The sequence below is a fragment of the Triticum aestivum genome, chromosome 3B (genome assembly GCF_018294505.1).
Source record: "Triticum aestivum cultivar Chinese Spring chromosome 3B, IWGSC CS RefSeq v2.1, whole genome shotgun sequence".
Lineage (NCBI taxonomy): Eukaryota > Viridiplantae > Streptophyta > Magnoliopsida > Poales > Poaceae > Triticum > Triticum aestivum.
Genome location: NC_057801.1, coordinates 818,771,607 through 818,843,695, shown reverse-complemented (window position 1 = coordinate 818,843,695; position 72,089 = coordinate 818,771,607). Strand labels below are relative to the sequence as shown.

General features: G+C 46.8%; 3 protein-coding genes across 3 annotated transcripts; 1 reads left to right on the top strand and 2 right to left on the bottom strand.

Moving 5' to 3' along the window:
- Positions 1 to 6,967: 6,967 nt before the first annotated feature.
- LOC123066846 (polyubiquitin) lies at positions 6,968 to 10,944 on the bottom strand. The gene is made up of 4 exons (XM_044489846.1): positions 10,770 to 10,944; positions 9,352 to 9,519; positions 9,114 to 9,234; positions 6,968 to 7,818 (listed from the first exon to the last, which is right to left on the bottom strand). The coding sequence occupies exons 2-4, from the start codon at positions 9,512 to 9,514 to the stop codon at positions 7,137 to 7,139; spliced, it is 966 nt and encodes a 321-aa protein (XP_044345781.1). The 5' UTR covers positions 9,515 to 9,519; positions 10,770 to 10,944; the 3' UTR covers positions 6,968 to 7,136.
- A 33,940-nt stretch (positions 10,945 to 44,884) lies between these two features.
- Positions 44,885 to 47,140, top strand: LOC123066845 (receptor-like protein kinase FERONIA). The gene has a single exon (XM_044489845.1). The coding sequence runs from the start codon at positions 44,885 to 44,887 to the stop codon at positions 47,138 to 47,140; it is 2,256 nt and encodes a 751-aa protein (XP_044345780.1).
- A 2,749-nt stretch (positions 47,141 to 49,889) lies between these two features.
- LOC123066844 (uncharacterized) lies at positions 49,890 to 51,734 on the bottom strand. Its single transcript, XM_044489844.1, has 2 exons — positions 50,756 to 51,734; positions 49,890 to 50,657 (listed from the first exon to the last, which is right to left on the bottom strand). The coding sequence occupies exons 1-2, from the start codon at positions 51,484 to 51,486 to the stop codon at positions 50,000 to 50,002; spliced, it is 1,389 nt and encodes a 462-aa protein (XP_044345779.1). The 5' UTR covers positions 51,487 to 51,734; the 3' UTR covers positions 49,890 to 49,999.
- Positions 51,735 to 72,089: the final 20,355 nt, after the last annotated feature.

Here is a 72,089-nt window from a genome sequence, read left to right as displayed (position 1 = left end):
TTTTTTGGTGATATTAATTATTGTAGAATATGCAAATGTTTTTATATTCATATGAACAATGCATTAGGCAAAACCTTTGTTTTTTTCGAAATTTTCTATTTGAACATTTTTTTTAAAACAAGCAATACTAAAAGAATGAGAGGAAAAAGGAAAATAAGAAGAGGAAGAAAGGAGAAGAAGAGGAGAGGAAGAAGAGGAGAAATAAATAAGAAGAGGAAAAAGAAGAAAAGAAGAGGAGAAGAAGAAAGGAATAGAGGAGAAGAAGAAAAATAGAAATTTCTATTTTCTTCTTCTCCTCTATTCCTTTCTTCTTCTCCTCTTTTTTTTCTTCTTCTTCCTTCTTCCTTCTTCCTCTTTTCTTCCTTTTCCTTATTTTCCTTTCTCGAGGGAGAAGAAGAAAAAGAAGAGTAGAATAAGAAGAAAGGAATAGAGGAGAAAGAAGAAACTTCAACACGAGGGGGGGGTACCGATACCCCCTCCCCGATAACATTATTTTCCCATGTATATGTATGTCGCGTCGTTGTCGATATAACCCCCTCGAGATAACTTCGACATGAGGGGCGGTCGATATATATACCCCCTCTCGACCGTGATAACTTATACAACGGCAGCACCCCCCTCGGCCCTCTCGCTCGACCAAAACTCTCGAGGACACCCAAACCCTAGAGAGAAAACGATGTTGGTCTCCTACCCCCTCCCGCCGCGCCCCTACCCGACAAATTAACTCTCTCGAGGCCACCCAAATTTACCAAGTTAAAAGAGCGTTGTCGTCGAGGCCACCCCAAACCCTTGAAGCGTTGTGTCGAGGCGACCCCAAACCCTAGAGAAGCAGCTTCGAGGCCACTAACATGATTCCTTATTGTGATTAGCTAGCTAGTTCTACGTTTGCCACTAATATATATATATATATATATATATATATATATATCCATCTGTACCATGTTTGAATAATAATTGACATGTTGTAAATATTTGCAGAAACTATGGAGCACTCCCGAGACGAAGAAACAGAAGCGATGTTGGGGGACATAATCGCACAAGGAAGTGATGAAGTTGCGTCATTTCTCAACGACACCGATGGTCAGGAAGGACTGGGTGAAGAAGAGGGCTATGTTCATGATGGCTTCGGCCCATTAATGCCGGTACAAGAAGAGGACTATGTTCATGATGGCTCCGATGACACAATGGAGGTACAAGAAGGAGACCGTGCTGACTGCTCCGGTGACCGAACCGAGTCCGGCCAGGTATATATATATTAGTTAAGCCCGTGCTGACTAGTTAATTGATGCATCCATTGTTTTGGTATATGTACACATATTAATTACTCTCGTCTTTCTTCCTTATAATTTCTAGCCCTCCGGGTCGAGCACAACTTCGGTAAGGAGACGAGGCCCAAAGAAAAAGTTGAGCTCGGATGAAAAGTTTAAGATCATAGAAATCACGCCCGATGGCGAACCGATTGAACCCATCCGGACAAGGAAGGCATTTTCTGCTCAGTGCGGGGTTCTTGTTAGGGACAAGATCCCGATCAGCATCCATCAATGGTATAAGCCTAAGGAGGAAGACCCTGAGGTGTCTTATGTCAATGATATGTAGAAAGAAGATCTTTGGACTCAGCTGAAGGCAAATTTCACCCTACCGCCAGAAGAGGATCCGGAGAAGCCAGTTAAAGAGCAATTAATCAAGTCTTGTGCTCTTAAGAAGATGGCAACCCTAATGAGGAGGTGGAGGAAAGAGCTAAACCAGTTTATCGACAAAAAAAGACACCATAATTCATCGGCAAATATGAGAAGATCAAAGATCACTGGCCCGCATTTGTGGCCCACAAGACATCAGAAAAGAGTAAGAAGATGTCGGTGACAAACAGGAAAAATGCTGCAAAGAAGAAGCTTCACCATGGTACGGGGTCAGGTGGCTACCTCAAAGCCCGGCCTAAGTGGTCCAAGGTTGAGCATGATCTGCTTGAAAAAGGGATTGAACCAGAGACAATGTACTGGCCAGACCGTTGCCGGACTTGGTTCTTCGGGGCTGCCGGAACCTTGGACCCTGTAGCAGGGAAGTGCCATTGGACGGACGAGCAACTGCAAATACCAGTCAAGAACCTTCGACACTATATCGATGCAGCGTAGCGAGGGACGTTCATTCCAAACATGGAGAAGGACGAGCTCACAATGGCCCTTGGGAATCCTGAGCATCCTGGACGGACAAGACGCACGCCAGGCTCCATTCCATGGAAGGTTGGTTTTCCGAACGCAGGGGGTTACAAAACCCACGAGAGGAGGAAGAAATTGGAGCAGGGCCAACTACAGGCGCTGCATGAAAGGGTAATGGGGCTAGAGGAACGAGAAGCAGCAGATCGCAGCAAACGACCTACCGAAGCTTCCCCCAAAGCTACCCCGCCATCTCAGCGGAGAAGCAGCGTGGCTTCCACCGAGCTGCTTCAGCCGGAGCATGTCTTGACGGCTCCTGCCAGCTATCACGTGGAAGATATCACGCAGTCTCAAAATTGCCATATTATGGCGCGATGGATGAATTTGAAGGTCAAGGCGGCTGTTGGTCAAGTTTATCCTAGTGTACCCGGCACAACTTATCACTGCCAGCCAATTCCAGAAGGATATGCTAAGGTGATGGTGGATGAAATAACGGAGGGATTTGAGGACCTCCTGCTTGACCACCCTACTGGTGAAGGGGAGACTAGGCTGGGTTCTGCTCTGAAGACTCCATGCCTATGGCGGAAGGAGCTCATCAACCTTTCGAACTGGACGCCTCCGCCTCCTCCTCCTCCTCCGGTGAGTCAGGCCACTCCGCCTCCTCCACCGCCTCCTCCTCCGGCGAGTGACGATCAGGGCACGCGTGGCGGCACTCCGCCTCCTTCTCCAGCGCGTGGCGGCACTCCGCCTTCTTCTCCGCCTGCGCTGGCGCTCCCGAGCAGCCAGCAGCCTCCTCCTTCTCCGCCTCGCCAGCAAGGGCGGAAGAGACCCGCCGCCGCCCCGGCTGCTCCGGCGCGTCGTAGTCCTTCTCCTCCGCCTCGTAAGCAAGCACGAAAGAAGACAGACGCTGCAGCCGCTCCGTCTGCTCCGGCGTCTAGCAGCACAACCAGAGGCGGGAGGCAATACAGATACGGTCCACCTCTCAAGCCTCTAGAGAAGTTACCGTACGAGAGGACCGAGGAGGAAAACGATACGATCGTGCGGACCCACGTGAAGGAGTTCTTTGAAGGGGTGAAAGCAAAGAGACATCCACCTCCGGAGGAGAAGGTAGATCCGGTGAAAGCAAAGCGCACTCTCGATGCCCTGAGGAAACCGGCAAAGTCTCCGCCGAGAACCAACTATGAGCGCATTACTGAACAGACATATCTCCAAGCGGAGCGGTCGGGAAGTACTGTCAGACATCAAAGAGCAAGAGAACGAGCAGCTGCGAAAAAAATTGACCAGCTCGGCGAACAAGCAAACCAATCGTGCCCCCGCTCAATGTGTCTAGCGGCAACATCGTCGCTAATGTTCCGGGGATGGTGGCCGGTTATGGCAATCTACAAGATTACCTGCCTGACGATGCACTTCCTGATTTCATGGAGGTGGAGGAACACAGATACGAGTACGGGAAGCCTCTCGTCAAAGATGAAAAATCTCTAACAGAGATGATGCGAAGATTCCATACTTGGTACATGAAAACCTGCAGAGAGTCTGGGGGACGAATACTTTGTATCTGAGAATGAAAGAGGAGCACGACCTCGTTGGAAATGATCTGTTGCCTGTTCCATTTGAGGAGTTCTTCGAGTTCTTCAATCAAAAGGCCCTCGATAAATTAACGGTCTTTTGCTACTGCCTGTAAGTACTATTTCTGTCATTAAGTCTCTATATATAGCTCGGCTCTTTCATTGCATGTATTTATAATTAATTATCCTCAATATATTATGCAGATTGAAGATCGTCGAGTGCAAAAAACAAGAAATTTATGATATTGGGTTCATTAACACAAATATCATAGATGAATTTCTGGTTGAAAAGGACGTCAAAGAGGCCGAGGACAACTTGCTACAATCGTTGATCAAAAATCAAAACAAAGATACCATACTCTTTCCTTACAACGGCAAGTGAGTGTTACTGTCGTTTGCATATTCGGTTTCCCTTATTACTCGAGGGATGTTATAGTAATGTAATTGATGAGTTATGCATGCGTGCGCAAGTACCACTATATTCTTTTGCAGATTAAGCTTGAGCGTGGACTAGTAACCGTCTTAGACTCGAGACAGAAAGATCCCAAAAACCTATGCGGACATGACTGAAATGCTCAGCAAGTAAGTTCAATCGATCATTATCGCACCATATCGGCAAATTTTTGTTCATTTCTTGATATCTCGAGTAATAATAATTATTTTTTTGTCTTGCAGGGTTTAGAAACAGTTCACCGTAGAAGCTCCGGGACTGCCGAAGGAGCTGCGATATACATACCCGAAAGTAAGTACTACTGGCTAGCTAGTTGCGCGCATCTCCCGTTGATTCTATAGCTATACTTTCATCAATGCCATTTATAATGCTTCATTATCAGTTTGATTGACCTCTATTTCTCGTAAAGTGCTTGTGGCAGGAACAAGGGAATGATTTCTGTGGGTACTACGTGTGCGAGTTCATCCACACCGCGACTTTGAAAAACAAGCGGGGCTACTCTCAAAGACAATATGAAGTGCGTAAACAATAATATTCACAATTTCATTTTATTACACCATCATTTTTGTTGAGTTACATTCATATATATGTATTAATTATCCCCCTTCTTCAAATTAGACGTGGCAGATGCGGAATGAACTCCTAGAACCAGATCGCATGAAAGCAATTCAAGAGGAATTGGTAGGATTCTTTCTTGACCACGTCATCAATAAAGCCGGAGAATAACATGTGGAAGTTGATTTCAAATGCTCGGGGACTGTAATTAAGAGATCTTATATATTGTACATGTATGTAGCCAGTAGCGTCGGACGTACATGATACGAAAACTTGTTGTTCGACCAATTTCTTGGAGAAGGAGAGGTCGATCGATCATTTCTCTCGGTATGCATGACGAACTTCTGTACTCAATGGTTCCCTTCATTTTCTTACTAGATAGCGTGTCGAGGGCTATTTGTATATAGTACGTAGCGTCGACCAAGCACGGACATAAGAGAGAACACTTCTCTCTATTAATTAGCTAGCTAACACAATATATGAAACACCTAAATTAACCCCCAAAATCCCCAACCCCCCTCCCTTTCAAAAAAAAACAAAAATCCCAGCCACTGGAATGTTGACGCGTGGATGCCTTTTGGTCCCGGTTGGTGCCACCAACCGGGACCAAAGGCCCCCCTGCCTGGGCTCGGCGCATCGGCCACGTGGAGGACCATCTGTCCCGGTTCGTGTTTGAACCGGGACTAAAGGGGGAAGGTATTAGTAACGACCCATTAGTCCCGGTTCATGAACCGGGACTAAAAGCCCTTACGAACCGGGACAAATGCCCCCTTTTCTACTAGTGCAAGATGATGGCTTCAGACTTACTGGTGTATTACCTTATAAGGACCTTGTGAATAATAAATAAAATGGCTGCATGCATGGCTCAGATACAGAGGCCAGGGTACACCATCCTTTAAAAAGAACGATCAAGTGACGGGACGACCCGGCATAACTGAAACCAAATGGTGGTATTTAGCCGCATCAACAATTAAATGAAACACTTCAATGTAAACTAGCCTACATCAGCTGCTGTGTCAGGATGACTATGAGGTACAGATTCAAGCATTCTTTGGCCCAACGAACCATCCACTCGAGATATAAGCTTCCGTTGTTGGCATTCTTTCTTGCATATGACATTGTATTTCCTGCAAAACTGTAAAGAGGAGAGGAATCTAGCACCAGTTTGTGTCTAAAGCAGTTGACTACACGCCTTAATTAGCTGAAGAGTTGTTGATACAGAATAAGGAAATAGCAGCTGGCATGGTGTTAACATGATTTGTACCCCTGGCACCGTACATTCTCTTTGATTTCTGTAGTGCTCATAAGAATATCGCAGGTGGTCTGAGCGATGTGTATAAAGTAGACCTGTACCTCTGGCACTTTCTGGAGTATTTATGAAAGCGAGCTTGGAACCATGCATGCACCGAGGTAGGTAAGGTAAAAGACGGCGCAGGTTTCTCTGATAAGACATGTGTTCAAATTTCACCTTCCAGTTTTCTAATCAATTTCAGAAAAATCTCTATCATATTATGTTAAATTTCGCATGTTCTATTGTCCAGTGTGTGTGATACATAACTGCAGGCCCGTAGAAAGCTCGTCCACTGACGAATGAGTCAGTTGAAATAAAATCGGCTGCTAATTAATTTCCTTTGAGGGAAAAACACTCCCTCCAATCCCAATTCAAATTTGAACTAAAGCTGAACTAAAGCCTGACACTTTTTTGGATTGAAGGGAGTACTATGTATATTAATCTGATTTTATTTCCAGGTTCCAAAGCCAACAGTTTACATACACACGTCGGAGTGTAGTTGAGCTTGCAAGATAGATTCCAGAAGGGGTCTGTTTCAATGTCAGAGTGTTGTTTTTTCACCGTTTTCTAAGTTCCAGAAGGAGTCAACTGAAATGGATTTGTGGAATTGCAGAACCAAATTAATTTAACTCCAACTATAATTGGAACTGGTCTAAAATTATATACTACTCCCTCTGTCTCAAAATTCTTGTCTTAGATTTGTCTAAATACGAATGTATCAAGTCATGTTTTAGTATTAGATACATTCGTATCTAGACGAATCTAAGACAAGAATTTTGGGACGGAGGGAGTACATATTTTGATTCCAACTCTGATTTCCAATCCCAATTCCAACTTGACGTGCTGAATCATCCCCTTTATGTGGTTCACAGGATACATAAATAGCATGCAAATCAAGTCACGGTGTTAGGCTTTTGCCAATGATGGCACAGAAATTAACCGCATTAAGCGTGTGGAAGGAAAGAAGCTGCACCCGCGCTGTATTTCTCAATCAAATGATGCCAAGGCAGAGCCAGGGATTCTTGATTCAGAGTAGTACTAGAATGATAGTTTTATTGGCAACACACAACTACTGCAAGGAGGACTGCAGCAAAATAAAACTGGTTGTTGAATGGCCATGCATCTCAGCAACCACAAAGGCAGAGCACCAAATGAAGGGTAGACTCCCTCTGAATGTTGTAGTCTGCCAGCGTGCGCCCGTCCTCCAGCTGCTTGCCAGCAAAGATGAGGCGCTGCTGTATCGGGCGAGTGCCCTCCTTCTCATAGATCTTCACCTTGACACTCTCAATGGTGTCCAAGCTCCCAACCTCAAGAGCGTGGGTCTTTCCTAACAGTGTCTTCACGAAGATGTGCATCGTACCTCCTATTGTACTACACGGGCGGAGGACAAGGAGAATGGTGGACTCCTTCCAGATGTTGTGGTCGGCCAAGGTGCGGTTGTCATCCTCCAGCTGCTTGTTGGCAAAGATGAGGCACTGCTGGCCCTTGGGAAAGCCCTCCATGTATTGGATCTTGGCCTTCAGGCTGCCAATGGTGTCTAGGCTATCAACCTCGAGAGTGATGGTCCTACCTTCTAGCGTCTCTGTCACGAAGATTTGCATCTTTTCTTGGAGGTCAAGCGTAGATTCATGCTCGATGCCATAATCAGCCAACGTAAAGTTGTCCTCTAGATGCACCCCGTCGAAGACGAGACGATACTGGTCTTGGATCTTTGCCTTGACGGTGTACAGGGTGTCTGATGAGTGGACCTTGAGGCAGATTGTCCTGCCGGTGGGATTCTTGACAAAGATGTGCATTCTCAATGACCTAGCAAAACCAAACATCACCAATTGTTAGACACTTTTATATATTTGGGCTGTAGAGTAATAAAAAAACGCCAACAATTCCACTCGGTAGTAGAAGCAAGAGCCCATTATTTAAATGAAGAAAAGGAGAAGCAAGAACAGAAATCTACTATATAAATAGCATCTTTGTATGAAACAAAATGTTGCACTAAGCCAATATACATGCATGGTTTTCGTACATTGAACAGGGCTCTCTTGATTCAAAGGAATTTATAGGATTTTTTGGAGGATTTGGACCCTTAGGATTTTTTCATGTGATGGTTGTTTGGTTCGTAGGATTGGTATCCTTAGGAATTTTTTCATAGGATCCATTTGTACTACATTTTGGAGGAAAATTTTCATCCACTCAAACGTCTTTGTAGGATATCTTTGTGTTTCCTGCTCTGTCGAACATTCTCTCAAATCATGTAATGTACTATAGGACATGTCAACCTATTCCTGCATTTTGAGAATCCTATGAATCAAAGAGGCCCTTGGACTAATTAGGTGTCTGTGCGTTGCTATGTAATGGAATAAGAACCGGAACATATAGAAGCATTGTTCAAGTGATACTTCTATTTGGTGAAAACACACATAAAGTTGGACACATGTATGGTTTTTAACTTGTCTTTCTTTACTTCCCCCCTTTGAAACCACCACCATGCTTGCTCCCTTGCTCCCCATAGGGCATCTCCATCTTCACCTTCCTCATGAGAGAACATAATTTCTCTCCTCACCACGCCCACTCACTCCAGTGCAACTGCATCATCACCCTCTGCCCCTCCATGGTTCCACATCATCCTCTCAGTTTCATCGTTGTTACACTAATGTTCCGCTCCTACGCCATTTCGCTCCACTCTATGTCATGTGTGTGGGTGGTGAATCTTCCTCGTGTTTCCAATCACCATCAGCTATGGATAGTGGCAAAAAATTATTGCATCATCTTGGTATGGGCAGTCTTCACAGAAGCATTTGAGAACATGAACATGGGTGGACTGGTGGCCGGCTGGCTAGGGAGTCCACATGGGTGCCTAAGCATGGTAAGACCATTGCTAGGCAAGAGGTCAGGCTAGCAGCAAAGAGCCAGAACAAAAGATGATGCGTTCACCGGCCATACCGCCAACCAGACCAGGCGCGGCTCTCCTCTCGACTGGATCCTGGACCGAAGCTAGCGTACATGTGCGCGACGTGACGGCAACAGGAAATCATGACAGAAAGCAACGGAGGCGATGGGATGGGATGTGAAGGAGGAAATAGAGGCGTCCACAGTTCACTTACTCATCCATGTTGCCATCGTCTCCCTGCGACGACTGGCTATCATCACCCTCTTCATCATCCCAGCCATTACCGTCGCCTTCCTCCTGCTCCTCCTCATCTTCCTCCTCCCCCACATCGAAATCTGCTAGGCCCATCAAACACGCAAGCCACTTAAGCATGGAAACAACGAACACGATGCATATGCGTCATAAGCATCTCGAACAGAGCGAGTCAGAGGTGTGTGTCACTCAAAACTCACCACCATCAAACCAATCCATGGCCAGCTCTGCGGAGCCTCTGTTGGCAGGGGAGTGGCCTATGTCCTCGCTGCCTACCGTGTCAGAGCCGGGAGCAGATTCCTCGATCTGGTCATCCGGGTCAGGATCAGCGGATGATGGGTGCGGGCCCTTCCTTGTGGGCATTCTGGCTATTAAGGATTTGATTTTCATGTTAGTTAAGGATTCTGTGTGGGCATCTTTATGTCAATCAGTAATTTATGTCCCAGTTGGTAATGGAAGAATAGATTTTCATGTTAGTCAAGGCGTGACGAAAGCGTGGAAATTTGGGCTGATGAGAGAGGATAGAATTGGAAAGCAAAATGGTGTACCATCATCACCAACCAGATGACCAACTAAAGATATGTATATTGAAATAAAACCGACAGTTGGTGATGCCAAATCAGCCAACAAAAATCTATTGTTATAGCAGCTATCTAGCGCACCCTTGTTAGTTGCCACAGTGCATTCATTCATCTTAATTGAAAAAGAACAATAATCGAACCCCCCCCCCCCCTCTCCCGAACGCACACACCCAATAAAATTAACAGCAGAACAATGATTCTGTCCAGTTTTTATTTAGACAAGAATTCGTACATACTCGCTCTGTCCAAAAATAAGTGTCTTAACTTTGTACTAACTAATACTCCCTCTGTTCCGATTTACTCGTCGTGGTTTTAGTTCAAATTGAACTAAAACCACGACAAGTAAATCGGAACGGAGGGAGTAGGATATATGTGCTTGATGGTTCTTCCAGGAGAAAAAGATGATGACCAATTATGATCCTAAGATCAAACAAAGATGCTGAGATATATGGGATGAACAATAAATTCCATGAGGCCGGCCAATGTAATCCTAAATTCCTACCTGAAATTCCATGAGGCTCTAGAGAGACTGAAATTCGCCAAATCCATGTGCGAACAATTGCGAGGCGGCGGGTAGGAGGAAACATTAGCAGTCACATTCATTACATAGCGCAGTAGTCTACGGAGTCTTGAGTGCAATGCAAACAAAGGAAAGAGACTGGAAATTCACCCAATCCACAAGCAAATAATTGTGCAGGAAAAAATGATGAAACAATTGCACGAGAAGGGGGTTATATATTTATTACCAGGAAAGAATACAGGCACCAGAACCAAAGCAGCAGAAACACGGGCACGGTGCACGCAAACCATAATTAAGCGATAGGAACATCAAAAGTCGCCTGGCCGTTGCGAGAGCAGAGGAGGAGCGCGTGCATCTAGCTAGCCGATCCTAGAGCAGCGCGGCTCTCAAGAACAAAAAGATTTCGTCATCGGAGATTCAGGCGGGTGGGGTTTCGCATCGGATTGCTCGGGGGAGGGGGAGGATTCAGGGCGCAGAGGAAGAAGACGAATGAGGGTAGGAGCGGGGTAGGGCTTACCGACAGGAAGATCTCCGCTCCGCTCACCGCTCGAATCCAGTAGGGATGGCTCGCGGGCAGCGGTGCGGCTGGCCGTGGAGCAAGGAGAGCGGCACAAGAGATGAAAGTCAAACCACCATCCGTCGAGGGAGAGAGAGAGGGAGAGAGTAGGAGATGGGATAGGAAGTCAACTGCAGAGACACCGACGACGGGAGTGCGCGTCCGGGTCGAGCCAACAACTGACAAGTGACAAGCCGCACAACACCCTCTCCTGCGGTCCTGCCTACTCGGAGATTTACTGTATTTATTTTACTACTATATATCATTAATAAAATTAGACCAGCGATAGGCGCTGGTCGACCGGTCGAAATTGACACCGACGACGTGAGTGCGCCCATGCTCCCTCTTCCCTAATCCCGATCGCCCACGTCTGCTACTCTGTAAATCCCGTAATAGGCCCGTTCGTGCGTCTAGCATTACCGGATTTTCACCTTGTGGTGCCGCTCACTCCCCCTTCATCCAATTAAAACATGCTAAATCGGGGATTAGCCTGTAAACTTCTGTACGTCTAGCAAAACATGGGAGATGGGTTTGGAGTAGAAAGTCAACTGCAGAGATAACGGACAACGCAGGTACTTCCTCCGTCCGGGTTTATTGGGCCCGTCGACACAATCGGCAGGACCAAGAAACGAGTAATTAGCTTCGGTTAGAGCAAAAATCTCGGCATTAGCTGTACCGGACGTTTCGGAAGTCACGTATCTTAATGCCCCAGCAGTAATTTCGCAATTACCACGCGCACACAGTTGCTTTCCTGGCCGATCGGAAGAGCGGGAGCGCATGCAGTCTATTAACTCACCCACGATCCCATCCAATACTATCGCTGCATGCAACGGCTGGGTTGACTCCCTCGATTTTCTGTGAAAAGAACGGCAACCGAACACTGTGAATAAATTCGACGGCCTAATAAAAACGATCAGGCCTCGGTTGCTTACAGGCTCAATAAACCCGGACGGAGGGAGTATGCGGTTGGGTCGAGCCAACTGACAAGCCGCACACCATTCTTTTATTCAGATCTGCGCCGGCGCGCCTGCCCAAATTTGGGTCGGTCGCATCCGCGCCGTATGATGCAAGGCATCTCGTCTGCCAGATCGGCTTCCCCGCTTCGTTCCCCCACCCATCGTTTCGAGCGAGTAGGAGAAAAAAATCCTATTGCCCCATCAAATCGACGGCCATGCGCACCCCCTGCACCTTGGGTTGCCGTCAAATCCTCGGCCACCTGCCCCGCCCACCACGCAGGTCGCCGCCCTCGCCGTGGGTCGAAGTTCGTCGTCGCCGCATCCCCACTTCCGCCCCACCCCCCTCGTCTCCCCCGTGTCCATGCCCTGCAACCATGCGCCTCCCCCCCCCCCTAATCCTTCGCATGCTTCTACTGCTGCACCGCGAACTCGCCGGCGGCAGCTCGGCGACGCCCCCACGATCACAACTCTGAATGTGGTACACAAAAGGTAGAACATGGTGGAAGCAAAAACAATGACAGGATCCAGCTAAAACAGAACATGGTGGAAGCAAAATTCTGGAGCTGTTTCCAGTAAAGAAAGATGGTGGTAGCAAAAAAAATGTTGGATCCAGCTTCCAATGATGCCCGTGGTAGCACTCCGATGGTTGGTCCCAGCATTTGTGCGTCCCTCCTCCCACATAGAAAAAGTTGCAGCCGAGTGGGTCGTAGCATCCCCGATTGCTGGTTCCATCTTCGGTGGTGCCCGTTGTAGCGTTCTTGGCGGCGGTTGCATCAACCCTGCATCACCGTGCATGGCCCGCCCGGCTGCTCGATTGCAGCTTTTGCTGTCGCCGGTAGAAGCTTTCATTTCCGCCAGTTGCAACATCGGTGGTCGTGAGCGTGGGCGACATGGTCGCCTGATTGAAGCTTTCGCTGTTGCTGGTCGTAGCTTTTTAGTACGCCGGAAGAAGCTTTCAGCTCCGGCAGTTACAACATCGAGGAGTCGATGACATGGTCATCCAGTTGAGGTTCTAGCTCCACTAGTTGTAGAACCTTGCAACTCCTCCCCCCGGGCTCGCATCGCATCACAACTCCTTGCCGTCGCTAATTGAATTAACCTAGCGCTGCCGTTGTTGGGGAGGGGAGGGTGGGGGAGAGTGTGGGCGGAGGGGGGGGGAGGGGGTGGTCGAGGGAAGTGTGCCCATGGCCGCACCTGCGAGAGGATGAGGAAGATGCAGTGGGAGGATGTGGCACCCCGACTCAGAGCAATCGATTTACCTTGCATTGCCAGCCCAGATCATGTCTTCTAGCAACACACAACAACTTGATACAGAAAGATAACCGCTTTATTGATCTCTTGCGGATACGTGGGTCTGAAGATACATAAGTTAACGAGGCCAAGAGGCACACACGGTGTGGCTGAACATATGTACATTCTTTAGTAGACATGTTGGGGGCCTCGACGATAACTACTAGGCAGCGGAACTACGACGTAGAAGGACTCCATCTCACAGGGACACTGATGTGGACACGGCCTAGACTGCGATGCATGATGCAACTCCAACTCCGATACAGCTTCTCCTGAAACTGGCATGACACGCCAGATGAGTACTTTGAATGTACTTGCAAGCTTACAACAAACAAAGCAACAATGGCAAACAACAACATGATATTTAAGCAGGTTATACGCAAGAACATGACGTGCTACTCATGAAGTGAGAGTGCTAGCAAACAGGGTTTCTGGAACCCGCTTACCATCTTGGTTACCTCGTAACCACGAACATCATCTTACCACGGCGATTACCTTCAGATCACAAAGAAACCATCTCAATGGTTCCAACAACTTCACCATCATATCAAGTGCCACAAGTATAACGTTAGTGTGCAGGTTAATTATCTCTGTTGACCCACAGTGTGACCTACTACAAACTGTATTCATGACTGAGGAAGCGGCTATCGATAGATTAAACACACTCTGTAGAGGTTAGTACACTGTACCCACACCACAGAACCCATGGCCTCGTGCTCCCATTCGGGTGGACCAACGGCGTTCCGACAAAACCGATCTATTGCATGACACTCTCCCAACCACTCCGACCAACTCCCCTATGGGCTTAGTCCTGGGTGGCCCCGATGTCACCTCGTGACACCCAACAGCCACCGTCGTGGCAAAACAAAACGGTCCCAAACAGGGACAATGGTACCAAAACAACTACATGCACACAAGGCTGTGCCTGCCTACCGGGCCTGGGTAGCGCAAGTGCATAACCTTCTGTCGTTGGAGGCACTGGCGAGAGGCATGACAACAGACCAAATCAGGGCCTCCCATAAAGGCAAATGGGGTTGCACTGGGAAGCTCGATTCGGTGGCACCATGACTCGATCAACAACATTTTCAAGTTGTATTATAGTCATGTTTAACTTGAAATTAAATCTATTCGAGCCATAGTATGCCATGAAAAATGCAATGATATGCATATGCACCATCATAATGCCGGTATCAACGTAAACAAGCTCATGACCATATTACCTCTACGATATAAACTTGACTAAACAACTCAAATACTACTGAAAACATAGTTAGCATAGCATGAATATGAAACTAGCTCATGTGAGATTATTGAAATAACTATATGCGTTATATGAGATCATATTCAAGTAAAAATAATAGTCACTAAAGTCACTCTTCCAAATATTAGTGGTGGCTTGCCTTAGTTCAGAGGAGGATCAAAATCCTCATGGTTCTCCTCAAGGCAGAAGTTCCTTCTGAAAATATTTAAAATGGCATAGAGAAAATGTCACATAAGACACTTCTGTTGGGGAACTTTGCATAAAATAAAAAATTTCCTACGTTCACCAAGATCAATCTATGAGTTCATCCAGCAACGAGAGAGAGGAGTGCATCTACATACCCTTGTAGATCGCGAGCGGAAGCGTTCAAGAGAACGAGGTTGAGGGACTCGTACACGTCGTGATCCAAATCACCGGAGATCCTAGCGCCGAACGGACGGCACCTCCGCGTTCAACACACGCACGGTCAGCGTGACATCTCCTCCTACTTGATCCAGCAAGGGGGGAAGGAGAGGTTGATGAAGATCCAGCAGCACGACGGCGTGGTGGTGGATGCAGCAGGGATCCGGCAGGGCTTCGCCAAGCGTCTGCGGGAGGGAAAGGTGTAGCAAAGGGGAAGGGATGCGCCAAGATGCAGGGTGCGGCTGCCCTCCCTCCCCCCTCTTTATATAGGGTCCCCAGGGGGGGCGCCGGCCCTAGGAGATGGGATCTCCTGGGGCGGCGGCCAAAGGGGGGAAACTTGCCCCCCAAGGCAAGTGGAGGCGCCACCCCCCTAGGGTTCCCAAACCTAGGTGCAGGGGGGCCCAAGGGGGGGCGCACCAGCCCACCAGGGGCTCGTCCCCTCCCCACTTCAGCCCACGGGGCCCTCCAGGATAGGTGGCCCCACCCGGTGGACCCCCGGGACCCTTCCGGTGGTCCCGATACAATACCGGTGACCCCCGAAACTTTCCTGATGGCCGAAACAGCACTTCCTATATATAATTCTTCACCTCTGGACCATTTCGGGACTCCTCGTGACGTCCAGGATCTCATCCGAGACTCCGAACAACTTTCGGGGTACTGCATATTCATATCTCTACAACCCTAGCGTCACCGAACCTTAAGTGTGTAGACCCTACGGGTTCGGGAGACATGCAGACATGACCGAGACGCCTCTCCGGTCAATAACCAAGAGCAGGATCTGGATACCCATGTTGGCTCCCACATACTCCTCGATGATCTCATCGGATGAACCACGATGTCGAGGATTCAATCAACCCCGTATTTAATTCCCTTTGTTAGTCGGTATGTTACTTGCCCGAGACTCGATCGTCGGTATCCCAATACCTTGTTTAGTCTCGTTACCGGCAAGTCACTTTACTCGTACCGTAATGCATGATCCCGTGACCAGACACTTGGTCACATTGAGCTCATTATGATGATGCATTACCGAGTGGGCCCAGAGATACCTCTCCATCATATGGAGTGACAAATCCCAGTCTCGATTCGTGCCAACCCAACAAACACTTTCGGAGATACCCGTAGTGCACCTTTATAGTCACCCAGTTACGTTGTGACGTTTGGCACACCCAAAGCACTCCTATGGTATCCGCGAGTTTCACAATCTCATGGTCTAAGGAAATGATACTCGACAATTGGAAAAGCTCTAGCTAAACGAACTACACGATCTTTGTGCTATGCTTAGGATTGGGTCTTGTCCATCACATCATTCTCCTAATGATGTGATCCCGTTATCAATGACATCCAATGCCCATAGTCAGGAAACCATGACTATCTGTTGATCAACGAGCTAGTCTACTAGAGGCTCACTAGGGACTTGTTGTGGTCTATGTATTCACACGTGTATTACGATTTCCGGATAACACAGTTATAGCATGAATAATAGACAATTATCATGAACACAGAAATATAATAATAACCATTTATTATTGCCTCTAGGGCATATTTCCAACAGTCTCCCACTTGCACTAGAGTCAATAATCTAGTTACATTGTGATGTATCGAACACCCATTGCGTCCTGGTGTTGATCATGTTTTACTCTAGGGAGAAGTTTAGTCAACGGATCTGCTACATTCAGGTTCGTATGTACTTTACAAATATCTATGTCTCCATCTTGAACATTTTCACGGATGGAGTTGAGGCAACGTTTGATGTGCCTGGTCTTCTTGTGAAACCTGGGCTCCTTGGCAAGTGCAATAGCTCCAGTGTTGTCACAGAAGAGTGTAATCGGCCCCGACGCATTGGGTATGACTCCTAGGTCGGTGATGAACTATTTCACCCAGATTGCTTCATGCGCTGCCTCCGAGGCTGCCATGTACTCCACTTCACATGTAGATCCCGCCACGACGCTTTGCTTGCAACTGCACCAGCTTACTGCCCCACCATTCAAAATATACACGTATCCAATTTGTGACTTAGAGTCATCCAGATCTGTGTCGAAGCTAGCGTCGACGTAACCCTTTACGACGAGCTCTTCGTCACCTCCATATACGAGAAACATGTCCTTAGTCCTTTTCAGGTACTTAAGGATGTTCTTGACCGCTGTCCAGTGTTCCTTGCCGGGATTACTTTGGTACCTTTCTACCAAACATACGGCAAGGTTTATATTAGGTCTGGTACAGGTCATGGCATAGATGATAGACCCTATGGCTGAGGCATAGGGGTGACACTCATCTCTTCTTTATCTTCTGCCGTGGTCGGGCATTGAGCCGAGCTCAATTTCACACCTTGTAACACAGGCAAGAACACCTTCTTGGACTGATCCATATTGAACTTCTTCAATATCTTGTCAAGGCATGTGCTTTGTGGAAGACCTATGAGGCATCTCGATCTATCTCTATAGATTTTGATGCCTAATATGTAAGCAGCTTCTCCAAGGTCCTTCATTGAAAAACACTTATTCAAGTAGGCCTTTATGCTGTCCAAAAGTTCTATATCATTTCCCATCAAAAGTATGTCATCCACATATAATATGAGAAATGCTACAGAGCTCCCACTCACTTTCTTGTAAACGCAGGCTTCTCCATAAGTCTGCATGAACCCAAACGCTTTAATCATCTCAATAAAGCGAATGTTCCAACTCTGAGATGCTTGCACCAGCCCATAGATGGAGCGCTGGAGCTTGCATACCTTGTTAGCATTTTTAGGGTCGACAAAACCTTCCGACTGCATCATATACAGTTCTTCCTTAAGGTGACCGTTAAGGAATGCCGTTTTGACGTCCATCTGCCATATCTCATAATCATAGTATGCGGCAATTGCTAACATGATTCGGATGGACTTCAGCTTCGCTATGGGAGAGAATGTCTCATCATAGTCAATCCCTTGAACTTGTCGATAACCCTTAGCGACAAGTCGAGCTTTATATATGGTAACATTACCATCCGCGTCCGTCTTCTTCTTGAAGATCCATTTGTTTTCCATTGCTCGCCGATCGTCGGGCAAGTCTGTCAAAGTCCACACTTTGTTTTCATACATGGATCCTATCTCGGATTGCATGGCTTCAAGCCACTTGTTGGAATCTGGGCCGCCATCGCTTCTTCATAGTTCGAAGGTTCACCGTTGTCTAACAACATAATTTCCAAGACAGGGTTGCCGTACCACTCTAGTGCGGAACGTGTCTGAGGGAGTCCTGGACTGGGGGGTGTCCGGATAGCCGAACTATCACCGTCGGCCGGACTCCAAGACTATGAAGATACAAGATTGAAGACTCCGTCCCGTGTCCGGATGGGACTTTCCTTGGCGTGGAAGGCAAGCTTGGTGATACGGATATGTAGATCTCCTACCATTGTAACCGACTCTGTGTAACCCTAGCCCTCTACGGTGTCTATATAAACCGGAGGGTTTTAGTCCATAGGACGAACAACAATCATACCATAGGCTAGCTTCTAGGGTTTAGCTAGCCTCCTTGATCTCGTGGTAGATCTACTCTTGTACTACCCATATCATCAATATCAATCAAGCAGGAGTAGGGTTTTACCTCCACCGAGAGGGCCCGAACCTGGGTAAAAACATCGTGTCCCTTGTCTCCTGTTACCATCCTCCTAGACGCAACGTTCGGGACCCCCTACCCGAGATCCGCCGGTTTTGACACCGACATTGGTGCTTTCATTGAGAGTTCCTCTGTGCCGACACCATCAGGAAGGATGCCTCGTCCCGTCTTTAAAGACGGCACCATTGCTAAAGGAGCTTTGGCCGTTGGCCAAACTATCCGGCTAGGCGGTTTTCTTATGACCGCCTGTTCGGCCGCCGCACCGACGATGACTTCTCGGGTCATCAAAAACGATCTTCATGTCAACTCGGAACTTGCCGAGCAGCTAGATCCGATGGAGCTCTCCTCCTTAAACGATCTCTTGGATCGCATCGCCGCCCTGGGAGTCGCTACAGACTACGATCAGATCGGGCCTAAAACCGATCTGAGAGAGATCAACTCTCCCAGGCTACCCACCACGTCGCTGTGGTGGAGGAACAGTACAACGATTCCTCTTCTATATTAAGGACTAGTTATGTCCGGATTCCTGACCCCTCCATGCCGGATTCCCGCGGAGGGACGAACGTCGATCAAGTCCTGAACCTAAAGTCAGGCAGCGGGTGGGATTCATTGGACAATATCCAAAAACCCAAGCTTCCAAGTTCGGAAACTTTTCGGCCCTTAAGTCTTAGATTGGACGGGGTTCCGAAATTAATTCCACCCGCCCACCCAAATATAAGTGATCTATCCCGAATCCGGCAAGAGCCCGCTGAAACAGTACACCATTACCGGGCTAGATTCCTCCTGGTTATGGACAGGATAAAGAACTACCGCGAGGAAGACACAATTTCAATTTTCTGCAATAATTGCACGGACAAGGGAATCATAAATGCCATAAGTCGTCGTGAAATTACACGCTTTGCCGACTTGGCGTCCATAGTACGAAAGTACTGTGCAATGGAGAGCGCTTGGAAAACCGAAACCAACTTTTGGGATAATCCGACTCCGAATATAACCCTAGTCCGAAATAAAAGGGTGCATCATCGTTAGGCACCTGGGTTACATACCAAAAAGGAAAAAAACCCTAAAGGGCATGGAACCTTACTGGAGGGATGGATCAGCAGACCCTGCAAAATTCAGAGCACAGAGGGCGCCACTCCAACTCATAGCCTTCGAGCATGTTGGATACTACGGCAGGTGGCCAAAAGTGGTGAAGAGCTTCTAGCTCCAGAGAACCAGCCCAGCAATACCAGTACGGTATCAACAGTCTTCGAGACTTTCGCATCAAATAATATGCAAAAACGAATACTTTGCAGCCTTGCCCGAAGTCTACCAAGTAGCAACAATAAATCCATGGAGTGACACGGCCATTACCTTTAACGCCAGTGACGAACCTAAATTCCGAACAGCCCGAGCACCAGCCGCATTGGTCCTCAGTCCAATAGTGGAGGGCTTTCGCCTTACTAAGGTACTCATGGACGGCGGCAGCGGATTAAACCTCATTTACGAGGAAACCCTACGAAAAATGGAAATAGACTGAAGCCGCATTGAGCGAAGTAGCACAACCTTCAGAGGAATAATCCCTAGTCAGGAAGCATGCTGCACAGGGAAATCACACTGGATGTGGTGTTCGGCTCGCCGGATAATTACAGGTCCGAGGAGGTCACGTTCCAAGTGGCCCTATTCAGCAGCGGATATCACGCTTTATTGGGGCGAGAGGCATTCACAATGTTTCAAGCTATACCCCATTACGGGTACATGAAGCTAAAAATGCCCGAGCCCAACGGAATCATCACTCTTGCCAGTGATCCGGACATAGCACTCCGCGCCGAAAATAAGACAGCTGCACTAGCCCTAGAGGCACTATCCGAAGCCCTAGCGGCCGAGGAACTCACTGCACTGCGCTCCACGGTGAACAGGGATGATGTGATACTCGATAAAAGATCCAAGTCCACCTCTTTTAAGCCAGCGGACGAAATAGTCAAACTACAAGTCCATCCAACGGACCCTACAAAGACGGCCTCCATTGGGGCACGATTAAACCCTGAGGTAGACGCCGCACTACGAGAATTCCTACGGGAAAATTGAGACATTTTTGCCTGGCACCCTTCAGACATGCCAGGAATCCCACGACGGCTGGCCGAGCACAGCCTAAGTATCCTAAAAGGATTCAAGCCAGTCAAACAGGCTCTTCGGCGATTCTCCGAACCAAAGAGACAGACAATGGGAGAGGAGCTAGCCAAGCTACTAGAGGTCGGATTCATCAGAGACATAAAACATCCGGACTGGCTAGCAAACCTGGTAATGGTACCAAAGAAGGACAAATCCTGGCGCCTGTGTGTCGACTTCAAGGACCTTAACAAGGCTTGCCCAAAGGATCCATTCCCCCTCCCCCGCATCGACCAAATCATCGACGCTACTGCAGGGCACGATTCATTGTGCTTTCTCGACGCATACTCCGGCTACCACCAAATCAAGATGGCTGAGCCAGACCAAGCCGCAACGGCATTCATCAATCCATATGGACCATTCTACTTCAACACAATGCCCTTCGGGCTCAAAAACGCTGGCGCAATATATCAGCGCATGATTCAGACATGTCTGGCAAACCAGATCGGCAAAACAGTGGAGGCATATGTAGATGACGTGGTCGTCAAATCTAAGCATGTCGAAATTCTAGTAGATGACTTGAGGCTCACATTCGACAATCTCCAAACATACGACATTAAGCTCAACCCGGAAAAATGTGTTTTCGGTGTACCAGCCGGAAAGCTCTTGGGCTTCATTGTATCCGGTAGAGGAATAGAAGCAAACCCAGCCAAGATCCGAGCTCTGTCACAATTGGATATCCCAAAAGACCTCAAGCAAATATAAAAATTGACTGGATGCGTGGTGGCTCTAAGCCGCTTTATCTCCCGCTTAGGAGAAAAGGCATTACCCCTTTATCGCCTCCTCCGGCGCACCGAACACTTCGAGTGGACGGATGCCGCCACGGCCGGACTCGAAGAAATCAAAGCCATATTGGCAACAAATCCGGTCCTGGTCACGCCCAATTTGGGCGAGCCGATGTTATTATATATCGCGGCAACACATCAAGTTGTAAGCGCGGTGCTTGTCGTCGAACGAGAAACGGACGGACACAAGTTCCCTCTTCAAAAACCAGTTTACTATGTGTCCACTGTCCTAACTCCATGCAAGTCCTGGTACCCACGTTATCAAAAGATAGCATACGCGGTGTTCATGGCATCCCGGAAGCTGCGACACTACTTTCAAGAGTGTTCGATAATAGTAGCTGCCGAAGTACCCCTTAATGACATTATAAACAACCGCGACGCGACTGACCGGATTGCAAAATGGGCCATCGAGCTCGTCCCATTCGACATAACCTATAAGCCGCGGCGAGCCATCAAGTCGCAAGTTTTGGCTGACTTCATCGCCGAATGGACTGAAGCCGAACTCCCTAAAGAGTACGGCGCATATTCCAATTGGATCATGCACTTCGACGGCTCCAAAATGTTGGCCGGCCTGGGGGCTGGCGTCGTTCTGATGTCCCCAACCGGAGACACAGTCCAATACGTACTCCAAATAACGTACACGGACTCCAACAAGGCAGCCGAATACGTGGCCCTTTTACATGGTCTCCGGATGGCAGTCTCCATGGGCATTCAGCGCCTAGAGGTCCGCGGATATTCAAACCTCGCAATATCCCAAATAAATGGAGACATTGACGTCAAGGATCCGAAAATGGCAGCCTACCGTAACGCCATCCTGAAAATGTCAGCTCGGTTTGAAGGGCTCGAATTTCACCATATAGCCCGGGATAATAATCAAGCGGCGGACGTATTGGCATGCATCGGCGCAAAGCGCGATGCCGTCCCTCCCAACATCTTCCTGGAACGTCTTTTCAAGCCATCCGTCCGATGGGAAGGGGAGTCCGGAAACAACAATCCGGACCCTACCGCACCACCCGACACCGAACATTCTGACACAATCGGTGGTTCTGCCAATGAAATAACATATTCAGGCCACGAAATAATGGTAGTCATTGCCCTGTGGACCGAACCATTCCTAGCCTACTTGACTAGGCAGAAACTTCCCGAGGACCAAAACGAGGCCCGTGGACCGAACCATTGTCAGGGTTAAGAGAGAGAGAGAGAGAGAGAGAGAGAGAGAGAGAGAGAGAGAGAGAGAGAAGCAAAGGACGGCAGCTCTGTCGCCCGTCATTCTCCGGCGAGGAGGCCATGACTGCAAACGGCGAATGGATGGATGGATGTGCCTCAGCACGGCGAGCACACATGTACCAGCAGAGTGGTCAGAGGTGGATGCACGGTGTCGCGGTGAGCTTCTCTAGAGGCGGCGGCGGAGGGAGCTCTTCAGAGTTGGCGATTTTGGCGAGGTAGAGCATCTCCAGCAGCACGGTCGCGACCAGGAGAACACCACGAGCACGCTGGAGAGGTTGGGAGGAGTCAAGGAGTGTCGGAGGAAGCAGGGCACCGAGGGGGATCGACTGCAAACTCTAGTGTAAAACGGCGGCCAGAGGCCCGCCTGACCTAGCCGCAACGCTCTACTTGAGGATTGGAGGTCAGTGGGGGTGGTTGGGATGGCATGAGAAGCTCGGGAAGGGCTCTATATATAGGCGGGGCGGGACAGGGGTCGAGATCGCCGGAGAAGGCTCTGGAGTGGCGAGCGACGACGAACGAGGCTTAGGTTGATGGGAGGGGCCATGGAGGATCACGCGAGCACAGTGGAGGCAAGGATCCAAGCATAGGGCACAGGAGGGAGACGACACGGGCACACGGGCGCACTGTGCCCTCTGCTCCGCCGTGTCCGTGTCTGCAGCGGCTGTCGCCGGCGTCGGGGAGATCTAGCGAGAGATCAGTGGGGACGAGTCGAGGCTGACAGAGGTGATAGACAAGCTGGCTTGGCCGGGGGTGGACGCACGGGCGGGCATGTGCGTTGGGCGAAGCGCAGAGCGCGCCAAATGCATGCCAGGCACCGTGGACGCAAGCAGTCACCACGTACACTGGTGCAACGCGGTGCGCCCGAGCAGTGAAATCATGGCTGGGGGCTTGTCCGTGTAGTGTTAAGTCACTCTGTGGTGTTGGATCAAAGCCAGGTCGACACGAGATGACTAGAGCGTCTTGGCAAGTTTCTGGACAGAAACTGTTGATGCCATCTGAGAAAAATCTAGAAGGAGTTAGAGGCTGAAATTTGGAGGTTAAGGGTTTGTTAGGAAGGTCATCAAGGTATAAAAATCTCAGCTCAAGGAGACCAGTCAAAAATATACTTCCTTCACAAAGTACCATTTCTGACCAGTATAGAAATGGTTTTCTATAGCAAAAATATTCCACATGACCATGAAATATTTTTGCACAGGAAGATGAGGCATGATCCAAAGAATATTTTGGATTTTTTCAGATTTTTAGGAGCAAGGAAAATAGGGGTTGCTTTGGAGCAGAAGTGAAAATCATTCATTTTCAGAGGGAAAATGAATACTTTGCCTTTGAGAAAAATATTCCCATGGCATTATTTTGATATAAGAGAGCAAGAGATGTTTTTGAGAGTGAGAGAAGTCACTTGGGTGAAAATCAAAAGAATGCCCAAGTGCTAAGTCCAAAGAGTTGATTCAAAAGTCCAAGTTCAAACCAAATTTTCAATAAACTCGAGAGAAAAGAAAAGTGGCAAAACCTAGGGTATCACAAACCTCCCCCCTTTGGATGAACCTCGTCTTCGAGATTCGGTTGCTTGGGAAACAATTCAAGGTATGTTGTTCTAAAAAAGTCCTCTCTTTGCCAGGTAGCTTCATCCTCTGTATGGTGTTCCCACTGCACATTGTAAAACTTAACTGACTTGCTGCGGGTGACTCTTTCCATCTCATCCAGTATTCGGAAAGGTTTCTCTTCATAAGTCAGATCCTTAGGAAGCTCTATCTCTATCATATCAATCTGTTTCTCTGGCAGTGAGGTGCACCTTCTCAACTGTGATACGTGGAAGACATCGTGTACTTCCGGCAATTCGGGTGGTAGTTCTAGTTGATATGCCACTGCACCAACCTTGAACATGACCGGGAACGGGCCAATATACCTTGGTGCAAGCTTCCCTCAGGTCTGAAACCTTTTACTCCATTCATGGGTGTGTCTCGGAGGTAGGTATATTCACCTGGTTCAAAGTTGATCTAAAGTTGCTTGGAATCATAGTAGCCCTTTTGTCGGAACTCGGCTACTTGAAGTCTGTCTCGGATTCCTCTTACTTATTTCTCAGCTTCCATCATCAAGTCAGTCCCAAAGATGCGGCTATCTCCGGTCTGGGACCATTTTAACAGAGTACGGGCACTTACGTCCATACAGTGCTTCATAAGGTGACATCTTGTGACTGGCCTGACAGCTGTTGTTGTAGGAAAACTCTGCGTAAGGTAGAATGTCTTCCCATTTGGGTCCTTGAGCAAGGGCACATGCTCGAAGCACGTCTTCGAGTATCTCGTTTACTTGCTCCATATGCCCGTCGTTCTGAGGGTGATAAGCTGTGCTGTACTTCAATGTTGTCCCCAAGGCTTGATGAAGACGTGACCAGAATGCCGAGGTGAAAAGAGACCCTCGGTCGTAGGTGATGGTTCTTGGCACTCCATGCAAGCTGGCTATTTTGGACACATAGAGTTGAGCGAGTTGATCTGCCCGGTATGTGGTCCGGATGGGAATGAAGTGGGCTACCTTGGTCAGCATGTCTACCACAACTCATACATCGTTGTTTCCTCGGGAATTTTTGGGAAGACCGGTGATGAAATCCATGCAGACATCGTCCCATTTCCATTGCGGGACGGGTAAAGGTTGAAGTAACCCAGCGTGTTTCTGATGTTCCGCCTTTACTTTATTGCATATGTCACAGTAGGCGATAAAATATGCAATATCCTTCTTCATTCCATCCCACCAAAATATTTGCCTTGAGGTCTTCATACATTTTGGTACCGCTTGGATGGATCGTATTGACACGGAATTTCGCCAAAGTACAATATGGTGCAATAGCTATTATAAAAATATAGACTAAGCCGAACGGTAAAAATGATGAATTGCCAAATAGGAAGAGCAAATGACTTTGTTTAACTTTGGCCCCTTACTACAAAATGGCAGGCGCCGAAATAAAAGGAATGAGCCAAATATCAATATATAATTGTTGTCACTTACATTGGCTTAGAATATGAAAATATCGGGTATTCAAAAAGTTGGTAAAATGAATAAATAAAATCTCCATAAAGGGCTCTTTCCTGATGAAATAATAATCCCGAGACGCAAGATTATAGACGGCGCTAGTATCTTCAAAAATACTAGACCACATGTAATGTCAACATAAATTCGTCGCGGGCGGCGCTTATTTGACAAATATTGAACCATGCAATATACGCGGCATTATTTAACCACCGCTAATAAAATATCGTGGCGACATAGAAAAGAGACGTACGTCATTCCTAATGAAATATGGGTATGATGGATATAATGCCACATAAAAAAATACATTTTCAATGTATTTATATACGGCATGTCACACTAAGAAAATAACCCTTAATGTGACGTTAATAGTTAATTAAGCCTAGCCCATTAAAATATGCTGGATGATGCCAGGCCCATAGGTTAATTAGTAAAGAAGGAGTTTAGCCCACATAAGCTAACCACGTACCTTTGTCTCAAAAAAAAAAGCTAACCACGTAACTTGCCAGCCAAACTACACAGTTGGGTAAATTAGTGATTAAACAAATACATAAAGGAGGCAGCCCCACGCTCACACGATCTCACCGACGAACTGGAGAACGTGGGCACGTCCCTCTGTTGATTTTCTATGCTGCTCCCTCCTATAAATACCACCAAAGGGTTGGGGCTCTCTTTTCCTAGCCGCTCCGCTGTGCTGCCGCCTACTGCGCTCTTTTTCCCCGGCCGGCCGCTGCTACTTTCCCTACTCATATTCTTGATCTCTGGCCTCACGCTGCTGCTCTCATCCACATATACCCCGCTGCTGCTCTCATCCACATATACGCCGCTGCTGCTGCAGGAAGGTAGACAAGGTGGGAATCATGATCCTCCTCTAATCTTCTTCCTCCTCCATATATCTCTCATCATATTCATCTTTATTCCTGGTTGATCATTGTGATACAAACCAAGGAGTATGCCTCATGTATCCTCATCTTGACATTCTGCCTTGGCCGATCGTCGTGATACGAGTCAAAGAGCAGTTATGTTTAGGAGAGGAAAATTAATTTGGCCTTGGTTGGCCATTGTGATACAAACCAAGAAGTATGACCCATGTATCTTCATTTTGACATTCTGCCTTGGTTGATCATCGTGATACGAGCGAAAGAGCAGTTGTCTTTAAGATAGGAAATTTTTCCTTGGTTGATCATTGTGATACAAACCAAGGAGCATTCGCCATACAGCCTCATCTTGACATTTTGCCTTGGTTCATCATCGTGATACAAGCCAAATAGCAATTATGTTCAAGAGAGAAAAATTACCCTTGGTTGATCATTGCGGTACGAACCAAGGAGCATATTTCACATATTTTCACCCTGACATTTTGAAGGAAATATGCCCTAGAGGCAATAATAAAGTTATTATTTATTTCCGCATATCATGATAAATGTTTATTATTCATGCTAGAATTGTATTAACCGGAAACATGATACATGTGTGAATACATAGACAAAACTACAGTCACTAGTATGCCTCTACTTGACTAGCTCATTAATCAAAGATGGTTATGTTTCCTAACCATAGACATGTGTTGTCATTTGATTAATGGGATCACATTATTAGGAGAATGATGTGATTGACATGACCCATCCCGTTACCTTAGCACATGATCGTTTAGTATTCTGCTATTGCTTTCTTCATGACTTATACATGTTCCTGTAACTATGAGAATTATGCAACTCCCGTTTACCGGAGGAACACTTTGGGTACTACCAAACGTCACAACGTAACTGGGTGATTATAAAGGAGTACTACAGGTGTCTCCGAAGGTACATGTTGAGTTGGCGTATTTCGAGATTAGGTTTTGTCACTCCGATTGTCGGAGAGGTATCTCTGGGCCCTCTCGGTAATACTCATCACTTAAGCCTTGCAATCATTATAACTAATGAGTTAGTTGTGAGATGACGTATTACAGAACGAGTAAAGAGACTTGCCGGTAACGAGATTGAACTAGGTATTGGATACCGACGATCGAATCTCAAGCAAGTAACATACCGATGACAAAGGGAACAACGTATGTTGTCATGCGGTTTGACCGATAAAGATCTTCGTAGAATATGTAGGAACCAATATGGGCATCCAGGTCCCGCTATTGGTTATTGACCGAGAATGGTTCTAGGTCATGTCTACATAGTTCTCGAACCCGTAGGGTCCGCACGCTTAACGTTTCGATGACAGTTTTATTATGAGTTTATAAGTTTTGATGTACCGAAGTTTGTTCGGGGTCCCGGATGTGATCACGGACATGACGAGGAGTCTCGGAATGATCGAGACATAAAGATTGATATATTGGAAGCCTATGTTTGGACATCGGAATGGTTCCGGGTGAAATCGGCATTTTACCGGAGTACCGGGAGGTTACCGAAACCCCCGGGGGGTTAATGGGCCTACATGGGCCAAGAGGAAGAAGAGGAAGGAGCAAGGAGGGGGCCGCGCGCCCCTCCCCCTCCTAGTCCGAATAGGATAAGTGAAGGGGGGCGGTGCCCCCCTTTCCTTCCCCTCTTCCTCCTCTTTCCCCTTTCTCTCCTACTCCTACTTGGAAAAGGGGAGTCCTACTCCCGGTGGGAGTAGGACTCCCCCCCTTGGCACGCCCCCTAGGCCGGCGGCCTCCTCCCCCTTGGATCCTTTATATACGGGGGCGGGGGGCACCCCATAGACACACAAGTTGATCTACGGATCGTTCCTTAGCCGTGTCCGGTGCCCCCTTCCACCATATTCCACCTCGGTCATATCGTCGCGGAGCTTAGGCGAAGCCCTGCGCCGGTAGAACATCATCATTGTCACCATGCCGTCGTGCTGACGGAACTCATCTCCGGAGCCTTTGCTGGATCGGAGGGCCAGAGATCGTCATCGAGCTGAACGTGTGCTGAACTCGGAGGCTCCGTACGTTCGGTGCTTGGATCGGTCGAATCGTGAAGACGTACGACTACATCAACCGCGTTGTGCTAACGCTTCCGCTTACGGTCTACGAGGGTACGTCGACGAACACTCTCCCCTCTCGTTGCTATATCATCACCATGATCTTGCGTGTGCGTAGGAAATTTTTTGAAATTACTACGTTCCCCAACAGTGGCATCAGAGCCTAGGTTTTATGCGTTGATGTTATATGCACGAGTAGAACACAAGTGAGTTGTGGGCGATACAAGTCATACTGCTTACCAGCATGTCATACTTTGGTTCGGCGGTATTGTGAGATGAAGCGGCCCGAACCGACATTACGCGTACGCTTACGCGAGACTGGTTTCACCGTTACGAGCACTCGTGCTTAAAGGTGGCTGGCGGGTGTCTGTCTCTCTCACTTTAGCTGAATCGAGTGTGGCTACGCCCGGTCCTTGTGAAGGTTAAAACAACACCAACTTGACGAGGCTGTGGTTTTTGATGCGTAGGTAAGAACGGTTCTTGCTAAGCCCGTAGCAGCCACGTAAAATTTGCAACAACAAAGTAGAGGACGTCTAACTTGTTTTTGCAGGGCATATTGTGATGTGATATGGTCAAGACGTGATGCTATATTTTATTGTATGAGATGATCATGTTTTGTAACCGAAGTTATCGGCAACTGGCAGGAGCCATATGGTTGTCGCTTTATTGTATGAAATGCAAACGCCCTGTAATTGCTTTACTTTATCACTAAGCGGTAGCGATAGTCGTAGAAGCAATAGATGGCGTAACGACAACGATGCTACGATGGAGATCAAGGTGTCGCGCCGGTGACGATGGTGATCATGACGGTGCTTCGAAGATGGAGATCACAAGCACAAGATGATGATGGCCATATCATATCACTTATATTGATTGCATGTGATGTTTATCCTTTATGCATCTTATCTTGCTTTGATTGACGGTAGCATTTTAAGATGATCTCTCACTAATTATCAAGAAGTGTTCTCCCTGAGTATGCACCATTGCGAAAGTTCTTCGTGCTGAGACACCACATGATGATCGGGTGTGATAGGCTCTACGTTCAAATACAACGGGTGCAAAACAGTTGCACACGCGGAATACTCAGGTTATACTTGACGAGCCTAGCATATACAGATATTGCCTCGGAACACAGAGACCGAAAGGTCGAGCGTGAATCATATAGTAGATATGATCGACATAGCGATGTTTACCGTTGAAACTACTCCATCTCACGTGATGATCGGACATGGTTTGGTTGATTTGGATCACGTGATCACTTAGATGACTAGAGAGATGTCTGTCTAAGTGGGAGTTCTTAAGTAATATGATTAATTGAACTTAAATTTATCATGAACTTAGTACCTGATAGTATCTTGCTTGTCTATGTTTGTTTATAGATGGCACGTGCTGTTGTTCCGTTGAATTTTAATGCGTTCCTTGAGAAAGCAAAGTTGAAAGATGATGGTAGCAATTACACGGACTGGGTCCGTAACCTGAGGATTATCCTCATTGCTGCACAGAAAAGTTATGTCCTGGAAGCACCGCTGGGTGCCAGGCCTGCTGCTGATGCAACTGATGACGTTAAGAACGTCTGGCAGAGCAAAGCTGATGACTACTCTATAGTTCAGTGTGCCATGCTTTACGGCTTAGAACCGGGCCTTCAACGACGTTTTGAACGTCATGGAGCATATGAGATGTTCCAGGAGTTGAAGTTAATATTTCAAGCAAATGCCCGGATTGAGAGATATGAAGTCTCCAATAAGTTCTATAGCTGCAAGATGGAGGAGAATAGTTCTGTCAGTGAACACATACTCAAAATGTCTGGGTATAATAATCACTTGATTCAACTGGGAGTTAATCTTCCTGATGATAGTGTCATTGACAGAATTCTCCAATCACTGCCACCAAGCTACAAGAGCTTCGTGATGAACTATAATATGCAAGGGATGAACAAGACTATTCCCGAGCTCTTCGCGATGCTGAAAGCCGCGGAGGTAGAAATCAAGAAGGAGCATCAAGTGTTGATGGTCAACAAGACCACTAGTTTCAAGAAGAAGGGCAAAGGGAAGAAGAAGGGGAACTTCAAAAAGAACGGCAAGCAAGTTGCTGCTCAAGAGAAGAAACCCAAGTTAGGACCTAAGCCTGAAACTGAGTGCTTCTACTGCAAGCAGACTGGACACTGGAAGTGGAACTGCCCCAAGTATTTGGCGGATAAGAAGGATGGCAAAGTGAACAAAGGTATATGTGATATACATGTTATTGATGTGTACCTTACTAATTCTCGCAGTAGCACCTGGGTATTTGATACTGGTTCTGTTGCTAATATTTGCAACTCGAAACAGGGACTACGGATTAAGCGAAGATTAGCTAAGGACGAGGTGACGATGCGCGTGGGAAATGGTTCCAAAGTCGATGTGATCGCGGTCGGCACGCTACCTCTACATCTACCATCGGGATTAGTATTAGACCTAAATAATTGTTATTTGGTGCCAGCGTTGAGCATGAACATTATATCTAGATCTTGTTTGATGCGAGACGGTTATTCATTTAAATCAGAGAATAATGGTTGTTCTATTTATATGAGTAATATCTGTTATGGTCATGCACCCTTGAAGAGTGATCTATTTTTATTGAATCTCGATAGTAGTGATACACATATTCACAGTGTTGAAACCAAAAGATACAGAGTTGATAATGATAGTGCAACTTATTTGTGGCACTGCCGTTTAGGTCATATCAGTGTAAAGCGCATGAAGAAACTCCATACTGATGGGCTTTTGGAATCACTTGATTGTGAATCACTTGGTACTTGCGAACCGTGCCTTATGGGCAAGATGACTAAAACGCCGTTCTCCGGTACTATGGAGAGAGCAACAGATTTATTGGAAATCATACATACAGATGTATGTGGTCCAATGAATGTTGAGGCTCGTGGCGGATATCATTATTTTCTCACCTTCACAGATGATTTGAGCAGATATGGGTATATCTACTTAATGAAACACAAGTCTGAAACATTTGAAAAGTTCAAAGAATTTCAGAGTGAAATAGAAAATCATCGTAACAAGAAAATAAAGTTTCTACGATCTGATCGTGGAGGAGAATATTTGAGTTACGAGTTTGGTCTACACTTGAAACAATGCGGGATAGTCTCGCAACTCACGCCACCTGGAACACCACAACGAAATGGTGTGTCCGAACGTCGTAATCGTACTTTACTTGATATGGTGCAATCTATGATGTCTCTTACTGATCTACCGCTATCGTTTTGGGGTTATGCTTTAGAGACGGCCGCATTCACGTTAAATAGGGCACCATCAAAATCCGTTGAGACGACGCCTTATGAACTATGATTTGGCAAGAAACCAAAGTTGTCGTTTCTTAAAGTTTGGGGCTGCGATGCTTATGTGAAGAAACTTCAACCAGATAAGCTCGAACCCAAATCGGAGAAATGTGTCTTCATAGGATACCCAAAGGAGACTATTGGGTACACCTTCTATCACAGATCTGAGGGCAAGATTTTCGTTGCTAAATTCGGATCCTTTCTAGAAAAGGAGTTTCTCTCGAAAGAAGTGAGTGGGAGGAAAGTAGAACTTGATGAGATAACTGTATCTACTCCCTTATTGGAAGGTAGTTCATCACAAGAACCGGTTCCTGTGACAACTACACCAATTAGTGAGGAAGCTAATGATGTTGATCATGAAACTTCAGATCAAGTTTCTACAGAACCTCATAGGTCTACCAGAGTAAGATCCGCACCGGAGTGGTACGGTAATCCTATTCTGGAAGTCATGTTACTTGACCATGATGAACCTACAAACTATGAGGAAGCGATGATGAGCCCAGATTCCGCAAAATGGCTTGAGGCCATGAAATCTGAGATGGGATCCATGTATGAAAACAAAGTATGGACTTTGGTTGACTTGCCCGATGATCGGCAAGCCATTGAGAATAAATGGATTTTTAAGAAGAAGACTGACGCTGATGGTAATGTAACTGTCTATAAAGCTCGACTTGTTGCGAAAGGTTTTCGACAAGTTCAAGGGGTTGACTACGATGAGACTTTCTCACCCGTAGCGATGCTTAAGTCTGTCCGAATCATGTTAGCTATTGCTGCATTTCATGATTATGAAATCTGGCAAATGGATGTCAAGACTGCATTCTTGAATGGATTTCTAGAAGAAGAGTTGTATATGATGCAGCCGGAAGGTTTTGTTGATCCAAAAGGTGCTAACAAAGTGTGCAAGCTCCAGCGTTCCATTATGGACTGGTGCAAGCATCTCGGAGTTGGAATAAACGCTTTGATAGTGTGATCAAAGCATATGGTTTTATACAGACCTTTGGAGAAGCCTGTATTTACAAGAAAGTGAGTGGGAGCTCTGTAGCATTTCTAGTTTTATATGTAGATGACATATTGTTAATTGGAAATGATATAGAATTTCTGGATAGCATAAAGGGATACTTGAATAAAAGTTTTTCAATGAAAGACCTTGGTGAAGCTGCTTATATATTGGGCATCAAGATCTATAGAGATAGATCAAGACGCTTAATAGGACTTTCACAAAGCACATACCTTGACAAAATTTTGAAAAAGTTCAAAATGGATCAGGCAAAGAAAGGGTTCTTGCCTGTGCTACAAGGTGTGAAGTTGAGTTAAACTCAATGCCCGACCACAGCAGAAGATAGAGAGAAAATGAAAGATGTTCCCTATGCTTCAGCCATAGGCTCTATCATGTATGCAATGCTGTGTACCAGACCTGACGTATGCTTAGCAGTAAGCTTAGCAGGAAGGTACCAAAGTAATCCAGGAGTGGATCACTGGACAGCGGTCAAGAACATCCTGAAATACCTAAAAAGGACTAAGGGTATGTTTCTCGTATATGGAGGTGACAAAGAGCTAGTCGTAAGAGGTTACGTCGATGCAAGCTTTGACACTGATCCGGACGATTCTAAATCGCAAACCGGATACGTGTTTATATTAAACGGTGGAGCTGTAAGTTGGTGCAGTTCTAAACAAAGCGTCGTGGTGGGATCTACATGTGAAGCGGAGTACATAGCTGCTTCTGAAGCAGCAAATGAAGGAGTCTGGATGAAGGAGTTCATTTCTGATCTAGGTGTCATACCTAATGCATTGGGACCAACGAAGATCTTCCGTGACAATACTGGTGCGATTGCCTTGGCAAAGGAATCCAGATTTCACAAGAGGACCAAGCACATCAAGAGACGCTTCAATTCCATTCGGGACCAAGTCAAAGTGGGAGACATAGAGATTTGGAAGATACATACGGATCTGAATGTTGCAGACCCGTTGACTAAGCCTCTCTCACGAGCAAAACATGATCAGCACCAAGACTCCATGGGGGTTAGAATCATTACTATGTAATCTAGATTATTGACTCTAGTGCAAGTGGGAGACTGAAGGAAATATGCCCTAGAGGCAATAATAAAGTTATTATTTATTTCCTCATATCATGATAAATGTTTATTATTCATGCTAGAATTGTATTAACCGGAAACATGATACATGTGTGAATACATAGACAAAACTATAGTCACTAGTATGCCTCTACTTGACTAGCTCATTAATCAAAGATGGTTATGTTTCCTAACCATAGACATGTGTTGTCATTTGATTAATGGGATCACATCATTAGGAGAATGATGTGATTGACATGACCCATCCCGTTAGCTTAGCACATGATCGTTTAGTATTCTGCTATTGCTTTCTTCATGACTTATACATGTTCCTGTAACTATGAGAATTATGCAACTCCCGTTTACCGGAGGAACACTTTGGGTACTACCAAACGTCACAACGTAACTGGGTGATTATAAAGGAGTACTACAGGTGTCTCCGAAGGTACATGTTGAGTTGGCGTATTTCGAGATTAGGTTTTGTCACTCCGATTGTCGGAGAGGTATCTCTGGGCCCTCTCGGTAATACTCATCACTTAAGCCTTGCAAGCATTATAACTAATGAGTTAGTTGTGAGATGACGTATTACAGAACGAGTAAAGAGACTTGCCGGTAACGAGATTGAACTAGGTATTGGATACCGACGATCGAATCTCGGGCAAGTAACATACCGATGACAAAGGAAACAATGTATGTTGTTATGCGGTTTGACCGATAAAGATCTTCGTAGAATATGTAGGAACCAATATGGGCATCCAGGTCCCGCTATTGGTTATTGACCGAGAATGGTTCTAGGTCATGTCTACATAGTTCTCGAACCCGTAGGGTCCGCACGCTTAACGTTTCGATGACAGTTTTATTATGAGTTTATAAGTTTTGATGTACCGAAGTTTGTTCGGGGTCCCGGATGTGATCACGGACATGACGAGGAGTCTCGGAATGATCGAGACATAAAGATTGATATATTGGAAGCCTATGTTTGGACATCGGAATGGTTCCGGGTGAAATCGGCATTTTACCGGAGTACCGGGAGGTTACCGGAACCCCCCGGGGGGTTAATGGGCCTACATGGGCCAAGAGGAAGAAGATGAAGGAGCCAGGAGGGGGCCGCGCGCCCCTCCCCCTCCTAGTCCGAATAGGACAAGGGAAGGGGGGCGGCGCCCCCCCTTTCCTTCCCCTCTTCCTCCTCTTTCCCCTTTCTCTCCTACTCCTACTTGGAAAAGGGGAGTCCTACTCCCGGTGGGAGTAGGACTCCCCCCCTTGGCGCGCCCCCTAGGCCGGCGGCCTCCTCCCCCTTGGCTCCTTTATATACGGGGGCGGGGGGCACCCCATAGACACACAAGTTGATCTACGGATCGTTCCTTAGCCGTGTGCGGTGCCCCCTTCAACCATATTCCACCTCGGTCATATCGTCGCGGAGCTTAGGCGAAGCCCTGCGCCTGTAGAACATCATCATCGTCACCACGCCGTCGTGCTGACGGAACTCATCTCCGGAGGCTTTGCTGGATCGGAGGGCCGGAGATCGTCATCGAGCTGAACGTGTGCTGAACTCGGAGGCTCCGTACGTTCGGTGCTTGGATCGGTCGGATCGTGAAGACGTACGACTACATCAACCGCGTTCTGCTAACGCTTCTGCTTACGGTCTACGAGGGTACGTGGACGAACACTCTCCCCTCTCGTTGCTATATCATCACCATGATCTTGCGTGTGCGTAGGAATTTTTTTGAATTACTACGTTCCCCAACACATTTTTGCCTTGGCTGATCATCATTATACAAGCTAAAGTGCGAATATGTTTAAGAGCCACAAAAGACTCCTTTGTGGATCATCATGATACAAATCAAGGAGCATACACCATATAATTACATCTTGACATTTTTGCCTTGGCTGATCATCGTGATACGAGCGAAGTGTGATTATGTCAAAGATGATAAATTTCACTCCTTGGTTGATCATGGCGACCCAAACTAAGGAGGACGTATTTTCCCTTTCATCATAGAAGAGAGCCACGCAAGGGTAAAACTCAAGGGAAAACAAATATGAAACATACACAAACCCTATATGACCATCTACAAAAAATCATACAATAAATATGTGCCTACAAAAAACACACTCTTCGTTTGTTTGAGTTGCACAAAACAAGACAATGTAAATTGTGCGTGTACCTTCAATCTAGAGCATGAAAATGTATAAATTGGATGCTCGCCAAATTATGTTCAAGCCTCTTGTTGGTCACACCGCCGACATATATGTTATGTCATGTTAGTAGTAATACAAACAGGAAGATACAAATGTTATTTACATCTGTCATATAGATGATTAAATGAGCATACTCTAATGCATATAAAATGTGCTAAGTGAAATCCAACGTATAGACATGAGATAATGAAATACTAGTTGTCTCGGTCCACACTTAAATAAAATATGCCCATAAAAGAAAATGAATGCGTGTAGGTTATGTAAAAAATATAATCCTACATATCTAAAATATGAAATCTAGAGCGTAGAGACTTTGTGCAACACGCATATACTGTCCACCGATGGTTAGAGTATATGCATGTGACCCGTGAAAAATTAAAATATATTGCATCTAGCTAGCTTTAGTCCTAACCAAAAGAGATTGATTTGCTTAGTAGATGCTATCATCAAACATACCAAACAAAATCAAACAAGATAACATATGAGATGATTCTGATATTAGAACCCCCTTTTCTTAAATTTCCATGCATGCACAGAAGCCAACATGGACTAAATCATATGCCCCATCATCTCATGCATGGTCATATATGCATCAATAAAAGATGTAACATGCATGTATTAAGTGAATATAGTTCTAGTCGACTCATCACTCGTTAAAATGAAATGACCTAAAAACTGATTAAGATAGCCGCATGGTCATACTAGCATATGTGGGTTAAGTCGACTACACAAATTAGGTGTCCGATTCAAAATTCATGCATTGCACTCGTACTCTACGTACTACTCATAATGGTACAAGAGTAAAAATATAAATGAACAAGCCATATGATAATTTGAAGAAGACCGAGAATGCTCCCCAGAGCACACCGGCGTCTACGATAGCGAGGAGGAGCGAATTTTCTTTATCATTTTGTGGTAGTCATATGTTGCAATTCTATGTAATAGGATAGTTGGAATTCTTAACCAAGGGTTTTCTCTTCGGAGATGTAATTAGCAGAATTTTTATGTAAATGTAAGAGTTCTGGAAATAATGTACCAGCAATGTTTGATCTCTATTTTATTTATGCATTTGTGCACTTAAATATATTAACTCTGTATCAATGACGTGGACGCTTGTCTCACGCCCGCCATTTTCCCGTCATCAGATCGAGTACGAAGATTCGCTTGCCTCCGTTAATATCTTCTTCCTCAGATCTTTCGTGTCTGGTATGCAGATTCACCCTTGAAATCTTAGGGTACCTTGATCATCCACCAAGAAATCTTGAGCCTTGCCGACTTGCATACGTGTGACATGGTGTTGCAGCAATGGATCCTCTGCTTGGGCCTTGTGAATATCTTCCTCAAGAGTGAGGGTGACTTCCAGCATAGGGGGTGCAGTCAGCTTCAACAATGGTCAGGTTGATCTGGGCTATCTCTTCTTGTAGCTCAGGAGGCAAAGATTCCATTAATGCGTTCAGTGTGGCGGGTTTGCGGCTGAGAGCATCGGCAACCACATTAGCTTTCCCCGAATGGTAGTTTATGCCGAGGTCATAATCTTTGACAGCCTCAAGCTATCTTCTTTGTCAGAGATTCAAGTCAGGTTGAGTGAATATGTACTTGAGGCTTTTGTGATCGATGGATATTTTGCTTACCGATGAGATAATGCCTCTAGATTTTTAAGGCATGCACCACTGCTGCTAATTCCAAGTCATGAGTAGGATAGTTTCCTTCATGTGGGCGTAGCTGTTTGTATGCGTAGGCTACAACCTCGCCGTCTTGCATGAGCATGCACCCTATACCTCTTATGGATGTGTCACAATATACATCAAAGCCTCCATAAATGTCCGGAAGCGTCAACACAGGTGCTGAGGTTAACCGAGTCTTCAATTCACTAAAGCTCTTCTCACAGTCTTTAGACCATACGGACTTTTGGTCCTTCTTGAGCTGCTCTGTCATTGGTTTAGCGATCTTGGAAAAAGCCTTGAATGAATCGTCGATAATAACCAGCAAGCCCCAGAAAACTTCTGATCTCCGTCACAGTCGTTGGTGCTGGCCATTTTAGCACATCCTTGACTTTACTTGGATCCACGGCTCTTCCTTTTGAGGAGAAAATATGCCCCAAGAATTCGACTTGCTTAAGCCAGAACTCACACTTGCTGAATTTTGCATATAACTTGTGATCACGGAGCCTTTGCAATACTGCTCGGAGATGTTGTTTATGCCCTTCTTCTCCTTTAGAACATATGAGAATATTGTCGATGAAGACCACCACGAATTTGTCCAAGAAGTCCATGAACACTTTGTTCATCATATGCATGAAGAAGGCAAGGGCATTTGTTAGACCAAAAGACATGACTGTATATTCATATAGAGCGTATCGAGTGGTGAATGCGGTCTTAGGAATATCCTCTTTATTAATTTTGAGCTGATGGTACGCGGTCCTTAAATAAATTTTGGAGAATATTTGAGTTCCATTAAGTTGATCAAACAAATTGTCAATCTTGGGGAGCAAGTACTTGTTCTTGATAGTGACATCATTGAGCTGGCGGTAGTCTACACACATACATAGACTACCATCTTTCTTGTCCACAAATAAGGCAGGTGATCCCCATGGGGACGAACTAGGGCGGATGTACCCTTTCATGAGCCTCTCATCCAACAGCTTCTTCAGCTCAACTAGCTCGGATGAAGGCATCCGATAATATTTCTTGTATATGGGTGCTGTCCCTGGCACGAGATCAATAGCAAACTCGAGCTCACAACCGGGTGGCATTCCCTTCATATGAAGTGTTCTCAAATGTCAGAAACTGACGTGACTATGGTATTCTTCCATCCAGCTTGTTTATGCACAAGTCAAGGGTGCACCAACCACAATAGGAACAGAAAGACGATTATTGCCAGGAACACAATCATCGAGACCAATGCAGCAGGGCTGTTATTGATAAATAAAAACACGGCTAGTGCAGGTGGGCTCGAGCCATCGCAGCAAAACATAGTACTAGCACATCCATCTATCCAAATCTGAGCTCGATGTTTCCCGTATTAGGAATGAACCTAGAACCTTGATTATAACACGGCGCAGACCAAGATAAACGAAATAGACAGAGGATTAGGAGAAGCCGGGGGCTCACCGAGGGGAAGATCTCGGCTCCGGTGGACACTGGTGGGGATGTGGTGCAGGCGGCCGAGGAGAAGATAGGAGAGAGAAGGAGGATGAAGTCAACCCACCATAGGAGAAGAGAGCTAGGAGACCGAGGGGAGGTGGGTGCGGGGAGTGAAGTCAGGACAAAGCAGACCCGGCGCAGGCGGGTCGTGTCATGCAACTTTTTTTTTGAACATCAGTACAGACACAAGTGCTCATATACACGCGCATACACTCACCCTTATGAACGCACACACGCACACCCTACCCCTATGAGCACCTCCGAAAGACTGAGCCGACATATCATCTTGAAATTTATGAAGTCACCATAGGCATCTTCGTCGTCGACAGGAACGTCTCCTCCCACTGAAAGCGCATCGCCGAAAATTCTGAAATAAATTCAGAAATAAATGCGAGCACCAGGATTTAAACCCTGATGGGCTGGGGATACCACAATCCCTCTAACCATCCAACCATAGGTTGGTTCGCGTCGTGCCATGCAACTTGACAGGCGGACACCACATGTCAGACGTAATCTTTGGGTTTTCTTCTTCTCCGGTGAAGCTTCCCATGAAACCTTGTCTCACTGCACACACTATCAAGTATATTAACCACTCTAGACGAAGCCTCTTTCTGATTGTTTATTAATATTCTCTTTGTCTGAAGGAGAAATGAACATTATGTAAACCTATTTTAGTTCTAAATACACCTATTTTTTATCCATTTTGGGAACTGTTCATAATCAGCGGACCCGTTTCATTGGCGCCAACCAGCACCACGTCAATATTAGTGTGTTCGTCATCAATGCCTCATCTTCTTCTTTCTCCTTCCTCTCCAACTTTAGTTCTCGTTCCTACTTATTTTCGAGAATACTCCTTTATTTTTTTTCTCTTATTATTTGGAACACTCTTTCTTTCTCCAACACCATGCACCACTTGGTGGCTTTAGTTCCTTTTCCTTCTTGTTCTTGGAACACTCTTCCTTTTTATTATAGCACGAACCACCTGGCTAGTGTTGTGTCGTGTTGTCCTCACCCGTGAACATTCCGGCAACCGTCAGCGTGTGGATATCCTGCGAAGCATATACTTCATCCATCTTGGTGAACGCTAGGTCGCCCATGTCGCGATTGCATGGTGGCAGTTGTCCATGTTGGCAAGCGGTGCTCGGTGCTTGGCCATGTAGTTGAGAGCCCGTAGCTCATTTTTGCCCACGAGCGCTTTCAAAATGATTCACCACGATTACTGCTTGCTTAATTAATTAAGTACACAAAAAATTAACGACCTACCTAATTCTCTGCATGCCTAATTAACTACCAACCAAATCAATTAATTATCTGACTATTTGGAAAAAGTCCCTACTTCTAACTATCCATAGGCGTGAAATATTGTCTAACAAATTAATTAATTGCATTAATGACTCCATTTTTAAATTGATTTGGTGCGAAAAAAATTCTATTCAAATGGACCTAATTATTTCATACATAATTAACTCTCTAGCTGATTAATTGCATCAACTGTTTGATTTCCAAATTGATTCATGATAGGTCTCCAACATATCTATAAATTTTGATGTATTCATGCCATGCTTATAATATTTTTACATCATTTTGGTATGATTTGATTAGAACTAACCCGGACTACGCCGTTTTCAGCAAAATTACCGTGGTGTTGTTTTTATGCAGAAATAAAAGTTCTCCGAATGCGCTAAAAATCAATGGAGAATATTTTTGAAAAATATAAAAAATACTGGAACGAAAAGCTACCGGAGGGGAGTCCCGAGGGCACCACGAGGGTGGAGGGCGCCCCCTGCCTCGTGGACTCCCTGTGGGGCCCCCTGACGTGAAACCGACGCCAACCCCTACTATAAATGCAGAAAACCCCAGAACAGAACCTAGATGGGGAGTTTCGCCAGCGCAAGCCTCCATAGCCATGAAAAACCAATCGGGACCCTATTTCGGCACCCTGCCGGAGGGGGTATCCATCACCTGTGGCCACCTTCATCATCCCGGCGCTCCTTGATGAGGAGGGAGTAGTTCACCCTTCGGGCTGAGGGTATGTACCAGTAGCTATGTGTTTGATCTCTCTCTCTCTCTCTCTCATGTTCTTGATATGGCACGATCTTGATGTACCATGAGCTTTTCTATTATAGTTGGATCTTATGATGTTTCTCCCCCTCTACCTTCTTGTAATGGATTGAGTTTTCCCTTTGAAGTTATCTTATCGGATTGAGTCTTTAAGGATTTGAGAACACTTGATGTATGTCTTGCATGTGCTTATCTGTGGTGACAATGGGGTATTCACATGATCCACCTGATGTATGTTTTGGTGATCAACTCGCGGGTTCTGTGACCTTGTGAACTTATGCATAGGGGCTGGCACACGTTTTCGTCTTGACTATCCGGTAGAAACTTTGGGGCACTCTTTGAAGTTTTTTGTGTTGGTTTGATAGATGAATTTGAGATTGTGAGATGCATATCGTATAATCAAACCCGCGGATACTTGAGGTGATATTGGAGTATCTAGGTGACATTAGGGTTTTGGTTGATGTGTGTATTAAGGTGTTATTTTACCACAAACTCTAGGGCTATTTGTGACACTTATAGGAATAGCTCAATGGATTGATCAGAAAGTATAACTCTGAGGTGGTTTCGTACCTTACAGTAATCTCTTCGTTTGTTCTCCGCTATAGTGACTTTGGAGTGACTCTTTGTTGCACGTTGAGGGATTGTTATATGATCTTATTATGTTATCATTGTTGAAATAACTTGCACTAGTGAAAGTATGAACCCTAGGCCTTGTTTCGAAGCATTGCAATACCATTTTCGCTCACTTTGGTTACTTGCTACCTTGCTGTTTTTATATTTTCAGATTACAAAAACCTATATCTACCATCTATATTGCACTTCTATCACCATCTCTTCGCCGAACTAGTGCACCTATACAATTTACCATTGTATTGGGTGTGTTGGGGACACAAGAGACTCTCTGTTATTTGGTTGCAGGGTTGTTTGAGAGAGACCATCTTCATCCTACGCCTCCCACGGATTAATAAACCTTAGGTCATCCATTTGAGAAAAATTTGCTACTGTCCTACAAAACTCTGCGCTTGGAGGCCCAACACAAGTCTACAAGAAGAAGGTTGCATAGTAGACATCAATTTAGTGCTCGATTTCTAAATTATATTCGCATGAATGGCTGCTACAAACAACTATGACGACGACTACCAAGTAATGTAGAACACATTCCCTTAACGAATTTCTTGACATTTAAATGGACCCACTTCATTTGAGAAAGTAGCGTCTAGCTCTCTATTTGATTGACAAGAAATATAATATGATCGCGTCCACATGACGGTCTGATGACCTGCCTCCCACCACGGCCGTCCTCGATGTCGTGATCCATGCCCTGGCATTCTCGAGCATCACGCCTGGATTAGGCCCGACCACCACATCTTACATGGTGTCATGCACGACGTCCCTCCGCAGGAGCGCACGGATGTGTACACCCATAGAAAACTTGTGACTGTCAATTAATAGTAGAGATAATGATAATAATAAATGCCATAGCGCAGGGGATTAGCATTTTTTTATGAAGGAATATCTTATTTTATTTTGGAAGGTTATCGAGAAAAATCTTATGCCTGCCTTTTAGGGAAGTGATCTCATATATAGTGCAATTTCTGAATTCTTATTTACTTATTGTTTAGGTGATAGAATTGAATCAGCACCTACCAAAGGAACCACGAAACAAGACCCCTTAATAGGACTCAAGAAAATAAGATTTGGTTTTTTAATGTGTGGGAGAAAACCAGTGGGATGTGGGACGAAGAAAAATCATATGAAAATAAACCGTACCAGGCTACCAAGTGCATTAATGATTCAATTTCCAAATTGATTCGGTGCGAAAAATAATTCTATTTCAATGGACATAATTAATTGTATACGTAATTAACTGTCTAGCTAAATGATTGCATGAATGGTTTGATTTCCAAATTGATTTACTGCTTAATTTCTAAAATATTTACGCATGAGTGGTTGCTACAAACTACGATGACGACGACTACCGACTAATGTAGGACACATTCCCTTAAGGGATTTCTTAACATTTAAATGGACACACTTGATTTGAGAATGTAGCCTGTCTGGCTCTTTGTTTGACTGTGAAGAAATATAATATGACAGAGTCCACGCGACCGTCTCATGATCTGCCTCCCGCCACGGTCGTCCTCGATGTCATGATCCATGCCCTAGCATTCTCGGGCATTGCGCCAGCGTGAGGCCCAGCCAAGTGATTTGTTATGAAAGAATATCTTATTTTATTATGGAAGAGTATCAAGAAAAATCTTATGTCTATCTTTTAGGAAGGTGATCTTGTTACAGTATATGTGGATTGTATTAGCCCTTTCCATCAGTTCGGACTTTTGGTTGCGTTGGCTAGTGCATGAAGCTTAACATGGTATCAGAGCCAAGGTCTTGAGTTCAAGTCCTGGTTTGCACAATTTATTTAAAAATTGCTGAGCCCCCCTTTGTGTCCACGTAGAGGCCTCTTGAGTCATACGTGAGTTTCGCGCGCCGTCGCTCTCTTCCGGTTGCACGTGTTGACTTGTCTTCCCCGTCACACGTGAGAGGGGGTGTTACAGTATATGTGGATTGTACTAGCCCTTTCCATCAGTTCGAACTTTTGGTTGCGTTGGCTAGTGCATGAAGCTTAACAGATCTCACATACATGATGCAATTTCCGAATTGTTAATTACTTATTATTTACATGATTGAATTGAATCAACACCTACCAAAGGAAGCACGAAACAAGATCTCCCCTTAATGGGATTTGGTTTTTCAATGGGAGGGAGAAAAACCAATGGGAGGGGTGGTGGGAGGTGTGATGAAGTAAAACCGGACGAAAATAAATTGTACCAGGCTACCAACTGCTTCATTAGAAGTAGAGATGAAAGGTAGAAACTCTCGTGGCGTAACAAAATGATTAATGCTTAGTTTTCAATAAGTTCTCTCATCTAGAAGAGTTGAGCAGACCAGGAAATAGAAGAGTTGGAGCAATGAATGATTATTGTCTGGCTGCAGCAGAAACCGGTATTTGCATCGACGACTTGATTGAACCTTATGAACAGATCCTTTGAATTTAATGGTTCCTGATACCGGGAGTCACTAGCATCCTGCTTGTGATTATTGTTCTTCAATTTCAATTCAAAAAGGTAAATGTTAAGGATTTTTTCACCCGACAAAGTTCACAATTTCCCGTTGGCAACTGTTTGTTAACATTTGGATTTGAATCCCTTGTCTTAAACAAGTTCCCGTGGATATAAAACTTGATAACCTTTATTTGTTTTCAAATTATGATCTTTCTATCGCTCTTGTAGGGATTGTTAAATTGTAGTTGCTGGCTACACTTGATCTTCTTCCTAACCGTCCTAGTCTCTTCAAATGCTGATGGATAATTTCTTATTGACGAATACCTCGTATTGCTGCAAATGAGGTCATCACCCACTTTGAAATCAATTATTTTTTCTCTTTTTATTCAAGTTCTGGTGGTGTCCCATTGTGCAATCGCCACACCAATAAGACAAGACAGTACAAGAAATCAACTTTCCTTCCTAATTATTGAAAATCTCTGCAACAATGTATTAGTCCAATACTCTTGCTTGGTACAATTGTTCTTGGAACAATATATCAAAGAAAATAAACTCTGAGACATTTGGTCTTACCAGTCAGCAATGGCTTACCAAATCCAGCTACTATTTGCCCACCTATACCTCGCACTGATAGCTATCCTATTGCTTCCTGTGGTGTCTGGCGACAGGAATGGCTCTGACCAGCTGCGCCTAAGATGTGGCACCACCAGCAGTGCCACTGATTCAGATGATCGAACATGGGATGGGGACGCTAACTTAAGGAGGGTACCTCTTCCTGGCATTTCAGCTAATGCGTCATACCTAGACCCCTCACTTCCTTCCGTAGTACCTTACATGAATGCTCGCATCCTCGGTTCAAATTTCACATATCTTCTTGGGATTGGCCCTGGCCGCATGTTCCTTCGGCTCTACTTCTATCCAACTTCTTATGGTGAACATTCTGCTGTGGATGCTTCGTTTAGTGTCACTGCAGGACTCCATCGCCTTTCGAGTGACTTTAATCCTTCCCAGATTGCTCAGGCCATGGGTCGCACTTACCTCATCCATGAATACTCCTTGAATATTACTTCATGTGGACTTAACCTCACATTTTACCCATCACCACACCACACTGGGTCTTACGCATTTGTGAATGGCATTGAGATTGTGCCGACCCCAGACATTTTCACGATACCGGTGCCAAGATTTGTGAATGGTGGGTTCCCATATCCAATCCCCATTTCCTCTAGCATAGGCCTTGAAACAATGTACCGTCTTAATGTTGGGGGTGTGACACTCTCTACAGATGATGATCCTGGCTTTTACCGGTTATGGGAAGACGACTCCTGCTATATTTATGGATCTCATGTGGCCGGCATGCCTTTTTTCAAAGATAGCAGTGTCACAATCAGTTACCCACATAGTATGTCACAGTACATAGCACCGCTTGACGTCTATTATACAACAAGATCGATGGGGATAAATGCACGTATCAACATGATGTACAATCTTACATGGATTTTGCCGGTCGATGCAGGGTTTTACTACCTTTTGAGGTTCCATTTCTGTGAGATCCAATATCCAATAACCAAGGTAAACCAGAGGAATTTCTTCATATACATTAACAACCAAACAGCAGTGCAGATGGATGTCATTCATTCGAGCGGAGGAATTGGTATACCAGTTTACACCAACTGCATCATTATCACAGTTGGTCATGGTCAGACAGATTTGTGGATAGCACTCCACCCTGATCTCAGAACCCGTCCAGAGTATTATGATGCAATTCTGAATGGCCTGGAGGTCTTCAAGCTACAGGATAACAGCAACAACAATCTTGCTGGCGTCAACCTCACGCTCAAGAAAAATCATGATGGGACAGCATCTCATGGTCAAAATAGAACATATAAATCGTCCAAATGGACACAGAGAATCCCAGCAATCGCTGGAGGTGGAGCTGCTGTTGGTTTCTTGGCCCTGTTGGTTGCATGTTTCTGTGTTATGCACAGACGAAAGAGAACTAACTGCAATCCTCCAAATGGACACAGAGAATTGCCATTAACCACCTCACACACAACGGATTTGAAGCTTTGCCACCACTTCTCGTTTATACAAATCCAGGAAGCCACCAACAACTTCGATGAGGCCTTTCTCCTAGGCAAAGGTGGGTTTGGGAATGTATACCACGGTCAGATAGCTGGTGGGAAGAAGGTGGCAATCAAGCGTGGTAACCCGCTGTCCAGGCAGGGCATCCAAGAATTTTGGAATGAAATCAATATGTTAACCGATCTCCGGCATCGCCACCTTGTGTCACTAATTGGCTATTGCGATGAGGAGTCCGAGATGATTTTGTTGTACGATTACATGGCCAATGGGACACTTCAGGAGCACCTGTACAACACCAACAAACCACCATTGCCATGGGAGCACCGCCTTGTCATATGCATTGGAGCCGGACTGGGGCTGCACTACCTGCACATGGGTGCAAAACAGGCCATCATCCACCGTGACGTGAAGAGTACTAACATTTTGTCGGATGACAAGTGGGTGGCAAAGGTTTCGGACTTTGGGTTGTCTAAGGCTAGTAAAGACGTGGACAATACCCATGTGAGCACTGCTGTGAAAGGCACCTTTGGATATCTAGATCCTGAGTACTTCCGCAGGCAGCGACTCACCAACAAATCAGATGTATACTCCTTTGGGGTTGTTTTGTTTGAGGTTCTGTGCGCACGTCCAGCAATTGACCCTGAGCTTCCCGAGGAGCAAGTGGGCTTGCGTGACTGGGCGCTGTCTTGCCAGAGGAAAGGTGTGCCAGGTGAGATCATCGACCCCTATCTGAAGGGCAAAATCACCCCCTAGTGCTTCAGAAAATTTGCAGAGACTGCGGAGAAATGTGTTGCTGAACATAGCATAGATAGGCCATCTATGAGTGATGTTCTGTGGAGCCTCCAGATCGCACTACAGCTACAGGAGGATGACTGCAATCTCTCCAAGGGGACACCATTGTTGAACATGTCATCACTCATGGCCACCAGGGTGCGACCATCTTCAGGTTCAACAATGAGCATCTCAGGACAGAAAGTTGTATTCTCAGAGATCATGCATCTAGATGGCCGATAAGACGAAACTCCTGTACGTTCGGGACTTCTTATTATGATCTTCTGATTTTGTGAAGCTAGTAGATTAAGATTTACAGGTGCATTTGCCCCTTATGTACTAGCAGGTGTGTTGTTTAACAGTTCCATAAATCTCTCTGCACACTGTACAATCTGATTATGTTCCTAATTGCTAATACTGTAAGTTATTGAATTGATATATGTACTACCGATATGTACTATGATGCAGCCCGATCTTCCCATATTTTGTGCCAAGACATACATCAAAGTATCAGGCCATATCAAAGATTTCCCTTTCTTCTTAATAGATAAATACAGAAAATTATCTCCGGAAGAGCTCAACGCAAAAGAAAGTTCAGTGAACATGTTCTTAAAATTAGAAGCTGGGATATTAGGGAACTCATTTAAAGGAGCTGATGCCTTTTTGTATCCAAGGACGAAGTGTGATACCCTAGGAGCAGCACACGGGAAATTTTTTCTGGGCAGCTAATTATTCAAGATCACTCATGCGTCATCCATCTTTAATCAAACCGTAAAAAGACAACTGCATTGCACATTTCGAAAGATATATTATATTCTTTGCACATTTCAAAGCATTTATGCTACCATAGATTTATATGCACAATGAGGTCCAGTGAGCTCGATGTTTTTTATAGCCTAAGCAAAACAATATGTCAATATACAATTAAGCTAACATGAATGCAAAATCGTGTGTGTCCTTTTGTTCTCAGGGCTTGTTGAGCTGTGCCCTCAGCATTAACCCTTCTGCTATCTTATTTGTGTGTGTGTGACTTTGGGTGTGTCTGTGTGTGTGAACTTTGTTGGATGTTTGACTCGGGCGGTTTGCTTTATATATAAAGCGGGGCAAAAGCCTTTTTCTGTAATGCAAAATCGTGAAAGACTATACCTGCTAAGCATGATACAGAATACAAGATGCAATCATGCAGTCCTTCATAGATGCACGATTAACAATTAACCTTTCTGGTTTCGCTGCCAACTATGTAATGCATGATTAAACTCAATCAGTTTAATATAGATAAATATTGAGACAACGGAAAGAGTATTTGCCTGTTGGGAACCATCGCAAAGGAACAAATCATAGAAGGTGGAGAAATTAGAACATTGTCCTAAGTGCATTTCTTCCCGCTCCCTGGACAACAGAGCATGTATGCACATCTGTTAGAAATGAAATGAGCATAAATGGAAGAAAAATACGCATGGAGCAGAATTCTCACTTGGTATATACCAATGTTGGGGATATCGCTTATCGGAAATTTATCGGTCAACCCATGACAAGGGGTAAATCGGCCAGTTTATCAGCATATCGGCCGACTTATCTCCATATCGGCTGATTTATCAGCCGATTTATCTTATCGGTCAGACAACGGTAAGTGATAAATCGGCCGATTTATCAGAATATCGGAAGATATCTTGAACAGTGGTACTATATACCATTAGATATGAGCACTGCATACGAAGAGGAGGTCCAAAAAAATTCACCAATTTGCATCTGCAGGCTACCGCTTTGTTTATAAACCCATCTGGCACTGATCGAAATGATCACCAGCAGAGGATGTTACCAAGCAAGAACCATTGCAATGCCACCCCTATCCACTCACAGATTCCAAACAGCCACTAAGTGAGGAAAGGTTCGGACAAAGGGGGGATCGCTGGCCCGCACATCCATTCATTTGAGCCCATTAGCTTCTCAACACCACCTACCGGGCCATCGTCGTCTCTCAACACATTCACCAAGCAGTTACTGACAGGCACAGCTAACTGAATTGATTCGTACAGCCGAGATCAATCACCTTAACTGGTGGATATATGCTGAATATATTGTGAGTGACAGATACAGCATATATACTCTGGGTGGTAATGTGGTTCTTCTTTACTTGTTTTTTCTATTTGAAGTGAGGTGGTAATGCGGTTCTGGTAGAGTGTAGAGACATACAGACAAAGCATCGGAGTCATGTTGTCGTGCTAGTTTAGGATCTTAGGGATCGAGATTTCACATGCCATGCTAATGTCAAATGTTAGGTCAGAAGATAAATAGGTATGTGAAGAATATTTTGTGGAGGTAATTCCAATGTTCGCGGAGACATTGTTCGGCAGAGAAGTGCAGGAATTGGAATCAGCAGCGCACGAGCCAGATTCTCAGAATTGATGGGAAATACAATACGCAGGAACAACAAGCCACAACCGCCACCAAAGGTGTCAAACCAGGGGAACCAAACCCTCTTCACAAAGACAGCAACCACACCACAACAGGAGGGTCACTCAACTTGTAAGCATACAACGCCTCCAAGCTCAAAAGCTCCGCTGACTCACACCAAACAATCCATTTCTTCATCTGAATGAATGAATGGTTGCGCTGAGAGACAAGAGCAACAAGCCCTCTTGGTCATGGTCAATGCAGGAAACTCAGGATTGGTGGTACTCGATCAAAACAACAGTGAAAATAAGCAAATTCAAACCAGAGATAGGCATGTCGAGATTTAGTTTCCCAGGGAACAAACAATCTTTGTGCACAAATACAAAAGTGTTCCATTCTTCGAATAGTTGCCACGCAAGCATTCTAATCTTCTAGGATACCTTCCAACTAGTTTAGTTTTTCAGGAAGCTCCCCTAACCAGTAGGGAGTGTACAGGAAAGACACTTCCACCTGTGTATGCCAGTAAATGTGGTGCCGATCCACATAGAATTCTGGAAAAAGCTTGCCTAAATCTTGAAGCTTTGAGCTCGACCAATGATAGGCTAGCACTCTGTCCCACAGAGTCACGAACACAACATCTTTGAAAGGATGGAATCCAAGGAAACATGTATCAGTTCCCCCGCAACTACTTCCTGGTTCAAGTACATTATCATTGTCCGAGTCCCACTCAAATTTCCCTTGTTTCACTATTGCTTCAAATTTCTCCTTTTCCACTGCTTCCCTGTTGTCCTCCACAACAGAATCATCTTCATCAGAATGTTCATCATAGTCAAATTGCTGTAGGATCCAAGGTCCATATGGGTTGACATAGTCGAGATTTGGCAGGACGGGGAAAATATCTTTGTCATGCTTCAAAACCCATTCGTTCAGGTCATTAAGGAACCAAACCTGAAGGTGGGACCTACGTGACGTGACTCTTGATGCACAATATATCCCCTTGGTTGATTTTCCTAGGTAAAACTGTTGATCACCTTGTGAATCGTCTAGGGACAATCTTGTTGGCAGTCTTATTACTCGATAACTGTTGTCTGACAGCAGCGATATTCTGCAAGAACAAAAATTGGAAAATATTTCTCAAAACCAAAATCAGAATAACATACATATGGTGCTCAAGGAGTTGACCGGGTTGGTAATATACACTACCTCAAAATAAAACAGTTGTCGCAAGATATATAGAGTGATCCTCTCCAGTAGGCAGACTGACGTTCATTGCAGTCCAGTCTTACCCCAACCAAGCCAGGTACCGTCCCTGCAGCTCCCCCATCCCGATAAAATGTCCTCTTCTCCCATGAACCAATCTTTGATGAAAACACAGGAAGGATCAATGTGGACGGTGGCCATTCAAATTCCTCACATTCTTCCATGAAAGAAATTTCTGGCATTATGAGCAAGTCGAAATGGTTGGGCGACAGCATGGGGTCAAACACCAGGTACCGGGATTTATAAACATGCTTGATTGAAGGTGCGGGTTTGGGCAGGTCCGGGGCCGGGGGCAGGGGCGCCCACTGCTGCGTCGCAGGGTTGACCACGCAGTGGCGGAGCAAGAGGAGGCCATTGCAATGATCAAGCACGTAGGGAACGGGCTGAAAATCGTAGTCAGGATGGCAAGCATCCAAGGTGTAGCCGAGCCGGCCGGAGACGGCTGCGCCCGTCGTGGGGCGGGAAAGGAACTGCGTAGCAGACCGTAGTTGGAAGAAGTTGAGGAAGATACCGCCCAGCTTGAGAGGGAGGAGGTCCGCGCGCAGCAGGCGGTGGCCGTCGACGACGCGGCGCAACGTCTTGCAGACGCGGCGGCACGCTGCGACGTCGCGCGGCGCGAGGCGGCGGAGGACGTCCGCCACCGCGTCGTCAGGCAGCGACGGGGCCTGGCCCATCGCCGTCCTCAGATCCGGTGCCTGGGCGAGAAGCGGGTCGGCGGCGGCAGATGGCAGACCACCGGGACGGAACCGAAGGGGGAGCAGCAATCAGCAGGGCGGGGGGTCGGCGAAAGGCGGAGGGGAGCCGCCGTCGCCGTGGAAGGTGAAGAACGGGAGAGAAGGGGATCGGGAGGCAAGAACTAGGGTTCCAACAAAGAAGAGAACATTTGGGAGCCCAGAGCCCCGGACCTGTTTTCCAACGTCGAATCGAAGCGCAAAACAGGCCCGTTCAAGCTAACAGCCGCGCAGCCCCTTTTCAATCTCACTTACAATAAAAACTTACAAAAATAAAAGGCCCATTTGCAATTCGGAGCCTCCATCGGGAGATTTGATGTAACCCCCCAGGCCACTTAAACCTCACATGTCAGAGACAGCGACGGGGGTATATGATCAAGGATTTGCGAACAAGGGGATTATCTTCAATTATCCCGCCTCGATACAAAACTGAATGACTGCATCCTAAATTGCTTGCACTTGCACATGCAGAAGCTGTCACTCACTCCTCGGGACTTAGAGCATCTCCAACAGCCGCCGAACACGCGCCGCGCTAAAACTACTTTGCCGCGCGCCCATCGTCTGGTTTGGCGCGGCGGGCGGCGCTAAAATGCAGCGCGCGCAATTCCAGCAGCGCGCAAAAATGCAGCGCGCGTGACTCTCGCACAAACAACATATGCATTTCATACTCGGATAGGCCGGGAAAGCGCCGGAACGGTCGCCGGGCGGCGCGGGCGACAGCGGCACCACGGATGGATGGGGTTGGTGGAGTTGCGAGCGAGCGCTCGAGAGTCCAGCGCATGGGAGCGGGCGCAGCAAATAAGCGGCGCGCGATGGCGTTTCGGCCCGCGCGTTGAACTAGATATGCCACGCGCGCGGTTTTTGCGCCTTCGCTAGAGCCCTTATTTTTCAGCGCGGCGCTGATATAGCACGATTGTTGGAGATGCTCTTAGGAGTGCATCTTGCCAAATAAAAATACCTGCCCGGGATGCAACTTCATGGTGGAAAACCAACTGCTTGCATAATATTGGTAGCAGAATATGGTTCGGCTCCTCAATGGACTCTGCATCTAATCACCCTGCTGCTGATCAAGTAACTTCAGACCCGCCCATCAAACTCCCGGTATTCTTCGGAGATTCCATATTCCTCCAACTTTTGCGCAAGGCCTCCCTCTCACTTACAGGGCACTAGAATAATTCAGATGGTTGGCACATAAACAGATACATTAGGATCCATGATCTGCATTCTCTTCTGCAATATGCTCGAATGTCTCTTATTGACTGTTAAACCTGGATCAAACGTTTCTGCTCTGAATCTTGTAAAAGCGAATGCCCGTAAACATGAATATAGCAGTAGAGATACTTTCACAACTACAGTAGGAAATTGGAAATAAGCAAGAAGAAGAGCATTTCATCCACAAGAGCAATCAAGCATCTGCCAAGCAAGGTTAACAAGTATTAGTGCACAATATGGGAAGTTAGAGCATTCCTTTAATTAGCAAAAGGGCCAGTGAGTTGCAACGGGAGAGAAAAAATCATAATCTCCAATAACCATGACTACATTTTGCTGCATCACCGAGATACACTATCACTCTCAATTTCGTGAAATCATGAACATTTTTTAGACTCGTGCACATATCTGAAATTGTGAAAAAAATTCAAATCCATGAACACTTCTACAAATTTTCAAGCATTTTCGAAAATCAAGAACATTTTTTGAATTCATGAACATTTTATACAATTTGCACAGATTTTTAAAATAGTGAATATTTTTATAACAATTTTCTTGAATCGGCTAACATATCTAGAATCAACGAATATTTTTTTGGAAATTGGTGCAACAATTTTGTAATTTACGAACATTTTTTTGATCAAGCAAAGAGGCCCGTGCGTTGTAACGGGAGAAAAAAATTCTCCAATACCCACGGCCACATTTTGTGGCATCACCGAGATACACTATCACTCTCATTTTCGCGAAATTGTGAACAATTTCTGAAAATCATGAACATTTTTTTAAACTCATGAGCATATCTGAAATTGTGAACATTTTTACAGATTTTCAAACATTTTCCAAAATCATGAACATTTTATACTGTTTGCAAACATTTTTGTAATTGTGAATTTTTTTAAAAATATTTTTCTTGAATAAGCGAACATATCTAGAATCGACAAACATTGTTTTGGAAATTGTTTGGTGGAATAATTTTTAAAATTCACGAACATTTTTTTGATTTAGCAAGGTTGAGGTTGTTTCTCTTGTGTTTTTGCGTTGTCTACAAAACCGGTAACGCCATGTAACCTCGTAGCTTTATACAAACAAGAAAAGTAGCATTTGATACCAACCAAAGCATAAAAATGATCTTCAACCACAGCAGTATAATCTCTATAACCAAGAGATCAGCCAGACAACATCTCTGCATCCCCTAGTTGGGATTCCCGGACGATGGTGGTGTAGCTCGAGAGAAGCTGAATGGATGAGAAAGGTGGAGTGGGGTAACGCCGTAAATTGCCGAGCAGATGCCCAAGCGATAACATATGCCCAACATTTGATCTATGGATTCAGAGAGCCTTTCTTCTTTCTCCTCATTGAGGTCATACTTGTAGATGTCAAAATTTAAAATTGTGGATTCTACATAGTAGATGCAGTTTGCGGCAATAGATGGGAACTTCTCTGCATTAACAGCAAGGGCCTTGCTTCGGTAGACCCCCCCCCCCCCCCAACAAAACGTAGAAGGGCAGATTGGTCATACGAAAGAAAGGTATGCCCAGCTCGTATTATACGGATGTAACTGACGTACGTAGACCGCGCGCATGCAAAAAAAAAAAAACTGCCCGCACGATCTACCCGCCCACCCCATCTACTCGCCCGTCCACCCCGTCTACTCGGCCGCCCCATACGATCGCCGCCGCCGCGGATCGCCGCCCTCCGACCCCGTCCGACGCCGCCGTCCGAGCCCGTCCGACGCCGCCGTGGCCGTCCCAACGGCGTGCGTCCAAGCACCCCGTCTACTCGCCCACCCACCTCGTGTACTCACCCGCCACATCCGATCGCCGGCCCCGCGGATCGCCGCCCTCCCACCCCGTCCGACGCCGCCGTCCGACCCCGTCAGACACCGCCGTCGCCGTCCCAACGGCGTGCGTCGCCGCATCTCACTGTCATCATCCACCCCCCGGACGTGAAGGGCCCGACGTGCCACGCCGCCTCCGCACCACTCTCCCCACCCCCCGTCGCGGATCCTGCCAAACATCCGGCCGGTGGCTCGTCGTGCACGTCGCCGGCTGCTAGATTCAAGGCGGGGACAGCTGCCGTCGTCGAACGCCGGCGACGCCTACACCGCGGGGCAAGGTTTGTCATCTAAACCTAGCGGGCATGATGGATATAAGTTAGGGCTAGTTAAGTGATGAATCTAGAATGTAAATGGAGGCCAGACTTAATTTAAGGAACGCTTATTTATGTCATGACGACATCACACAATATGCACACACCGATGGGCAACCTCAACTATTTGTTTCACACAAGACAAAAAAGTGTTGTTTGAACCATTGCTTTAAGAAAAAATTCATGGTAGCTGCTGGGTTCATGGATTACACGTCTTTCTATTTTTTTGCAAACCAACATGAGTTTTTGTCCTTGTTGTAATCAACACTTCAAATGGTTTGCAGTTCTGTGAGTTTGGCGTGTTGACATGGACGAAGAATCCGCATTCGGGAGGGACGAGAATGGTACTGATAAGGTGACTAAGACCGATAACGATAATTTGAACGAAGATGATGACAGCAGCGACAACGATTCCGTCTCGTCATATGATATCTTACCTCCGGAGGATTTTGATAATAATGAACATGGCGCAAATAGCGAAAACGTAAGTGGCGTATATTTTTTTTTATTTTCGAATTGCAAAGTATGGCATGGCTAACTGTATATCTTTGTGTACAAATTTCCAGGAAGATGTGGATGTTGACAATGTGCAACATAGTTGGCAGGAATCATTTGCAGATAACTTGAGCCAGGTTAGTTGATAGATGTTGTACATGGATCAATAGTATGATTTAAATGATAATAATTGACATATATATTTTGAAATGAATGTTGTAGGAGGAGTCAGATGGTCCGAGCGTTGATCACGATGAGGGAGAGATCGATATTGAGGAGGCTCAAAGGCAGCAGAAGATGCTTGAGACACATTGGAAGGTCATGGCTATGACCTTTCGGTCGCAAGGGGATGCATACATATTCTACAACAATCACGCCAGAGAACACGGGTTTAGCATAAGGAAACAGAAGGTGAAACGAGGTGCTTCGGGAATGATCCGGTACCGGCGGTTTCTTTGCTCCAGGGCTGGGAGAAGGCAGAGCAAGTTCATAACCATGGAGGGCCGCAAGCGCAGGCTTAGACCGGAGACTCGTTGTGACTGCGGTGCACATATGGTGGTGAAGCTGGACAGAGAACGTGGCGTTTGGTTCGTCGCATCATTCGTGGATGATCACAACCACGCGATGGCTCGGCCCGACGAGGTTTGTTTTTTATGGTCACACAGACGGATTGGAGATGGGCAGAGGGCCGAGATATTGGCCATGGAAGCGGCCGGGATAAGAAAGCATATTATAATGGACAACTTCATCAGCAGATACGGTTCGTACGATAAGTGCGGGCTTATCAGGAGGGACATTTACAATCTTTGTTGCAGAGAAAAAATGAAGCTCATTGCAAAGGGTGATGCAGAGACGGCAGTTGGCATTATGAGGAGTAGGAAGGAGAAGGACCCTGAGTTTTTTTTTGAGTATGTGCGTGACAAGGAAGGGCGACTGAAGAGTATGTTCTGGTGCGATGCACAGTCGCGGAGGGACTATCAGGACTACGGAGATGTGGTCGTGTTTGATAGCACGTATAAGATGAACAGATACGGTATGCCGTTCGTCCCCTTTGTAGGAGTTAACAACCACCGTTGCACCACAGTGTTTGGTTGTGCCATCATTGCTGACGAGACGGAAGGGACATACGTGTGGCTGCTGCAGACATTTATGAAGGCAAACTGTCAGGTGAAGCCAAAGTCAATAATCACAGACGGTGACGCTGCAATGATCCGGGCTATTCGGACCGTCCTTTCAGATGTTTTCCATCGTCTTTGTTCGTGGCATATCGAGAAAAATATGCAGAGGCACCTGCATTACAAGTCACTGGATGAGTTCAGATCGCTCCTGTACTATGCCACCTCTCAAGCGAACTTTGAGCAGAGATGGAAAGCTTTCTATGATAAGTGGAAGACGGATAGAACTGAAGAGTGGCTTGACAGGATGTACAGGAAGAGGAGACTGTGGGCAGCTTCATATCTTTCCGATGGTTTTTTTCTTGGTATGCGAAGTAACCAGAGGAGTGAAAGCCTCAACTCCTGCCTTCACCTTCACCTGGACTACGGTATGACAATTGTTGATTTGGTGGTGCATTATGAGAACTGTATAGTTCGCCTGCGTGAGAACGAGGCGTACGATGACTGCGAGGCATTCCAGAAGGAACCACCGTCTGTTACTGAATATAAAGTCCTTGAGGAGCATGCCGCCAAAGTATTCACACCTGCTAATTTCTACATCTTGCAAGATGATTTGCATAAGATGGGTCAGCTGGAGATATTTGAGACGCTCGTGGGAATTGGGCGTGAGACATTCATTGTGACATGGAAGGATAACCACAAGTTTAGGTACAATGTTGTTTATGAACCAGGTAACTCAGAAGAAACTATTACATGCAGTTGTCTTAGGATGGTTCGGAAAGGGCTGCCATGCAAACACATTCTGTTTGTTCTCCATCATCTGAATTTAACTGAAATACCAAAGTGTTGTGTCCTTCATCGGTTGTCCAAACATGCAAGAGATGGGTTGCCTGTGTAGAGGAAGAGTGATATGTTTGGATGGGGTTGGTCAGGGCCATTGGAGAGAGAACGGTATAGTGCAATAACCATTAAAACCGCACAAGCTGCTCATGTTGCAGCAAATGATCCCTTCTTGTTCGATGAGTTGATGAAGTGTCTAGACAACATAATAGCACAGAAAAAGATTTCAGAGGAGGAACTTATAGGAAGTAGAAGGTATGCTATGCTGAAGAAGGAGGCAAGTCAAGTGCAACAAGTTGAGCCTGGTATTGGTGATCCTCAGAAAGTTTCGACGAAGGGTGCACCTAAGAAGGGGCGGTCAAAGGGGGGCCCCGGCGTTACAAAGAATGGTAGGCCAAAAGATTTTACAGAGAAGAAAAGTGGTCCTTTGTGCAGTTTGTGTAGTCAAGCAGGTCATAATAAGGCTACATGTCATTTGAACGAGAAGTAAGATGTTATCTTCTTATTGTTGTTATGTTCCTACTTTGATTTTAGCAACTATATTTGCTCACCAATTCTTTATGTTTTGTTCAGGAACTGGGCGTAGGTACAGATGCAGGTTGGTTTGTACGAAGAATAAAAGTGGTCGCACGAACCTTTGTCGTTTTTTATTCGTACGTGTCTGCAAGAAAACTTGATAAGTTATTTGTTTGTGTTTTGATAAAAGATATATGTAATAAATTTGGAGATGACATTGCATATGTTATACTACCTGGGCATGATGATGATTTTGTTTGCTGTTTGCTACCTGGGCATATATGTTGTACTGATGATGATTTTGTTTGATGTTGTTTCTGGCCGCTACTTTCTGCCAAAATAATTGAAAAAGTGAAGTTTTTAAAAAAAATGCCCGACCACCGCTGCTGGGCCCATAGTAGCTTACGGAAGCTACCCAAATCAAGCCCAAAGGCGACTCGGGCGGCCGATCGAGCCCACTAGCGGGCCCAGCAGCGGGGTCCAACGGGGCGCACGGGGATAATAAGAGAGGAGTTCGAAAGGGGGGGCGGAGGCAGCTATTTAAGCCGCTCCTGGCGCCCCCCCCGCTTCCGAGGTGGGACTAAAACTTGGGCGCTGCCCCGCGCGGGCGAGGGGAGGGGGCGTGGGCCGGGGGAGGGGCGAGGGGAGGGGGCTTGGGCCGGGGGAGGAGCCCCGCGCGGGCGAGGGGAGAGGCCGTGGGCCGGGGAGGAGCCCCGCGCGGGCGAGGGAGGGCCAGCACGTTTTTTTATATATTTTTTCTTTTTCTTTTTCTTTACTTATTTCAATTTGCTGAACTTTTTATAAAATACGTGAACTATATTTGAAAAAACTATTTTTATTTTTCTTGAACTATTTTGTATTTCCTGAACTAGTTATAAAATTTCATTAACTTATTCAAATCCGTGAACTTTCAATGAAAGAAAAAGAAAAGAAAAAGAAAAAGAAAAAGAAAAAACGAACCAGAAAAAAATTAAAAAAATGTGCTGGCCCTCCCTCGCCCGCGCGGGGCTCCTCCCCCGGCCCACGGCCTCTCCCCGCGCCCCTCCCGCGGCCCACGCCCCCTCCCCCTCGCCCGCGCGGGGCAGCGCCCAAGTTTTAGTCCCACCTCGGAAGCGGGGGGGGCGCCAGGAGCGGCTTAAATAGCTGCCTCCGCCCCCCCCTTTCGAACTCCTCTCGTATTATCCCCGTGCGCCCCGTTGGACCCCGCTGCTGGGCCCGCTAGTGCGCTCGATCGGCCGCCCGAGTCGCCTCTGGGCTTGATTTGGGTAGCTTCCGTAAGCTACTATGGGCCCAGCAGCGGTGGTCGGGCATTTTTTTTAAAAAACTTCACTTTATTTTGGCAGAAAATAGCGGCTGCAAACAACAGCCCGCACTGACCACATCACATTTATTTAGTTGCGACAAATGGCAAACAGTGCATAATACAAAGTGCGTACATAACATGTTCAAAAATCATCACCCACGATGCTGCAAGTAAGAGTGATATTGTAGCAGACCACATCACATTTATTTAGTTGCGAAACATGCTAAACCATGCCGCAGATAAGAGTAATATTGTAGCAAATACCAACCACTGCAAATATATAGATGTCTTAATATGTAAATTGTATCAAGATACCGACAACGGCACATTTATTTAGTGGAGATAATAGCCAACACCCCATCCTCCTACTCATTTGGTCTCCATGATCTTGAGGATCTTCTCTTTCACTACTTCCTTCGTGTTGCACTCTGAAAAAAGTATTTCAGCTAGAATGCGTCCCCTTGAAGCATTAACCTCATCTTGATCGAACTCAAATGCCCAACCATCTCCGTCCCAGTGTTGAACGCATTTCACCACGAAAAGACCACAAGAGACTCTGCAAGAAACCACAAGTCAGTTATTGATGGATCATACAAGTACATACTAATTCAACATTTGCAACATACCCGTCTTTTTGTGACGGCATATTGTACTCCCTTATTGGCCAGGAAGATACATCATGATGATCCGTTTCAATAAGAGCATTCACCTCCTTTGTATCAATAGCTATCTCTGCCCTCTGAAATAAAATTGACAAATCCATATGAAGTACTTTTCGAAGAAATATATATTGTTTTATGTAACGTTGTAAGCTTACCAGCTTAGCAATCTTTGCAAGAACTCTTTTGCTGCATTTACCAGTAGAGTTTAATACTTGAAACTCTTTTTTCTTGTTGTGCATAAGAACTGTTATCCAATGATTTTCTTCCACATGAAAAGGAAAGTATGCCTACAACAAAGTTTATTCATGTTGGTGTACACACAGATATACTACGAATGATCATACTAAACTGAAGTACCTTATCTTTGATGAAATACTCTTCAGTAACTCTAGACACCATTTTAGTTTGGTTTGTGAAATGATCCATAAAATGCCTCTTAGAGTTGACAACCTTTCCATCAGCACGAAGAATAAGCCAGTGGGACACCCAAGATGATAATATGTGACGGTCAGCACGAGGATTATGGGTCTGCATATGGTTGCAATAACAATTGATGACCTACAAAATAACATAACAGCAATACGCCTATTAGATAATTTATATGCAAATGACATGTCCAACTTAATAACTTATTGCTAATACTTACACCGCCATGCAACCATTTTTTCGAAATGATGGCTTCAAGCATATGAGGTGTACATGTTTCCCCACCAATTCCCGTCATGTGCACGACAGTTTTCCTGCGAAACTTCTCCGAGTCTGCCAGTGTCCGGATATAAATCTTTGCGGCCTCTATGTGATCCTCATTAATGTAATCAGTATTAATCATAGCAGCTCTTATACCAAACAGACCTAAAATAGTAAGAAACAATGAGTTAATAAAGTGTGCATGCAAGGACAGAAGTATGTTGCTACAATAATCTACTTAGCACTTACTTTTCTTTGCACGTTTACGTCCACCGTTCTGCTGGTAAGGTGAAAGGCAATATTTTGACTGTTTCCTCTTGCGTTTCCCATCATTCTCCTTCCCATCATTCTCCTTCCCATCACTCTCCTGAGTGCCACTTTCTTTCGCATTTTTAATACGGGTGTTCAGACGATCCATACTAAACTCCTCAGATTTATCGGTGCTAGACCCGTCTGACACTTCATTCATATTCTTGGGGGTTGAAGTAAAAGGTGGAAATTCATTCGTGGCTACCGTCTCAAGAGATGGGTCGGGTGAATTACCGTTGTCATAAATAACGAAGGGGTCGCCTTCATCTCCTGTACCAGGTGTGTTGTGATGCACAACTTTATCACGAGCCAATTTCTTCCCGTTCCCGGTGGTGAAGGATGCATCCACCCTGTTGTCCATGTCTTCTTTTGCGGGAGTTGATTTTACATCTATCCAATATTTTGATTTATATTTTGATGGACCATACTTCCCCATCCACGCTTCACTATGCTCCACAAACTCAATGTCATCACGAAACCCCCTGAAGGCAAGACCTTCCTTCTCTAGCTTCTGCACTACAATCTGCAATGACACATCGAAATTATTTATTACATGCATAAATTATCAATAATCCCATGCAAACTGAAATACACATCAGTATTTACCTCAGCACATTTTTCAGGGAGCAGTCTAATTTCTTTTTGCATATCTTTGATGCATTTCATCACTTGATCTAATGTAGTATCCCTGCTGGAAGAAGCCTCGTCTCTATTATCTTTCCTTCTTTGGGCACGATCTGTTCCATCTTCTTGCTCTAATTCTTCCTCTGCCTTTCTTCCTTGCTGAGCAATTAATGTCTGTCTGTACTTCTCACTTATCACGTCATCAATCTGTTACATATTAAATCAATATAAATTTCTCAACACATAAATAGCAACATAATTGCATGCAGTTGGAACCATTAAAACTTACCGTCCCATTACCACGGCCGTATGCCGTGTCGTACGCGTCACGCTTCATAGCCTCATCTTCTGACCAATTGACCATCAACGGATACTCATGAGCTAGTGGATCAAATGCCTCTTCATCCAGTGGCTGCACTTTCTCCCAAAACATGTACTGCACAAACATGAAGTATATCAGCAAATTCTTTTCACAAACTTTAGTTTCAAATAAACAAATATAACATAAGGTTTACCTGTATGAGGGCAAGGTTTCCGATCGGCCAAGTAAATTTTTCAAGATCTGACAAGGTCTTTGTGATGCCTTCCACGCAAACGCGTAAAGTAAATGCGTTCCAATTATATGATTTGATGGCCTCCACATCGTGCACTAACTTGTAGTAAGCATTAGGAACTTCTCTGGTGGACTGCGGTGCAAGAACCGTGCCCAGAAGAACCAGAACAATTCTACGGAGGAAATCATCATCGTACGTGCCACTGGCAACGATGTTGTCAATCAGATCGTCTATCATCATTTGCCCCATTTTCGAATCTACAAAACGACTAGGCACCTTCACCTTCGCCTTTAACCCCCCTTTACCTAGGGCTTTAATGGCATCTTTGCCCTTGTTCTGTAGCCCAAAAATGTCATACACATCTTCGGTGCGCAATGAAATCGCACCGTTTTTTGATGGCATGATGAACCTTTTTCTGTCCATTGCATACGATTTAATAATAAACTTGAGCAAACATTTTCGCATCAGCACACTAGGAATCATCAACATTTTTTCAAGACTAGTGCTCGCAAACCGCGTTTTCTGCCTAGAGTTTAGTTTGCTGACCAAGAGACACCACTTCTCAACCGAACAAAAAATCTCTCCGTACTCCTCCATCGCTAGGAATAGGAGCAAAAATAATGTTAGCTACTATGTATGCGTACATGATAAACATGATGAATGGATAGTACCTCGTGCCATGAGATCGGTGCCGGCCCTTGGGGACGATGGCGCGCTGGCGTTGCTAACTACAAACAAAATTCATACATATATAAGCTATCATGCATGCATAATTATTACCAAAACTATAGCCAAATTAGATATATAACCTCATTCACATTAGACATAATCAAATTAGACATTCTCACATTATTCTCTAAGTACATAGTGTACTGACCTTGGGACAAAATATTGAACGATCAAGGTTATGCTTATATTTTAATGCCCTGTTTCATAACAAATTATTTTCTAAGTACTCTAAAAATATTAGGCCTACTCTAAAAATATTTTCTAATTACTCTAGGAAGTTGGCGTCGGCGTCAGAACGCGTCTACGGCGGCGACGGGGGGCAGGTTTCGGGAGTTACCTCGAAGGTGGCGTCGAGGTCGTAGGGGGCGTCGGGCGTCGGCGTGAAGGTGGCGTCGGGGGCGTCGGCGTGAGGTCGCGTCGGCGGCAGATGGCGTCGGTGGCGTAGGGGGCGTCGGCGTCGAGGGCGTCGGCTAGAAGGTGGCGTCGGGGGCGTAGGGGGCGTCGGCGTCGGGGGCGTAGGGGGCGTCGGCGTGAAGGCGCGTCGGCGGCAGATGGCGTCGGGGCCGTCGGCGTCGGGGGCGTCGGTGGCGGCGTCAGCCGCAGATGGCGTCGGGGGCGGCGGGCGCAGGCAGCTAGGGTTAGGCGGCGACTAGTGGCGATCGTGGAGGCGGCGTGGACTCGCGATCGTGGACGCGGCGTGGCTTTGACCCCCGATCGAGGCGAGGTCCACTAGGGCTTTGACCTCCTCGGATCGGCTGGAGTCGGCTATAGCCGGGACACCTTCGAGGGCCACTCCCTCCCCGCCACGTCAGCAATAGGTGGGGGCAGTAGGAGGTTAGATCCGGCTATTAACTATGCGGGTGGGTTAGGGTGGGGCCGCGCGCCCCATGCATTTTTCCTATAATTTTGTAAATTCGTGTAATAAAATATTTTCGTCATGCAAACTTACATGAAAACAAAAATCATTTGCCATAGTCACGTACCCCCAGTGCAACTAGACTCTTTTACGGTCTACCGGAGGGTGGTTCCCGACTACTTTTTTTTGACTCCGCCAAACGGCACGAAACTTTTTCCGCATGATGGCATCACCCTCGACAGCACCCACGCCAGTTTGCATATTTTTCCGACGCTCGACGCGTTTTCTAGGATTTTCCCCGTGAAAATGCCGTAAAACAATGGCCGGACGTGACGCAACGTTTGTTTTGTGTCCGTTTTCGTTCCAACCTTGCGTGGGGCCCTACGTAGGCTGTGCCCGCACGTCCGACCAATTTGGTGCAATTGCATGCATGCGATCACGTACACCCAGTGCAACCAGGCTATTTTACGGTCTACCGGAGGGGGGTTCCCGACTACTTTTTTTTTGACTCCGCCAAACGGCACGAAACTTTTTCCGCATGATGGCATCACCCTCGACAGCACCCACGCCAGTTTGCATATTTTTCCGACGCTCGACGCGTTTTCTAGGATTTTCCCCGTGAAAATGCCGTAAAACAATGGCCGGACGTGACGCAACGTTTGTTTTGTGTCCGTTTTCGTTCCAACCTTGCGTGGGGCCCTACGTAGGCTGTGCCCGCACGTCCGACCAATTTGGTGCAATTGCATGCATGCGATCACGTACACCCAGTGCAACCAGGCTATTTTACGGTCTACCGGAGGGGGGTTCCCGACTACTTTTTTTTTGACTCCGCCAAACGGCACGAAACTTTTTCCGCATGATGGCATCACCCTCGACAGCACCCACGCCAGTTTGCATATTTTTCCGACGCTCGACGCGTTTTCTAGGATTTTCCCCGTGAAAATGCCGTAAAACAATGGCCGGACGTGACGCAACGTTTGTTTTGTGTCCGTTTTCGTTCCAACCTTGCGTGGGGCCCTACGTAGGCTGTGCCCGCACGTCCGACCAATTTGGTGCAATTGCATGCATGCGATCACGTACACCCAGTGCAACCAGGCTATTTTACGGTCTACCGGAGGGGGGTTCCCGACTACTTTTTTTTTGACTCCGCCAAACGGCACGAAACTTTTTCCGCATGATGGCATCACCCTCGACAGCACCCACGCCAGTTTGCATATTTTTCCGACGCTCGACGCGTTTTCTAGGATTTTCCCCGTGAAAATGCCGTAAAACAATGGCCGGACGTGACGCAACGTTTGTTTTGTGTCCGTTTTCGTTCCAACCTTGCGTGGGGCCCTACGTAGGCTGTGCCCGCACGTCCGACCAATTTGGTGCAATTGCATGCATGCGATCACGTACACCCAGTGCAACCAGGCTATTTTACGGTCTACCGGAGGGGGGTTCCCGACTACTTTTTTTTTGACTCCGCCAAACGGCACGAAACTTTTTCCGCATGATGGCATCACCCTCGACAGCACCCACGCCAGTTTGCATATTTTTCCGACGCTCGACGCGTTTTCTAGGATTTTCCCCGTGAAAATGCCGTAAAACAATGGCCGGACGTGACGCAACGTTTGTTTTGTGTCCGTTTTCGTTCCAACCTTGCGTGGGGCCCTACGTAGGCTGTGCCCGCACGTCCGACCAATTTGGTGCAATTGCATGCATGCGATCACGTACACCCAGTGCAACCAGGCTATTTTACGGTCTACCGGAGGGGGGTTCCCGACTACTTTTTTTTTCACTCCGCCAAACGGCACGAAACTTTTTCCGCATGATGGCATCACCCTCGACAGCACCCACGCCAGTTTGCATATTTTTCCGACGCTCGACGCGTTTTCTAGGATTTTCCCCGTGAAAATGCCGTAAAACAATGGCCGGACGTGACGCAACGTTTGTTTTGTGTCCGTTTTCGTTCCAACCTTGCGTGGGGCCCTACGTAGGCTGTGCCCGCACGTCCGACCAATTTGGTGCAATTGCATGCATGCGATCACGTACACCCAGTGCAACCAGGCTATTTTACGGTCTACCGGAGGGGGGTTCCCGACTACTTTTTTTTTGACTCCGCCAAACGGCACGAAACTTTTTCCGCATGATGGCATCACCCTCGACAGCACCCACGCCAGTTTGCATATTTTTCCGACGCTCGACGCGTTTTCTAGGATTTTCCCCGTGAAAATGCCGTAAAACAATGGCCGGACGTGACGCAACGTTTGTTTTGTGTCCGTTTTCGTTCCAACCTTGCGTGGGGCCCTACGTAGGCTGTGCCCGCACGTCCGACCAATTTGGTGCAATTGCATGCATGCGATCACGTACACCCAGTGCAACCAGGCTATTTTACGGTCTACCGGAGGGGGGTTCCCGACTACTTTTTTTTTGACTCCGCCAAACGGCACGAAACTTTTTCCGCATGATGGCATCACCCTCGACAGCACCCACGCCAGTTTGCATATTTTTCCGACGCTCGACGCGTTTTCTAGGATTTTCCCCGTGAAAATGCCGTAAAACAATGGCCGGACGTGACGCAACGTTTGTTTTGTGTCCGTTTTCGTTCCAACCTTGCGTGGGGCCCTACGTAGGCTGTGCCCGCACGTCCGACCAATTTGGTGCAATTGCATGCATGCGATCACGTACACCCAGTGCAACCAGGCTCTTTTACGGTCTACCGGAGGGGGGTTCCCGACTACTTTTTTTTTGACTCCGCCAAACGGCACGAAACTTTTTCCGCATGATGGCATCACCCTCGACAGCACCCACGCCAGTTTGCATATTTTTCCGACGCTCGACGCGTTTTCTAGGATTTTCCCCGTGAAAATGCCGTAAAACAATGGCCGGACGTGACGCAACGTTTGTTTTGTGTCCGTTTTCGTTCCAACCTTGCGTGGGGCCCTACGTAGGCCGTGCCCGCACGTCCGACCAATTTGGTGCAATTGCATGCATGCGATCACGTACACCCAGTGCAACCAGGCTATTTTACGGTCTACCGGAGGGGGGTTCCCGACTACTTTTTTTTTGACTCCGCCAAACGGCACGAAACTTTTTCCGCATGATGGCATCACCATCGACAGCACCCACGCCAGTTTGCATATTTTTCCGACGCTCGACGCGTTTCCTAGGATTTTCCCCGTGAAAATGCCGTAAAACACTGGCCGGATGTGACGCAACGTTCGTTTTGTGTCCGGTTTCGTTCCAACCTTGCGTGGGGCCCTACGTAGGCCGTGCCCGCATGTCCGACCACTTTGGTGCAATTGCATGCATGCGATCACGTGCCCACAGTGCAGCCAGGCTCTTTTACGGTCTACCGGAGGGGGGTTCCCGACTACTTTTTTTTGACTCTGCCAAATGTCACGAAACTTTTTCCGCTCGTTGGCATCACCCTCGACTGTACCCACGTACCCCTAGTGCAACGAGCAACGAACTTTGGTGCAATTGTGTGCAGTTTCAAAATTCTGTTTATTTTGTTTGCTGTCGTTTCATGATGATGATGCCATTGCATGTGTTATACTACCTGGGTTGACCGACGTGGTGAAAAAACGCACCCGTTCGTGTTATTGTCGCATGCCATGTTTTTCCCGTGTTACTGTTTCATGCATGTTTTTCATATACACGCCGCAGATTACCTCGCATCCCAGCCAACGGCCAGCGCCTCCCTCGAATCCCGCCGCCACGGACCCACCGAATCCCACCTACCCCGGACCCCAACTGGCCAACCAGCGCCTCCCTAGGATCCCACCACCACGACCGGATCAGCCTCGCTCCCCGCACACAGCGACTTTGACCCGCCCCGCCGCATCCTCCTCGATCTCCCCGCCCAATGCACGCCTCCAACACGCCCACACAAAAAATTTCCCCGCGCGGGCGAGGGGAGGGTGGCGTGGGCCGTGGGAGTGGGCGAGTGGCGCCTTGCCACCATGGGCCGAACTGGGCCGGCCGGTGACAGCACAGAAAACGGCCTCCTGAGCCTTGCGTCGGCCGCGTGCACTGAGGGGCGAGTTGCAATGCCATATTTAGTCCCACCTCGGAAGCGGGGGGGGCGCTTGGAGCGACTTAAATAGCTGCTTCCGCCCCACACCTCGAACTCCTGTAATCTAACTCCTCAGTGCTCCGTTGGACCCCGTTTCTGGGCCCGTTAGTGGGCTCAATCAGCCGCGCGAGTCGCCTACGGGCTTGATTTGGGGTAACTTCTCCTCTATGGGCTCAGCATCGGTGGTTGGGTTCTTTCTTTTATGTTGCTTAAATTTTTTGCCGGTATTTTATGTGTTTACTTCACCTTTTTACAGCATCAATGGAAATATCCCATTAATAACAAAAACTATATCAATAAGTGATACATTATACAACCATTCCATTACTCGTTAAAGCAACATAATTTCGTTCATATTTTTTTACGTGTTTACTTCTCCTTTTTACAATATCAATGGAAATATTCCATTAATAACAAAAACCATATCAATAAGTGATACATTCTACAACCATTCCATTACTCGTTGAAGCAACATAATTTCGTTCATATTTAGGATATTTTACATTCAAACGAAATTTTACATGAAAGATTACGGCAGTGGAAAGATTAACACTAAAACAAATCTAACTACTCCTCCTCGCTACTCACAAGATCAACCACTACCGTCTGCCCGCCGTCTTCACCGCCGTCTTCGCCGCCGTCTGAGTCATCGGAGCTGCCCAAGTCTCCGAAAAATTCTTCCAAGGTAGACGACTGTTGCGCTAGTGTATCGGTCGACTCCCTGATCGCCTGCCAGTATCCCGGCTCGTCTGCCGGGTCCCTCGGGTCAACAACATCCTCCGGCGGCATCCAACCGGTCTCCGACGTGGAGTTCCGGATCGCGCGGATCAAACCCGGCGACTCCAACGGGTCGCCCTCCTCTTGCATCGCCGCTAGTTCCGGCGGGATGTGAAACTCAGGGGCGGCCGCTGGAGCGGCGGGAGCGGCCGGCGCGCCTGCGCGAGCGCGCCGACCGGCACGGGCCTGCACAACCGGGGCGGCGGGGGGCGCGAGGGGCGCGTTTGGAGCGTCCGCGCGGATGCCCCGAGACTTGTAGAAGCTGACGACGGTGTCGAAGTCGCGGCCTACCCAAAAGTTGAGGCGACCTTCGGGGTTCCACGGACCGGGTTGTGCCGGCCCAGGCGTGGCATAGCCGTCGCTCGTCACGTGCCAGCCGTGTGCTAGGCGACACGACGGCGGCACGGGGATGCCGTGCCGGTAGATATCCACGGTCTGCGGCCCGCTGAGGCTAGAGGGCCACAGACCGCCCGGCGCGGCGCCGCGTCCACCACCTCGTCCACCACCGCTGCCGCCGCCTCCACCGCCGCCAACCGCCCGGCGATTGCTCCCTGCGCCTCTACTGCCGCCTCCACTGCCGCCTCCCCAGCCGAACCAACGCCGGCCGAAGCATCCGCGTCCATGAGGCATCGCGCCGGAGAGAGCCGCCGCCCCGGAGATCGATCGGAGAACGCGGGGTCGCGGACGGTCTCTAAGAGGAGAGGCGGAGTCGGGGGCGGTTTATGAGAGGCTAGCGCGCGGGTCAGGGGTGGATTTATGGGAGGGGAGGGTCGGGCGCGGGTCGGGGGCAGGCGAGGCGGCAGCGGGGGCGGGGGGGCAAGCGGCAGCGCGTCAGCGGGGGCGGCCAATGCGAGGCGAGGCGGCAACGCGGCGCAGGCCGAGGCGGAAGCGGCCGCCGCAGGCCGAGGCGGAAGCGAGGGCGGCCGCGACGCGAGGCGGAAGCGGGCGCCGCAGGCCGAGGCGGAAGCGGGAGGGGGGGCGACGCGAGGCGGAAGCGGGCGCCGCATGCCGAGGCGGAAGCGGGAGCAGGCCGCAGCGCTGCAATCGGTAGCGGGGCCCGTAACCGCGCCATGCATGCATGCATGCGCCTGTCCGCGCATAATTACCGGACGTGGGCTTGCGGGGGTGGGCGCGCTGGCGGGACGACCCGGCCAAAAAAAACCGTACGCGTATACGTATACATAACGAGCGGGACGGTAGGCGGGCGGCTTCTTTTTTTATTTTTGCCCATCATGCCCTCCGTTATGAAGGGGTATGGGACAATCTTAGCCGTCCTTGTGTTGAAGGGGGTCTACCGAAGCGGAAGTGCATCGACAAGGACCGACAAAGATGGCGAGGCCACCGATGCTCTTCATAGGCTCAAGCACTTGTCTCTCAGTGTCCAGCTTGAAGACCACTCTGTTGCACTGTTCATTAAGGACAAGAAACACTTCTCCATTGAATTCCAGAATGAAACGACGGTGCGTAATCAGCACCACTGAACCCTGCTCGCTGCCGGCATATACAGCAGTACCTTTGAAGGCCAAACGCTTCATAGGAAAAGTGTCATGGTGATGGTCCTCGGTATCATCATGCACGGTGAAACATTTACTTTCAGGATCAGCAATGTAGCGCCTCCCAGTTCTGTGAGAAAGCAAGATGAGGGTGGGTGAAGAACCAGCGACGTAAGCAGAAACTTCCTCCCCGGAAATCATGGGGGCAACGAAGCGAATCATGTGGCCCGTGAGAGGGTTGAGGACGCAAGCAGCGTGAGGGGGCTTCTTCTCCGCGAGCACGAAGAATCCGCCGTGGGTGGCGACGAAATAGAACCCACGGAGCAGAGGCAGGTCCTTGCGGATGACACGCCCGTTGACGGTGTTCACCAGGAGGCGCGCATCGCTCTGGAAGACCTCATCGATGACGATCCACCGGCGCGGGCGGAAGCGGAGGTCGGAGGAGTTTTTGGGGTCATCCGTGGCGGAGCGCCAGTTGGTGCAGACGGCGCGCAAGTCCATGTAGCAGTCGACATCATTGGTGGCGAGGAGGCAATCGGCGATGCGGTTGACGAGGTCGGACGGGAGAGAAGACCAGTCCGCCTCCGCCATGCTGATTAGCTGCTCAACGGATGGGAGATTCTGTGTGAGGAGGAAGCTGAGTGGACTTCTGTCTTCTTTGTGAACGAACGTGGGTAGAAGAAGGGTTTCAGTAGGGGGGTGTGGAGGCGCAGAGCGGCTGCATGCGCCGTTTGAGATTTATTAAGCTCGAGAATCCAAGGGCCATGCCGTTCATGACCTCAATTTACTGTCAATGTTTACTAGCTCTTGGGAATTGACAACCACAACGTTACTACTTACTAGTCTCCTGTTTCCAAGGTTCCCTCGTTTGAGGTCTCCAGTTTCTTCTATCTGTGCCCATTTTTTTTTTCAGAGGCCGGGGTCACCTGCTTTTTCTAAGAAAAAGGTGTGCTCATTTTTCCTCGATTTTTTTTGATAAAGGGTTGCTTTCTCAAATGAAGCATCAAGTGGATACAAACACATTGAGCAAACACCCGGCCTCTGCATAATTAGAATACACACAGCCAACACTAACCCATACACACAAATAAACACACCGACAAAGAGTAAAGTCATACAAGATCAAAGCTATGCCTAAGCAAGAAAAAAGAAAAAGAAAAACCCAAAATGATATGAACAACGAACGACAAACTATGTCAATCACCATATCCCCACCAACCACATTTCGACTCCACAAGGACCCCGAGGTACTTCAAAAGCAACGCCTTCAGGAAGGGAACAACGCTCAAATGCCATCGTCACCGGATCCAACAAGTGACAGATTCTAGGTTTTCACCCTGAAGAACAAGTCCGAACATATCCGAGCAATGTCTTCAACAAGGTAACGACGTAAAAATATCGCCATTGATAGGCATAACCAACTCAGGTCAAACCTAGATTTTTCCACGATTTGTCGTATATAGATCAATTCATTGCTTTATCTATCAAGCGGGAGAAAGTATTTTTCAGTAATTTTTTGATTGAAAAAGTAATAGGAAAATATTATTTACACTTCCTGTTCGGTACAACCCCCTAAACACATCGAGAGGGCTCAGATAGTCAGATAACTCTTCATAAAAAAGGGCAATATGGTCATACCCATTACCCCCATCCAAAAAAATCCCACTCCCCCGACGTACCCGCGGCGTACGCGTTCGCACTGGGTACGGCGTACACGTATGGCAGTACGGCCACGCGACATACACGTACGGACACACCCACGGGGGTGACATGAGAGCGTCAACGCGCGTCACGTGATCAGCCGGGGCGATGGCTCCCAATGCCGCCGCCCGCCAGGCAACTATTCCCGATGACGCCGCCCGCCATGAATGCCGGTGCCCGGTCGCATCACCTGCCTGTCGTACCGTTAGTACGCGTCGTGCCCGCATGCGGTCAAAAAGTATAACATGTATACAAAAGTAGACATCAAAATATGGGTTTAATGTGAATCATGTATTTGGAAAATGTTAAACATGTATAAAAAATATTCCTTATGTATACAAGAAAGCCAACCGGAATGTTCTGAAACCAAACAAGACCGTATAGAAAGATACAGAAAAATGAAGAAATGGAAAACCGGAATAAAATGGATAAGAACCAAAAGTAAAAACTAAATTATTCAAAACCAAC

What these genes read in the sequence shown, in the direction of transcription:
- LOC123066846 (XM_044489846.1), bottom strand. Translation starts at nt 9,514, where the DNA reads ATGCCCACAAGGAAGGGCCCGCACCCATCATCCGCTGATCCTGACCCG. An exon ending in CATGGATTGGTTTGATGGTG is followed by an intron (nt 9,235 to 9,351) that starts GTGAGTTTTGAG and finishes TGGGCCTAGCAG; the next exon opens with ATTTCGATGTGGGGGAGGAG. An exon ending in GACGATGGCAACATGGATGA is followed by an intron (nt 7,819 to 9,113) that starts GTAAGTGAACTG and finishes TGGTTTTGCTAG; the next exon opens with GTCATTGAGAATGCACATCT.
- LOC123066845 (XM_044489845.1), top strand. Translation starts at nt 44,885, where the DNA reads ATGGCTTACCAAATCCAGCTACTATTTGCCCACCTATACCTCGCACTG.
- LOC123066844 (XM_044489844.1), bottom strand. Translation starts at nt 51,486, where the DNA reads ATGGGCCAGGCCCCGTCGCTGCCTGACGACGCGGTGGCGGACGTCCTC. An exon ending in GACAACTGTTTTATTTTGAG is followed by an intron (nt 50,658 to 50,755) that starts GTAGTGTATATT and finishes TTGTTCTTGCAG; the next exon opens with AATATCGCTGCTGTCAGACA.